Genomic DNA, 70139 nt, shown 5'->3' with positions numbered 1-70139 from the left:
ATATAAAAGAAAAGGGAACGGGCCTGCAGCAAACAGTTGGACCCCCTGCATATTTGGTACCCAGTCGCACCCCTCTGGCCAGCACCACAGCTTGTAAACACAGTTTTCAGCAGCCTTCCACTCTTGTTTTCAGGTATTCTCAATGCTAAAAGTCTTTGACCTTGTCAGATATATGTGCTCCACCTGCTCCTCTGTCTCCTCTGTCTGTCTGTCTGTCCATACTTTTCCAATGATGCTGTGGCCAGGAGACTGAGAGGGTCATGGCAAAACCTTCGGCGTGCACCTGTCTAAGTGTTGCATCATGGATTTGGAGGAGTGTTCAGGATCATTATCCAGAAGCCGTCCTCGTTTTCACTTCAGCTTTTTTTTTTTTACAGATTGGTTTGTTTGCTTCCAGAATTTTTTGGAATTCCTTAGCGTGATGGATCCAACTACGTGGTCCATCTTTCCCATTTGCCCCACTTACAATCAAAAACAAATTGGCCATGGCTCTTGAAACAAGTGTGTTTCACTTTGTGCCTTTTGGAGACCATCTCATCTTCAACTTGCTTAATGCTTCACATCAAGAGTCATTTTGACTAGGGATGTCCAGACTGCCTGAAAAGCTCTGAGAACTCATAAAAAGTTCACAGTGAAAATATTCCTTTAATGCTTCAACTATCAGACTACCGTTCATCTACAGTACATCTCTATAATATGCTAAATTTTACCACCAAATGTGAGATTTCCTTCATGCTGAACATTCGTTCCCACTTAGGTGTAGCTAACAGCTTACCTGTCTTTGAGTGTTTGGGACCTTGGGCCAATGTCTGCTTTTTAGGGCTCTGTTGTAGCTCTGATTCCAGATTTATTTTGCTGGTCTTTGCTGGTCTCTTTGTCTCATTTATAGTTGTGATATCACAGTTTTTTCCAGTCAGACATGGAATGTTGGCACTCTTTAATGCCAAGGAGGCCCTCACATCCTCACGGTCGCATGCATTGTTTACAGGATATTTGCTTTGCTTCTCCACCGACTGTGCTGTTTTAATGCTATCCCCTTGTTTTCCTACACCACCAATGTCACTTAAGTCCTCTTTTTTTCCTGTCATGTGCTTTTTGTCCACTTTATTTTCTGTTTTTGAAGATTCTTTGGTGCAAGTTTGTTTCTGGGCTTTGATTGCAACTCTTCCAGAGGCATCTGTCAGTGAGGTGTCGCACACTGTCACTGCTACGTCGTCACCTGGGATCAACCTTTTGGGGATTTTTGACTTTGATACTGTTTGAAGACAAGGATCGCACTTGCCTTGGTCTTTAAATGCATCATCATTGCTGTGTTTACTTTGCGAGACATCATTACCAATTCCAATTTTGTTCATCTTGAAGACTTGGCTAGAATTTGCTTCATTCTTGGCATCATTTGCAATTTTTATCAGTGCACACTTTGCTTCACCCTCCACGACGGGGCTCCTTTCCACTGCAGAGGTACTTATTTGGTTAGAGAGTGTGACTTTGCTAAGCTGGCCTTTCACCCTGGAGTCACCGCCAACCACTATTTTGTGTCCGTGCGACGCTGCGATCTCAGTTTGTTCTTGACTCGAGGGTCCCGGAGGGTTTCTGTCACACTCTACTGGCTTTTTTGTTGGCTCACAGCTGATTTGGGTGAGCTTCTCTTTGGTTTCGACGCTAGTCCGTGAAAATAGAGAGGGGACAGAGAAGCAATTATAAAACATTATCAGTGTTATAAAGTTTATACACACACTCACAGTCTCTCTCTCACACACACACACACACACACACCACACACACACACACACACACACACACACACACACACACACACACAACAAAGGGTCACTCTCAACAGGACAAGACAAAGGAGCAGTTTTTAAAAAAACTTTAGATGGCTTAATGTCATGAAGCTCATGACACCACACCCAATAAGACAGAAAGCTAGAATTACATCCGAAGGTTCAAGCATGAATACTGCATTCAGCTCTGTGAGACTGTATAGATGAGTTTGTTACTTTGTCATGCCGGGGTCCTGAATGTAGGCTGACAGGTGTGATAACTTGACTGTGTCTATAGTATTAACATGTGTATCAACCGTGAATACTCACCACTGTAGCATCTGAGATCTCACCACATCAGCATCTGAGATCTTCTGAGAAGGTGATTGTCTCTTTTCCTCTATAGGTGCTTTCTCCTGAGCCAATTTCTGTACTTTGGGTCCACACACTCTCTGAGGCATTACTTTGTGTTTTGAAGGCAAATTAACAGTTTTGCGAGTAACACAAACTTCTCCTGCTGCGTGTCTCTCCTGAGGTGTGCTTGGCTTTGATTCCTTACTGCTGCTTGGCCCAGTTGTCTTTAGCAAGCCTGTCTGGGAGTCCTGTGAGGTGCCTGGTTGTTGCAAATACCCGATGGAAGACAAAGTGTTGGACGGGTTGTCCGTAGTATCTCGAGTGTCAGAATCCTCCGGAATGACGGCTGCAGGTACAGCCAGGACGAGGGGCATGTCCGCTTGGAAGTCATCCTGCCAGTCATTTGTTAGACCTTTTGCATTGTCTGCTTTCTCTGTTTCTTTCTCCTCTTCTCTCAGGTAACCCTCCACCTTTATGGCTTTGTGGAGCTGAAGGGGACAGAATGGATGGGTAGTTCCTGGTGGGTGTTCCCGTTCACACGGATGGCTGACTTGCATCTCATTGGCTCCTGCATCCTCCCTTGGTGTGTCTGGACCCTCTTCAATGACCCGTGGAGTCAAATCCAAGGCAGATGATGGAAAGACTGTTTGACTTGACCTTTGCTGGTTTTCTACAGTGTTCCTGGAGTTATTAGATATGGAAGCATCTGAGCTGGGTGATGTTGGGACACTTGGAGTGGCAGTGACCTCAGAAAGTGGGATTTTGGATTCTAACAGTGTCGTGTGATTGACAGGCTCATCCTCTTTGGAACATTCTGTGGAACTTTGGACTATGCTGCTGCTCTGTAGATGCTTGTTCTGCACTCGTGATTCCGAGCCTCGCTCTGAATTTGGATTCGGACGAGGTGTGACAGCAAGGCCCAAAGTTTTGGGTGTAATGCTCCGAGAATCCTCTTCATTACATCTTACTAGAGACACAATGCTGGATGTGCTTTGGCCAGAGCTTTGGCTAAGGGTCTCAAAAAGCTCTGGTTCTCTTGTGGCATTTGCCAAACCAGGCAACGATATGTCACAATCTTTACGAGATGGCGTTGGAGTCTTCAGTCCATCTTCCTCTTCAGACTGGACTGAACATGGAGAAAGAGGTGGTGATACGACACTGTCGCTGTCTGAATGCCGCTTACTGCTGCTCCTCTTCCTCCTGGTGCTGAAGAAATGGCTAATGCGATTGAGCATGCCCCTTCTCTCTTCTGAATTCTGAAAGAGAGCAGAAAAAAAGATGACGGGAAGATCAACACGAAGTTGGAGACAACACATGTCACACCCTTTTCTCTCTGGCTGCAAACGTAAAGAGATTTTAGTGCTGTATGGCACTGGTTAGCAAGGATCCCATCACTTCCTGAAAGGAAAACCCCCAGAAACACACAAACCAGGTCATACTGGTGTGTTCACCCTTCGACACACAACAAAGTCGAAGTACAGTTGGAAAAGGGGTTTGGTGTCTGGCGATCTCAGCTACGGATGACCATTCAGGCTTGTTGCCAGTTAATTATCAGTAACAGAAATAGTTCCTTGCTGGCTGAAAAGAGTGGAAGCATTTCTCTTTAAACAGAGAAAGCAGGCCAGCCTGAGTGTGCCCCAACTGGAAGTGTGGTTACACCCACAAACAAGGTCACTCAAAACATTTAAAGACAAATGGGCAAATTCAAAAAAGTGTTGCAGAGCCGATACCAGTGAGATGTGCACAAAAAGCCAACTTTCCTGACACATTCTGCAGCGTCAAACATGACACGGTTGGACTGAACAAACACAGTTCTGGGTTTTCCTGTTCATGTCTAAACAGTTGAAGAGAAGCCCCAAAGCAGCCCTGCTGGGGCTCAGAGGGTTTGGTTAAAATCCATCATCAGATCGTTTAAAGGAGCACAAGTGTGAGTTCAGGTAGTGTGAGCAAATGTAAAGATGTGGCTCCCTACACCTACGTCCATGTGCTCAGGAGGATTTTCCTCACTGGCACAAAGGTCACTGAGCCCAAGCTCATGAACACAAGTGAACACAAGATTATGCTGTTTGTAGCGTTTGGAGTCAGAGCTACAGAAAACATTGTACACTCGGTGATTAGAGGGCTCTATGCATCGTGATCCATAGATGTGATTCACTGCACAGGTTAACAATTAAAAAAGATCAGTGTTGTTCCGGTAAATTGAATTTTCTGCACCTACTCAGTATTAAATGCCTTTAAAATGGTTTGTTTTCAATTAAAATGTTCCACACCTTAGTTTTTTTCTCCTCTAGCGGCTCAGTTCAAAGTGAAATGCAAACGTTGCAACAAAGATTATTCTAATGACCATAACAACTATCTCAATACTTCATGAAGTCCTCAGTGGGACTAAAGCTATTATGTGTGACTGTAAAAGAGAAAACATGCTTTCTAATAGAATACCTCTGATAAATGCTGACAGAACCAACCTTGAAGTGTTTGGAGGCCGATGTTGAGCTGTACGGCTGACTCATGTCAAAGCTGATCATGGAGGTGGACTCGGACTGAGGGTCCAGCTGTGACTCCGTCTGGATGCTGTACTCTGTGGAAACACTCATCTGGTCGTAGCTCCTGTAGGCAGATGCAGGAAATGGGGGAGGAGACAGAGAGGATGTTTTGTTATTGGCCTTTTGTTTCTTCTTACAATACCCGCGTGCGTGTGTGTGCACATGGGTGTGTGTTTTAAGTGTACTATCTTGGACATGTCACACTCAGACTGTGTTTGTCTCTTTTTCCATAAAAGAGACACAACACAACTATAGTGTGAGCAGAGAGCATGGACACAAAGAAACACACTATTTGGGGCATTTTGGGACCTTAATTTTTCATTTGGTTTCATGTAGAATCCTTCAGTTCCAGGAGACATTTTTAAAAAAGCAGGCAGCATTCTCCCGCAACAAGAAGGCAGAGCAATTAGAGCCCTGTAGACGATTCTCGAACACCAGTGAGGCATGTCAGAGCAACAGGAGCGGCTCTTCTACAGACGTTCCACCCAAACCCAACCTACACAACCCTTCAGACAGAGCACGACAACACTGCATTTCCTCTGAAAAAGAGCAACAAACATCCCATTTAAACGGACTGAGCAGACAGGAATTGTCTGTTGCATCCATGTGGGTCATCATGATGTCACACGTGTTTAACAAATCATGTGTGACAGAAAACATCAGTCAGGCAGTCAGCGTGCCAAACGTCTCCAGCTTATGCTTGATAAAACAGGCTGACACACCTTCTCATAATGAGAGTATAATGAGGATCCGCAGGGTGTCTGTCAGAGGGCTGCTCAAAGACAGGAAAAACAGGGTCACATGGTAACCAGAGGGATGGAGAGCCACCATTTTAACAACTGTAACCAGTTTCAGAAATGACAGAAAGGATAACATGTGTGAGGGAAACACACAAAAGAAGGAGTCTCCGTGAAGCCTGTGGCCTCATTTCTTCCTCCGTTTCCTGCTACTCAGCAATTTTTACATGTTCCTGCCAGCTTATTTTAACCTTTTAACCTCTGGCCCTGGCACTGTAAAGGCCTAAAGGTATCACTTCAGAAGGCCTCTTTAAAACACTGAAGGGCTCACGGAGAGAGAGTCGCTGGTACTCCGAAACAAACGGGACGTCAAATCGAAGGGGGAAATCACTTCGCTGATGCGGAGCCCAAACCAGCTCTGACTTGTTTTTGGTTCAACAAAAACAAAGGCCTTGTTGTTAGCCGAGTCACAACTGCCACCAATCAATCATATAGGCTTTTAAAGAAATGGCTCTTGAGCCCCTGAGGTCAACTTGTGCATTCTGTAACGAGTTCTCATAGTGGGCCTATTCAACAGAACATGCACCCAGGACCGATTCAGACAGTTTGGAACCATCTGGTAATGGTTTCAAAGGTAAATGGGGAGTCCAGCGACTTCAAGACAATGATTAACAGGCACCAGGACAGTGTCGGCATTAAACGCTTGCAACTCAAACGAGGTGTAATACTTGGACCTACTTATAGGGGGCAGTCATGTGCCAAAACGAGAAAGAAGTGTGGTTTTGGAAAAAAATGAGTCTGTGACAAGTACAGGACTTCCACTGATCATCAGGAAAGCAGTTCTTTTGATTTTCCAAGATAAGCAGCTTTTTAATTGCCGCTCTTGTGGATTCACAGCTCAGCCAGTGGTATCAAACCAGTGTAAAAGGTTAAATGTAGAACACTGGCAGTAAGAACATGTTCACATCAGCTTCTCTGCTCACAGGAGGATGCCTGTTGCGACTTGCTCCATGAAGGACTGAGAGTTTTCTCTTCCTGAGGAATTTGAAGCGGGAAAACTGCTACATCAGCAGATAGATGTGGCAGCAGCCATATGATGGAGGGGTGATATATGAATACTCATGTATTATTTTGTTTGCTTGTGTTAAACCTGCTAATATTGCTCAACTCTTGGAATTTAACAACTTCATTGGTATTTTATGAACTCCTTTGGCTTAAAATTTGGTCCCTGGAAACACTTTTGCTTAAAAAAAAGAAGAAACAATGAGCAAAACCAAAATCCCCGACTAGATAAAGCAATAAAATAAAGCACTTGTTGTCAGTCCATAATAAATCTGCATGTTTGTCTCTGGCTTCCTTGTGTTTGCGGGCATTCCAAGGACTTTAGACCGCCTCCAGGTTCAAAGGTGCACCGTGGGCTGACAGAAGACTGGAGGTGTTAGCGTGTCCAGGTGACGGATGGGGTGATTCCTAGAGACTCTGGCCTGGGCCACACCGTTGCCATGTAGGGCTAATTGTAAGGTTTCTTCAGCAGCGAGTGTGTCAGCAGCAGCTAAAACCCAGAGAATTGCTACTGGATATGAGACTGGCTAAAGTCGCTCTGTGGTTTGAAACCAGTCTCTGAATCAGCATGAAATCAGGGAGTGGCTGCTGGAGATGGTGCAGGGCTTTGTTTGCCAGATGCTGGGTGGGTCTGCAGCAACCAGGAGGCTTCCAGCAGTATAAGTGACCGGAGCAGAGCAGGGCTCTCTCTCCGCAGCTACCACTCACCTCATGGGTGCCCACTCACCCCCTCAGGTTCCAACCCACAGATTCAGAACAGCACCCCATAAACAGCACACGTGACTGGACTATCTGTTCTTCTCTTTCTGTCCTTCCTTATGCCACATTTGTCCTTGTCCTGTTTCAGCCACTGGTAGGAGGAGCCTGGTCCTGCTCAAGGTTTCTAACTGTTAAGAGTTTTTCCTGCCTGGGTTTCTCACTCAGCAGTCACCCTCTGGGTTCTGCAGAGCATCTTTAACACACACCACGCAGACAAAGCTGAACTGACCTCTTACATTCAGAAGTCCTTCAAAATAAATGAAAAATCAGGGTTCATAAAGTCATGAAGCAGCTCTGGAGACGCAAAGGTTTGGATGCTCTGGACTGCTCGTACCAGACGACATTGTTACCAGAGCCAACATGGTTCCACAGGAGTCCCAGGAGGCAGACCTTTCACCCACACACCCCCAACTGAACCCCAGTGCAACAAGAGAGGCCACCGTTGTCAAGGAGACTCAATTTAGAAATCTGCCCAATGACGTGAGCTCAACTTTATCGAGTGAGCATCTCTCCACCTGACCAACATTCTCAGCCAGCTTTACTTTGTACTCTGGCGGTAGAAGATACAAGAACCAAGTACCAGGACACCTACTTGATACTGGTAGCGGATTCAATGTGGCTGGGAGAAAGTACAAGAACCCATCGAGAGATCTTGATAAATATAGACTAATACTGAATAATGAATGAAAGGGTAATTAAATACCACTGAGCTTGGTGTTTACTGTGTGTGTGTGTGTGTGTGTGTGGGGGGGGGGGGGCTGATTGTGCTTGTGTGCTCAGAACCTTTGACATCAAGCCTTCCTTTGATTCTTCCTTTCCTTGTGTAAAACCACAGACAGACCTTTTCCTCACAGCAGAAGGGACCATAAATGCTGTGCTTTCCACCTTTGGCCCGATAAATACATTAACCTAAATATATACCGATGCAATGCTGAGATTATACTGAATGTGATCAGAAATCTGCTTTCTGTCTTGCAACATCGGTTTCGGGGAAATCACAAAGCAAGCGTTCTCGTAGCAATGAGTAGGACAGAAAGGTCAGGAAACTGCGTCCATCTTGGACTGGGTTTTGACACTCCTCGTCTAGAGTCTGTATCCAAACTGTCCCTGGAATATCTGTAATGGTTTCTGTTGGATTCCAGCAGGGAATTTCCCTCCATTTAGTGATTTTCTGTTGGTGTGTTCACGGTCATCTGATCAACTGCTGCCAGAGGTGCACCCATCAAACCCCAAACACACACACTTTCTGTGGGATCACCTAGTTGCACAGCTCCGCACAGCCTCAGGTTTAATTCCTCAGTATTTCTACACAAGTACACCACGTCGTGTAAAGTGACACGATTCCAGGTCTCCTCTTTCCAACAGGTCCATCAGATCCACACGCACAACAATACAGCAACACTAGCCAGAAAATGTTCTTCAAAATGGGTGGAATCGTAACAGCTGTGCAACTGAAAGAACTGTTTCAATTAAGAAGCAGCATTTTGTCAGAGTAGATTACCCAGCTAACATGTGATGGTGTGTGTGTGTGTGTGTGTGTGTGAGGCATGTACTCTTTTAGGGTTTTGCATTGCTGAGCATTTTCTGAAGCCGTTGGAGTCATTGTGAAACAACTTGCCAGAGGGCAGTTCGGTGAACCAGGCTGAGCCTGTCTCACTGCCAAGGGGGGAGACTTGATAATGACATGTTTCATAATGAGGAGCTGAACCGACAAGAGCGGCTCCGGTGTTTGCGTTTTGGTTGCCACACGTTCTCCTGTCTTCACTACGGGACCAACAAAAGCTGACCAGCTGGACCTCAGTTCCTGACTGCAGGCGGGGGTTCCCGAGCCCTGGGAATCTGCTTCTCAGTCTGAGTCAGCAGCACCAGTTTCCACAAAAAGCAACATTTGTTTCACAACTTCCCAATGTGTTGATTTGGTTTTTACTCTGTAAAAAATTTGGCGGTTCCATGCCATCTTTTAGGGTTAGAAGTAAATGTATGTTTTAAGTGGTCTGGCAGAGGCAATTGTAAAAGTCTCGATGTGCCCCCAACCCACCACCACCGCAGCTCCTGCTCCTACTAATAATGATAGTAATAAAATAATAGTGATACTGCTCTCACCAGTGCCTGCTGAATGTGCCCATGTCATCGTGGTCAGGGAAAAACACGTCCACTTCTCCCTCCGCGTCCCTGCTTCTGGATTTCTTGGCTGAGATTTTGAACAGCTGCCTCAGTCCTTTCTTGGATCTCGGGGACACTGGTACTGAATCAGCGGCCAGCCCGACACTGCCTCCAGGGCTGACAGGACCGGGATTTTGCGGAGAGTTGTGGGTCGCCCCTTTGAAAGTAACCCCTCCTGCATCTTTGATATAGTCTGAGAGTTTGTGTTCTTTGCTGTCTTTGTCAGATGGCTTTAGTTTCAGAAAGTTTTTCACTTTCAGCGTGCCGCCTTTGCTCATGATGAACACGAGCTCCAGTCGTCCTTCTGAGTGCTGCAGCAGGAGTGAATGATTCACTAGACAAACCTGCAGAGCAGGTTACCCAGCAGCCTTCACTCCTCCCCTCAACAGCCCAGCGCACTTCCAGCTCCAAACACCTGGAGAAAGCTGCAACATTGTACCCATCATGTCTGTCTTCCTTCAACCCACCTCCTGTTTGTATGGAACTCCTACTCAGTTTTAAAAAAGAGGGCAAAACAAAAACCCCAACTCGTTACTTCTAATACCACAGTGTTTCATTTTACTATTTCATTCATCTTCATAGAAAGTAATAGCAGCAGCAGAGGAGGTCATGCACAGGTCACCACACCACCGCTGGACCACTTACATCATCAGAGATCTAGCAGATCCGGGCCCATCCAAGAACCCTTTTGATCTAAACGACACCTCAGAACTGAATCCCCCCCCCAAGCAGAAGGAGCAATAACCCACCTCCGAAGCCATGAAAGCACAGCACAGGAAGTGTGGGTGTGCAGTGTTTTCAGCTTTGAGTCTCCTTTTTTGTTTTGCTTTTAAAATTGTCACATTGATTTAGTCCAAACTTTATTTCAGCATGTTTTACGTGATCCAATAACGTAGAAAACCACATCATCACCATTGACCAAAACACATAAATGAAGAATGATTTTGTTTAGAGGAGAACGTTTTTTGAAGGAGTCAGTGGAGACCAGAGAATGTGTCCCATCATTCTGGGCCGAAGGTTCAAAGGTTGGTCCCACCTCCTGCCTGTGTTTACGATCTGTGGGACCAACCTTTGTCTCCTGCCTGTGTTTACGATCACGTTGAGGTCATCCTAGGCCTTTCCACGTGGAGCTCGGTCACTTGACCGACTCACCTGTTGCCGAGGAACCGAACAAACAGCTGTTTTCCTCAAAATGGCTCCTCCTTCTTCTCCCACAGGTCACAGGTGTTGAGGGAGCGGTTCATTTGCTCAGCGATATTTACTGAGCGAGCAAGCTGCTGGATGTTTGCAGAAGCAGCTGTGTTACTTTGTCTCTGACCTTCAGAGCAACACTGTGCCTGGTAATGTTCCAGACACAGAGAAAAGCCCCGTTGGGGCAGCTGCTGACGGGGCTGACTGGCCCTATGAATCAGCTGGAGATCAAACTGGAAAGATCTGGTAGTTGGTCTGCCGTCTGTCTTTATAGCGGTCTTTTTAGGACTATCTGAATATTTCCGGTCCTCTCCCTCACCCACATGTGTCTCCTGTGTCCTCTCCTGAATATTGCTTGAATGATTGACCTGAACGGTCTCTAAAATAAGCACTGAAATGAAGGAAAATTGTGCAACAGAAACAAAAATCAAGTCAGTTCATCAGGAAAAAATAACAGTTTGTTTAAAAAAAAAAAATCATGTAGGAAGCGTTTCTGGGCCTTTCGGTGTGCTCAAGACTTCCAGTAAGGTTGACCTTCATAACTTACTGGTCTTCATATCACATTTATGAACAGTCCATGTTTCCACAGATTACAGCAGCACATTTCTAATAATCATTTTGATTTATTTTTACACCAACCTGCCACAAGTGTCAGTTTTTTTAATTCAAAACAGACATTTAAAGACTCTGTCCTGGATTGTCTTGGTTTGTCCTGGTCTGGGACTGTCCTGGGTTGTCCCTTAGCGCGAGCGCCGATCCTCGGGTCTGTTGGTGTTCCTGAGCTTGGTAAAGAGCAGCCCGCCTTCTTATACCAGATGTGATGGTGGTGGCTTTGCTCAGTGGCTAATTAATACTAATTTAATTCTGCAAAAAGGTTCGTAAGACAAAACACGAGGAACATCAGATAAGAGTACTGAAGTAAATGGGAGAGCTTGGTCTGTGACGAGGACAGCAGACGTACTTTCCTGTGGAACAAACTTGCTAAGGCGACTCTTTACTCGGACTGGACGAGGCTCATAGTGGCACCGTCCGGGTGGAGCGCGTCTGAGAACAGAACCAATCAAATAAGATCTGAGAACACAGTCGTGTAATAAGTGAACGTAAATAACCGTCTGTCAGGCCTCAGCAAATATCGGATTCAACAGGTATCTTCCCACGTGCGCCAAGGCAGGTCAGCGCCATCTAATGCCTCCTGCATCAGAGGCAAGTCTAGTGGATATGGGATGGAAGCCAAAGACTCTCAAGATCAGAGACTCTCAAGTTTTTCTTTCTTCTTTTCTTTAAAGTCTCCAAAAATCAGAGCAGGAGAGCAACTGTCAACATCAAATGCCGAGAGCTGTCCAGGATGAGATCAGATCAGTTCCTGGCAGCACCTTCAGGGCCTCCAGTGCGATCTGCAGCCCTTCTGCCGCTGGACCCTCTTCCTGGAGTGAGCTGGGCTAGCATCAGTCTCTTCTCTGTTGGCATCTTTTCCATCCCAATTGTTGTCACCACTTGTTTCTCAGCTGGGCACCATTGGCTCAACATAGCAGGTTTAAATGTTTGATGCTGGTTTTCTTATTTACCTCGAGGGATCCACCACTTTATAAAGAGTTCCTGAGGGCGACGTAGCGCTGGGAAAGCCGGTGGACATGAAATACAGTTCACCTGGTATTAGCAGAGAGTAAAGTCATTGTAAAAAAGACTTTTAATTTTGACTGTTTGCGGTCATTCTGATGTTTTACCAGCCTCATCTTCTCCAAAGGAAATGATGTACTGGTGATAGTTGTTGATGAGTCCAGGAAAGATGCAGGTCCGGCCCATCCCCATGCACACCTCATTGTACTTCCATTGTCCCGTGTTCGTGTCCTCTTGCAGACTCATCAAACGCCTTGTTGAAAGAAACAAACAGACAGACAGACCGACTAGTATTCATTTCCTAGTGATTCCAAAGTTTATATTTCAAATTTTACTGTCAGTCCAGCTGGAGCCTCACACATTAGATATTTTAATAAACGTTCCTGACCAGGGAACCTATTTATATTCAATTTATTCAAAACATGGATGTGGTGAACATAATGCAGCAGGAGCTGATGGACCCTCACACTAAAGTCCTGAGAGCATTTGACAGAGGTGCCAGTATGTTCCCCCCACCTCTGAGGCAAGGCCAAGACCACAGATTTCCCAAATATATCTTCTAAGGATACGTTTTAGAACTGAGTAAGAGCCGACTCTGACAAAGAGGTCAGGGTTTGGGACTTGGAGACAGACAGACAGACAGACAGACAGACAGACAGACAGACAGACAGACAGACAGACAGACGACAGACAGACAGACAGACAGACAGACAGACACACAGACACACACACACACACATTTGCTTTTTTTCAGACCAAAGTCCATATTAAGCACACGACTTTATCTCTTTTTCCTAATGAAGTCATTTCAAGTCGGGTCACTATTTCAAGCTCCTATTTGAGGAACAGTACTCCTCGCAGCAGAGCAGTCCTTCTCCCAGCAAATCCAATTGTAAATATATCTCAGGTGCTTTTAAAACTAAATCACTCCCTCGTTTATATTCCTATAAATCACTGTGGTCATTTAAAAATGACCACAATTCCAGGACTTCATTTTAGTTGCTGTTTAACTTGCATTGTATATTGGTATCTCTCATCAACCAATCCATCAACCAATCACCCAACCAACTTACCCACTCATGAAATCTCCAAATATATACAGCCCATTCAGGTTGGGGTATTCACAGCCTCGGTACACATAACCGCCAGTAACTGATTTTCCCACCTTGTGAGGGTAGGCGTATATCGGCAGGGTGTCGCCTGTAGGGCAGGAAGAAAGAACAGTAAGCCAAAAGCAGCCGCGTGTCTGGTTGTTCCCTCTAGGTCGTCGGGAGGATGCATTCGTACCCAGTGAGCTGTTGGCACACAGCGTCTTATCATAGCACGAGAACCCTTCTTTGGCTCTCCAGCCGTAGTTGTTGCCTTTCTCGATAATATCGATCTCTTCAAACTTATTCTGACCCACGTCGCCGCAGAAGATGCGTCCTTTCCCCTCTTTGGTGTGTGGGTCACCTCGGTCGATGGAACACCTCCACATGTTGCGAACCCCATAAGCGTAAACCTCCGGCCGAGCACAAGCCTCGTTTCTGAAGGGATTATCAGGAGGAATTCTGTATAGTGGACCTCTGTCGTTGTTATTCACATCAATTCGGAGAACTTTTCCCAGGAGAGTTGACCTGCAACAGCAGACAGGAAGAGATGGATTCGGGCAGGTGAGTTTCAGATTTAGACTCCAATATTAAACCCCAAAATAACATTTTGGGGAAACTGGTTCATTCTTCCTGCGATGAGCACCCAAGTGATGAGTATTCCGGACAACTCGCTGTGACCCTCTACTCACCACGGCTGGAGCTACAGTGGTGACCTTACCTGAAGCGTCTCATCACACTTTTATGGCAAATATAAAAAGGCATTTTGACACGACTACTATCTGTCGATTGGGAATTCTTACTTATTCTGAGCATTCCCATATTGCCCAAATGGATCTCCGGACATTCCACCATCTCCAGTAAAAATGTACAAGTATCCATCATCTGCGAAAAGGAGCTGGCCTCCATTATGGTTTGATGCTGGTTCATCAATCTCCAGGATCACCCTTGAAGGAAGGTGGACATGGCAAAACAGAAGAGAAAGATTTCAAAGCATTAAAGCAGGCAAATGTGTTGACTTGCAAATCATTTAAGTAGGAGCACATTCATTTCCGGGTTTTACTTCCTTTTGAACATTCTGCATCAACTGGCTGTGTTGATTCGGAGTTGCTCCTTTCCCACACCTACCTCTCAGAAGTGTGATCCACCATATTCATGTCTCTGGCCGACACATGGAATTCACTGATCCTGATCCGCTCATCAAAGCCCACCTCCACTGTGTAATATACGTACAGCTTCCTGTTGTATTTATACTTTGGGTGAAAGGTAAGTCCGAGGAAACCCCTCTCGTCACCTTCCCAGGATGAAGTCAAGACCGCTTTAGTAATATTTAAAAATGGTTTCTCCAGTCTGGACCGGTCTGGAAGGTACACCCACACTAAGCCCACCTGTTCTGCAACAAAGAATCGATGGGTGCCATCATTGGCGTGCACCATGGCCAAAGGGTTCCTCAAACCGTTGGCTACCTCCTCCAGGCACAACTGCAGGCAGCCGTCCCCGTCCGCTTGGACCCTGCCCAGGTTTTTGTTCAGCTTCTGGTTGCTAAGGAGGCGAGGGTAACAGTAGTCCATGTCATCCAGGACCAGGTCCTGGCAGTGTTTGGCTGGCTGTTGTTTCCCCATGTGTGGTTTCCCCGAAAGCAAGGGGACAGTGGAGTTACACTTCTTCCAAAACTCTTCACAGTAGTCTGGACAGAGGCCAGGGATGGTCCTGACGGGAGTTTGTGTGTCCTCCGTGTCAAAGAGGTGAGCTGCATAGGGAGAGCACTCCTGAAAACAGGAAGAAAGAGGCGGGCGGGGAGCATTATTGCACACCTGCGGACCTTTACTGATGAATCGTGCAGTAAACAGCTCTTTCCTTGGAGGCACCTTCAACACAAAGCAACATTTTACGGTTGTGTATCCCTTTACTGCCTGCCGGTAAATGTTCAAATCTCTTGGTTTGGATGCTCTTCAAAGTGAAAAGACCGGCAGAGCTGAGGGCGCCAGCGTGGCCTGGTCTGCTTCAAGGCTTCTTCCATCCTGAACGCTGTGGCGTCACGAGACAGGAGTTGATGCAGGAGCAACACCAGGACCTTAGTGTTTCTATGGCAACTGAAAACTACTGTGTTGAAGGAAGCTAGTCGCATCTTTTTGACAGTCTTTTTTTTATTCTAAATGATTCCTTTTTTGCTGTGAACAAACTTTAACTTGATCTCTCTAGATTAGAAGAAGCGGGAAGTCACGTCTACCAGTACTGACGCTAAGGCTAAAACTTGCACATTGTCCACGTGTTTACACACAGGTGTTTTTTCAGTACCTGAACAGACAATTCTTTTATTTTATTTATCCACAGGCACAGGTGCTGCGGAATAAGTCTACTTTATAGTGAATCCCGCTCATGTTGACATTGACCATCTCTTAAATGTTGCTTCTAAACAGAACATCAGGAATCCATCAAGTTAAACAGGGCACAGGTCACATTCTCCTCCATTTGGAAACGTCAGCGATCACTTTTAGACCTTTGACCACATATTTACCTGACAAAGCAGCTCCAGGACGTATCCAGCACAGTTTGAGTAGGCGTTATAATCAAAGTGCTCCATAACGTGGTAGAACTTTAACAGCAGCTCCTGGTCCTTCTGGTAATCACAGCAGCCGAAGTCCTTGTACATGACGCACAGCTCCAGCTCCTTCATCGGCCGAAAGGGCGGTTTAAAATCCAAACATTGCGGGTGAAACATCCCGGCCGGAAGATGCAAAGACAGAAGATAGAAGATACATGCCCGGGAGAGGCAGCAGGACTGGCGGTGGGGACGCGGCATTTTGGCGTCCTTTCTAGTCGCGCAGCACAAAGTTGCGCAGATGCGGCTTCCGGTGCACTTTGGTCCCAGCCCAGAGCTGCGGCTCATAAACATATCCACGTTTTATTCACGCTGATCAGTGGACCACAGCGTCCAGTTCCCGACCATCACATAGATCAGCTGACTGTATGGTAGACTGAAGCGCTCTCTTACAGACAGGAGGCATTCTCTCACCAATTAGCTTTGAATTAGAGCTTCAGGGGCGTGCGTGAGAGCATTTCACGTGTCCCTGACGGGCCCTCACGCTCCGTCTTCAGGTTAACTTATGAAGGGACCAACATTTTTAGAGCAGAGGCAACACCACAGACCCGCCAGTCTTCTTCAGTCACTTTGACCTATAGGTAAACACCAGGGGTTGCTAGACGTCTTGACTTTGTGGCCATTTTAAGAATCCTCCACATCAATAGATGGTATATATTAATAATAATAATGACCATAATGTCTAACCTCCATAATATAGATAGGCAGGCACATACTTCAATAAGATCAGATTTAAGATCCGATCTTTGTGGTAAACTGTTAGGTTCAAACTGTTATACTGTATAACAATGCTGTAACTACTTATTATCACTTCTGACCAGAACCCTGACCTACTTTAGCTGATGTTCTATCACCTCGAGATAGCAGGGGACAACCTGAACATCCTGTGACACTCCATCCCCCATTTTCTTATATGTTCCTTTTGTATATATCATGCTTTGTTTTATCATGTGACGCTTATGCTTTATCGTATGACACTAACACTTACGCTTATTGTAATCTTACATGTTCCTGTGCTAGTATAAGAATAAACCTCACCAGGGCCCACACTTGTAGCCCACACTGCAGACGTGTGGTTGCCCTTGCAGCAAGTAAACTGAAGCTTCCGTCTCATTCCTCTGATGGCAACAGCACGGGAAGAAAACTGATCACTTTCTCCCCAACATAAACTGTGGTGCATAGATCTCCAGAGGGTGATTTTGTTACCGGTAGTTTAAGATTCAAACGCTGTTAATGAGCCAGTAGTAGGACCTTAGCACATGGGCTGAACAAAGAAGGCCTACAAAGGGAGCAAAAGCCAACCTCCAAGAGCAAGGTCATCTCTGTCAGGTCAGGAATGTGGCCTTCTTGCTCCTGTAGGAAAAAGGGTCATTATCTCTCAAACACTTTCTTGCTCAGCGTGCTCAACATTTTGGAAATTTCCTTTTCTTTATTCACATTCTTATATCTCAGCTCATATTCAAAATGGCGATGGGGGTGTTGGATTTGAGGTGATGAACGAAGCCTGATGTGGTAAAACTCTTTGCAGATGCACCCTTTCAACCTGGAAAATTACACATATCTTTCAGATCTATTGAAATAGGTCCACGCTGCAGACATGTTGGCCCCAATCCAGACAAGCACGGGCTGACAGCAGCTATTGCTTCACGTCAACACAACATCTGGTTCCAGCTGTGTCCCTACCAATGCTCTACGAGCTACATCGGACTCTCATGCTAACCGACTGGTCGATCTGGAGAACACTGCTGTCTTCTGCCTCAGTTGTGTCCATTTATAGTCAATATGTGCCAGACACAGAGTGATTCAATGTGAACTCCTGCACTGTTTGGTGTCCTCTGGTGTCCTAACTGACACCATTAAACTGTGATGCTCTGTCAGCCTATGCAGCCGATCCTGCATTTCTCCTTCTCATCGCTCATCCTAATTATGTATAAGATCTGAGAGAACCCCACCGTTTTTATCTGTTTTAGGTTAGTTTAGTTGATTTCTTTAGAATTATTATGTACTGTATTTATTTGTTTATGTGCACATGCAACTTGGGATGGAATGTAACCAATTTCTTTCCTGAAACACTTTATTTGACTGCTCCGTAAATGCGGAAGTGACTTCAGTCTTCTGTTTACTTTGTGCTTCTCAAAAATCTTAATAAACTTTGGTGGAAAACTAAATGAATAAATGAGGTGGGTGTAATAATGGCTGACATTTTCCAGTGAATTGCAAAACCAGCCAAGTTGGAAAAAGGGATTCAAAAAGCAACAGCCTTTATTATGAATACCTTGTCGCCAAATTGTTACTTCACAATATTTGTAGAGTAGAACTGTAGATCTAAGTCTAATTTTACAAAAGAAATCTTTCATCCACCAGCGTTTTGTTGATAAGGTTCTTCTTTCCTAAGGAGCTTCGCATGAGTGAAAATACCTGTAATGGATGAGAAAGGCTTTACCACATGTCTGTAAGAAGTAAAGGTCAAATATGGTGGAGGTAACTTTTACTGACCATTTGCTCTACGTATTTGAGCATAGCTGCTAACACGAAACTCTGAGCCCCAAGATCAACGACGCAAAAAAACAAAGTGTCAAAGCTCAGCAGTGTGGCCTCTATTCCATAAAACAGAACCTCTTTGAAGGAGCAATCCTCGTCTGTAAGGGGAAATCCACAGACTGATGCACAGACTTGATACAATAGACGTGACCCCACACAACTCTTTTGGGTTATTACCATTGTGAAAGATGCTTATGTCACCAGCTTCCACTCCAATATGGGTCTCAAACCACTGCTTGTCTTTGACTATATATTCCATCTCACTGTAGGCCTTTGGAGAACATCAGGTATCAGGTATGAACACAAGCATTATCATACACATTATTGTGCTGTGAGAAGTTTCGGTTCCCTGTGAGGTTCCGTGGTCTAGGAAGGATCTCAGGAAGTGGTTCATGGTGTTGTAAACATTGCCGTTCTGTTCAAACTGGTTAGCTGAGCTCAGATCCCTTAACCACATCAGCCCAGTTCTCTGGAGATAACATCTAAAGAAGTGACACTCAACACAATTCAATCAATCAATCAATCAATCTTTATTTATATAGCACCTTATACAATCAAAATTGTTTCAAGGCGCTTTCCAGAATCCCAGGGCCTAACCCCAGACAAGCAAGAGTGGCAAGGAAAAACTCCCCTTTAACAGGAAGAAACCTTGAGCAGGACCAGGCCAGACCAGGTAGGGGGACCCTCCTGCTGATGGCCGGCTAGGTAAAGAGAGAGGAGAGGAGAGGAGAGGAGAGGAGAGGAGAGGAGAGGAGAGGAGAGGAGAGGAGAGGAGAGGAGAGGAGAGGAGAGGAGAGGGAGAAGGAAGAGGAAGAGGGAGAGGAGAGGGGAATGAGAAGGAGAAGGAGAAGGAGAAGGAGAAGGAGAAGGAGAAGGAGGGGGAGAGGAGAGGAGAGGAGAGGAGAGGAGAGGAGAGGAGAGGAGAGGAAAGGAGGAGAGGCACTAACATTGGGCCAGATTCACGAAGCGTTCTTACAAACAAATTTGTTCTTAAGTCCCATTTACGAACAGTTTACGAAGATTGGGCCCGATTCACCAATATGTTCTTACGAATCTTCTTAGATTCTTTCTTAAGTTGTCCTTAAGAAGTTTTTTAAGAAAACCCTACGTCGGATTCAACAACGCGTTCGTAAGCCCCAGAATTGTTCGCAGCTGTGTTCTTAGATTGATGAATGCCATCTGTTCGTAAATTGAAAGCGCGTGCCAGGTGAGTCTAATTAACATATGATTAGCATAAATCACCGCCCACCAATGCCCATAAAAGGAACTGCAGCAGGCCCCTGTAGACAGAGCCAAAAGCAGCAAAATGCCGAAAGCGAAAAAGAAGTCGGATGGAGTGCAGCAGGTGAGGAGAAAAAAAAACTTTAGTAGTACAGAGGTGGAGGTACTGCTGCAGGAGATCACCCGGAGAAAATCGCTTCTATTCAGTAGTGTTAGTGCTGGTTATACCGGCACTAATAAAAAGGAAATATGGGCGGCAATCACAAGTGCAGTGGACGCAGTGTCGGGAGAAGGACGCTCAATAGCGGAGGTGAAAAAAAAATGGTTTGACCTTAAATGTGAAACCAAAAAAAACATAGCTAAATTCCGACGGGAGACGCAACAGACTGGAGGAGGAACATCACACATCAAAAGCCTGTCCGAGTTTGACCAGCGCCTCAGTGCCATCATCGGAGAGACGGCACTCTCAGGTAGGCTATATGGGGCAAATCTTATACTGTAATTGTAATGTTATTTTAATTGGTTGTTTAATTTCCCCACCTGTTTAGGTGTACCATCGGCTGAGTGTTTGGATACAGACCTGGGCCCCAAGGCAACACTGTCACCCCCTCCCTGTGCATCATCTGCACCAGAGGAATCGGAAGGTTATTTATTTTCTGGAATAATAGCTTTATTTAAAAGTTGTAGTACCGGAGGAATTTACCATTGTGTGTGTGGTATCGGAATACGTATTGGACTGAGGGTCGCAGCCATGGCTTGACTTATTTGCCTATTTATTCAAGTCCCACAGAGCCAACCTGTGGAAGGACAGACGGACCCCTCCTGCAGCAACACGCGTCCTCGGTCCCTTGCCTCTCCACGCTTGATTTCTGACGCCGTGTTGAACAATCAACAAAGGATGGCTAACACGCTTGATAAAATAGCCTCAACCCTGATGACTATAGCCAACACGCTTAAAGAAATAAACGCAAAAGCTGTGCTCTGAAACCGGTCTTTTTTTTTTTTTTTTTCAAGTGAATCAAGACTGTTAGACTGAATTTGTGACAATGATGCATTTTATTCACAAACGGGCAATTAATTGCGCTCGAACGTGAACCGCGTGCCCGCAGTCTGGCCCCATCATTGGGTCAGGACGCACATCCTCACGGGGTTGTGGCTGAGGGGGAAGAGGGACACCACGCTTCATAGCGATGTTTTGTGCAGGACACAGCAGGCCATGAGTATCCTACAGACCTGTAATGGTGAGGGAGAGTAATAAATTAGATGAATAAACGTAATATAAGATTTTATAACAATAATTACCCTCTCCGGTTTGTACAGCAATTTGCCACCTGCTGTGTCCAAACACATCCAGCGCCCCTTTAAAATGCCAATGGTGCGTTCAATTGTGCAGCGACTGCGCGCATGCATCTGATTGTATAACATTTCCTGTGGCGTCTGAGGGTTGGTCAGTGGTGTCAACAACCAGGGAGCCAGGGCATAACCTCGATCCCCTGATAAAATCAAATAAAGACAGTTGAGAGAAATTATCATAAAAGATACTTACCAATGAGCCATGCGTCACCAGCTGCTCCTTGTTCCAGGTGTGTTCCCACGGAGCTGTTTTGAAAAATAAAGGAGTCGTGTGCTCCTCCTGGGAACCTGGAGACTACGTTTAGTAGGTGGTTGTTGGCGTCGCAGATGAGTTGGACGTTTATGGAATGGTACTGCTTGCGGTTGAGGTATGGGAAGGGGTCTGGAGAGGGTGCCTTGATGCTTACATGGGTGCAGTCTATTGCACCAATGGTGTTCGGAAGCCCAGCGATGTTATGGAATCCTCTTTTGACTGTGACCTGATATTCTGGTGTATACGGAAACTTAATATATTGTGTGGCCAGTTGATTTATTCCATCCAAAACACGAGGGAGAGCGCGGCTAATTGATGGCTGTGATATGCCCACCCTGTCTCCCAGCACTCGTTGAAATGTCCCTGTAGCCAAAAAGCCGAGGACCGACAGTACCTGCACATGCGGGGGCACAGGGTTGGACCGAAGTGTGTGGCTCCGAAGTGCTGGCTCCAACTGGTTGCAGAGATCAATCAGGACCGGTCGTGGGAGCCTGAAGCGTCTTAAGAGGAATTCATCACTCTCTGCAAAAAGATCTATATGATCGCGAAACATCCGTTCTCTCCTTAGGGCCCGATCAGCAATATCTTGCAGCAGCAATACATATGCCATTGTTTTGCGGGCCTTGGATGGAGAAGTGCCACATATAAATAGGGTGGGGGGGTTACTTGATGGCATGGTTTCCAATTTGGTTGATTAATGTTAAGTCATTGGCACATTTACGTAATTTTAAAATACTCCGTAAATCACCAAAAATAGGAAATAAACAAATAAATAAATAAATATGACAGAATTATCATTGTAATATTGAATTTTATTGAACTGCACAAGAGAAGAAAACCCAACCATACCAACATGTCGGCACTGAAATGTGCGTAAGAGTACTCCTGAGTGTTCGTAGGATTTGTTCTTACCTACACATAAATCCAGGATAAGAAGAAATTGGTGAATGCCACAATCTTCGTAAAATGTTTGTAAGTGGGACTTAAGAACAAATTTGTTCGTAAGAACGTTTCGTGAATGAGGCCCACTGTCCCTAACTCCAGTCAGGGTCCAGACTCTGAGAGACGGCACCCTTTGTGGCCGATTAGTAAAACTTTAGCTCTGATTCTGTTTGAGGTCACTGGTGATTGATGAATATTGTTGGCTGTTCACTTTAATTCTATGTGATTTATTATAATAAAACCTTGTAAGTCCAGGAAACAGATCTTCCTTCCTAAATCCAGGATAAGAAGAAATTGGCATTCACCAATTTCTTCTTATCCTGGATTTATGCGTAGGTAAGAACAAATCCTACGAACACTCAGGAGTACTCTTGCGCACATTTCAGTGCCGACATGTTGGCATGGTTGTGTTTTCTTCTCTTGTGCAGTTCAATAAAATTCAATATTACAATGATAATTCTGTCATATTTATTTATTTATTTGTTTATTTCCTATTTTTGGTGATTTACGGAGAATTTTAAAATTACGTAAATGTGCCAATGACTTAACATTAATCAACCAAATTGGAAACCATGCCAAAACTGTCTTTTTATTTGATTTTATCTTGATTTATTTTATTAGGGGATCGAGGATATGCCCTGGCTCCCTGGTTGTTGACACCACTGACCAACCCTCAGACTCCACAGGAAATTTTATTCAATCAGATGCATGCGCGCAGTCGCTCCACCATTGAACGCACCATCGGCATGTTAAAGGGGCGCTGGATGTGTTTGGACACAGAGCCACAACCCCGTGAGGATGTGCGTCCTGACGCAATGATGGGGCCAGACTGCAGGCACGCGGTTCACGTTCGAGCGCGATTAATTGCCCGTTTGTGAATAAAATGCATTATTGTCACAATCCGAGCACAGCTTTTACACGTTTATTTTTTTTACATTCTTATTTTTTTTACATTCTCGTTGATTTCTTTAAGCGTGTTGGCTATAGTCATCAGGGTTGAGGCAATTTTATCAAGCGTGTTAGCCATCCTTTCTTGATTGTGCAACACGGCGTCAGAAATCAGGCGTGGAGAGGCAAGCTTTGGGCATTTGGCTGCTTTTTGCTCTGTCTACAGGGTCCTGCTGCAGTTCCTTTTATGGGCATTAGTGGGCTGTGACTTATGCTAATCGTATGTTAATTAGACTCACCTGGCACGCGCTTTCAACTTACGAACAGATGGCATTCATCAATCTAAGAACACAGCTGCGAACAATTCTGGGGCTTACGAACGCGTTGATGAATCCGACGTAGGGTTTTCTTAAAAAACTTCTTAATAACAACTTAAGAAAGAATCTAAGAACATTCTTAACAACATATTGGTGAATCTGGCCCATTGTGCTCTGCACCAGACTTTTCTAAAAAAAAAAAAAATCATGCATGTCAAATTTGGAATTTGGGAGGGGAGGGGAGAGGAGAGCAGATGAGAGCAGAGGTAGAGGAGAGAATAGGCACACATAGTCCACAGAGTACATACAGAAATAACAGACGCTTTTGTCTAAAGTGATTTACAGTGAGAGACACAGTCAGTCAATCATTATTTATTTATAGCATCTGTTACAATCAAAATTGTTCAACTTGTGGCTGTGGCTGACCTTACCTCAGTGACTGCAGCGGTAAGACTCACCACCTGGGCCCCATTGAGGGCACCCAGACTAGTACGTATGTAGAGAAGGCCACGTGTCCCTGCTCTGACCACAAGAACATAGACTGGGCCGCGGAGGGCCTGACAAGACAAAGGGAAGGCAAGTGAGCCTGCTGTCAAGCCTGATGGTGGGTGCTTAAAATATTTATTCTGACCAGAGAACTATTTGGGACAAACTCTATGACACCAGCAAATACTGCACAAAAGAGATAATATTCTTCCCCAAGCTTCCAGAAACAGAGGATGACATCTCACAATGCTACAACTAAAAAACACTTTACCACAACATGCCAAATCTAGCTCGAGGTAACCTATAGACATGATTACTAACCAAGGAACCGCTCAGTGTGGCAGCCAAGGACAATCATGGAGGCGATTAGGGCCCCAAAGTGTAAATGGTCCAAAAGACGCTCTCCGATAGACAACATGGATCCAGTGTCCACCAAGCATGGGAACATGACGCTGCCCATGCGGATATCAATGTGAGGACAAGATGACATTGATTTACCTGTGATCTCTTCTCCTGAGCCCATCAACTGCCCATCTGAGTTGTGGCTCAACATCTCAGAACCAGAACCAAATAGCATGAGCACAAGGTGGATCCAGCTCTTCAACATATTCCCTTGCAAAGTGACCTGGTTGTTGGCACCTTTGACAGATGACAGGACAATTGTGAATGGAGCAAGGGGTCATGGGCAGATGCAGGACCCAGATGTGGCACACAAACTACAGAGAAGAACTCTGCCAGTGATTGAATTTTATTAAAACAGTCTCTGTTCCAAGAACACAATGGGCCCGATTCACCAATATGTTCTTACGAATCTTCTTAGATTCTTTCTTAAGTTGTCCTTAAGAAGTTTTTTAAGAAAACCCTACGTCGGATTCATCAACGCGTTCGTAAGCCCCAGAATTGTTCGCAGCTGTGTTCTTAGATTGATGAATGCCATCTGTTCGTAAATTGAAAGCGCGTGCCAGGTGAGTCTAATTAACATACGATTAGCATAAGTCACCGCCCACTAATGCCCATAAAAGGAACTGCAGCAGGACCCTGTAGACGGAGCAAAAAGCAGCCAAATGCCCAAAGCGAAATGCCCAAAGCTTGCCTCTCCACGCCTGATTTCTGACGCCGTGTTGAACAATCAAGAAAGGATGGCTAACACGCTTGATAAAATTGCCTCAACCCTGATGACTATAGCCAACACGCTTAAAGAAATCAACGAGAATGTAAAAAAAGAAGAATGTAAAAAAAAAATAAACGTGTAAAAGCTGTGCTCGGATTGTGACAATAATGCATTTTATTCACAAACGGGCAATTAATCGCGCTCGAACGTGAACCGCGTGCCTGCAGTCTGGCCCCATCATTGCGTCAGGACGCACATCCTCACGGGGTTGTGGCTCTGAGTCCAAACACATCCAGCGCCCCTTTAACATGCCGATGGTGCGTTCAATGGTGGAGCGACTGCGCGCATGCATCTGATTGAATAAAACTCCTGTGGAGTCTGAGGGTTGGTCAGTGGTGTCAACAACCAGGGCATATCCTCGATCCCCTAATAAAATAAATCAAGATAAAATCAAATAAAAAGACAGTTTTGGCATGGTTTCCAATTTGGTTGATTAATGTTAAGTCATTGGCACATTTACGTCATTTTAAAATTCTCCGTAAATCACCCAAAATAGGAAATAAACAAATAAATAAATAAATATGACAGAATTATCATTGTAATATTGAATTTTATTGAACTGCACAAGAGAAGAAAACACAACCATGCCAACATGTCGGCACTGAAATGTGCGCAAGAGTACTCCTGAGTGTTCGTAGGATTTGTTCTTACCTACGCATAAATCCAGGATAAGAAGAAATTGGTGAATGCCACAATCTTCGTCAACTGTTCGTAAGTGGGACTTAAGAACAAATTTGTTCGTAAGAACGCTTCGTGAATCTGGCCCAGTGTCCAGAAAATCCAGGAAATAATCCCACATGTCGATAATCCCCATGAAAGAACCTGTTTCAGGACAAGAAGAACTCAGGCAAGCAGGAACGGGCAGGGAGCAGACAAAGACTACTGTAGGTCAGGCAGAAGAATAAGCAATTTACCCGGGCAGGGGCAGGACAAGAACAGGCAGGGACCAAACCAGAAAAAACATCCCAAAGATCAACACTGGAGAGTTGGACATGAGCACACAAACAACCTGGCAAAGAGTGAGTACCAGGTAGAGGGTTTAAATTGCCCAGATCCAAACAGGTGTGCCAGACTGGGCTGATTAGAAAGGAGCGGACTGTGACTCAAGGATATAAGTATGTGGTCTGCAAAAAGGCCACCATCTGAATCAGCTGGTTAAAATCCTTTCCATAAGTTCACCCAGTTCTGAGTCCAGGAGGAGGGTGGATGTGGACTGCTCTGTACCCCATACTATGGGAGGGCCAGTAGAGCCAAGGAAAACTCCTGCAACATTTCTCACTCCTGCTGCTTCGTAGAGAAGAAGGTGTAGAGGCAAAAGCCTGTATGGTGAGGAAGGAAGATCTGTTTCCTGGACTTACAAGGTTTTATTATAATAAATCACATAGAATTAAAGTGAACAGCCAACAATATTCATCAATCACCAGTGACCTCAAACAGAATCAGAGCTCAAGTTTTACTAATCGGCCACAAAGGGTGCCGTCTCTCAGAGTCTGGACCCTGACTGGAGTTAGGGACAGTGGGCCTCATTCACGAAACGTTCTTACGAACAAATTTGTTCTTAAGTCCCACTTACAAACATTTTACGAAGATTGTGGCATTCACCAATTTCTTCTTATCCTGGATTTATGCGTAGGTAAGAACAAATCCTACGAACACTCAGGAGTACTCTTACGCACATTTCAGTGCCGACATGTTGGCATGGTTGGGTTTTCTTCTCTTGTGCAGTTCAATAAAATTCAATATTACAATGATAATTCTGTCATATTTATTTATTTATTTATTTCCTATTTTTGGTGATTTACAGAGAATTTTAAAATTACGTAAATGTGCCAATGACTTAACATTAATCAACCAAATTGGAAACCATGCCAAAACTGTCTTTTTATTTGATTTTATCTTGATTTATTTTATTAGGGGATCGAGGATATGCCCTGGCTCTCTGGTTGTTGACACCACTGACCAACCCTCAGACTCCACAGGAAATTTTATTCAATCAGATGCATGCGCGCAGTCGCTCCACCATTGAACGCACCATCGGCATTTTAAAGGGGCGCTGGATGTGCTTGGACACAGAGCCACAACCCCGTGAGGATGTGCGTCCTGACGCAATGATGGGGCCAGACTGCAGGCACGCGGTTCACGTTCGAGCGCGATTAATTGCCCGTTTGTGAATAAAATGCATTATTGTCACAATTTCAGTCTAACAGTTATGATTCACTTCAAAAAGAAAAAATAAGAGAGACCGGTTTCAGAGCACAGCTTTTACACGTTTATGTTTTTACGGATGTGGCAGGGCGTGGCCTGCCCTCCGCATAGGTGCCATATGGAGGTAATGCCTTAATTGGTGGGCGGGGAGAAAAGGTTTAAATAAGGCACTGCCTCCAGCTGGCTTTAGTTGAGTTCCCCCTTCGACGAAGGTGTGGTGTGGTTGCAGCTTATCTGGGCTGTTCGACCAACTGAACCTGTCCCAGAATGAGCGTGCTGTCTGGCAGCGCCAAGGTAAAAGCACGGCATGCTAACGCATATTTCCTCTGGTCACGACGTAAAGTGCAACAGTGCTTGAACGTGTGCTTGCTACTTGTTGCAGAAGGTTGGTGCTTCCTCCCGCCATCCTTCCGTCTAGAGCGCTTTGCCGTAAGGGCGCGCGCGCTAGTTTGCACTGGGCAGGTAAGGCGCAGCAATGCGCGTCACTGACTCCCCCACTCACTCAGTTGATAAATGGTAATGGGGCTGTTCTCGCTGCTGCCGGCTGGTGTCAGTGGGTCGCGATGCCCCAGCGGGAACCCCTCATGGAGTGGTGGCGCCACCAACTATAGTCGGCACAGATTACCTCGCATACTGGACCCACTGCTGCTTTGGCTCGGTCCTTTGGTTCGGGATTCTCTCTCGCTCTCTCGCTCTCTCTCCCCTCGCTCCCCCTTGCTCGGAGAAACGGCGCTGAGACGTGGTGGTGCCGCCGAGGCGACCACGGAGCTTTTGCCTAAATTTTAGACTCTTAACAGTGTGTAAATTGTATCAATTTATATTTACTTTTTTAGGTTTGTTTTTCGTTTCTTGGTTGACGTTGTGTTCTTTTAGACGACCTGGTCACCATTTATTTGCCTGTCTGTGTGAGGTGTGGGTGTGCGCGCGTGTGTGTGCTCGTCGCGTCTGATTGTTTATCATTGTAAATTTAATTGTTCCTTTTCTTTGTGGACAGGTGCTGCGGGCCACGGCGGGGACCCAACCCCTGGTGGAGGGCGTTTTCATCACCCCCCTCGTGTGTGGTTTTGCTTGCAGTAGCACGGGTGTTTTTAGTTTATCTCCCCTAATTGAGTTTTACCTGCCGGTGGGGCCCCAGCCCTGTCCACCCCTTTTGTTAATTTAACTTTTGTACAGCCGAGTTATATTTGAGTATTGGATTTAATAAAATTGTAGTGCATAACCCTCAATCCTGTCTCTGCCTCTGGAATAGAACCTTATCTCCGTGTGCCTGTTCTCCGGTTAATTCCTGGGGTGAAATTCCCCAGGTGGCGTTGTCGTCAACCGATACACCTCCCACCCCGCCACACGTTCTTATTTTTATTTTTTTTACATTCTCGTTGATTTCTTTAAGCGTGTTGGCTATAGTCATCAGGGTTGAGGCAATTTTATCAAGCGTGTTAGCCATCCTTTCTTGATCAACACGGCGTCAGAAATCAGGCGTGGAGAGGCAAGCTTTGGGCATTTCGCTTTGGGCATTTTGCTGCTTTTTGCTCTGTCGACATGGTCCTGCTGCAGTTCCTTTTATGGGCATTAGTGGGCTGTGACTTATGCTAATCGTATGTTAATTAGACTCACCTGGCACGCGCTCTAATTTACGAACAGATGGCATTCATCAATCTAAGAACACAGATGCGAACAATTCTGAGGCTTACGAACGCGTTGATGAATCCGACCATCGGATTCCGACGTAGGGTTTTCTTAAGAAACCTCTTAAGAACAACTTAAAGAATCTAAGATTCTTAAGAACATATTGGTGAATGCGGCCCAGTGTTTTACACTGTTCCTGGGGAGAGCATCCTCACATATTTTTCGTTTCCCAACTAGAAAATGATCCATCATAAGTATAGTCTGTTCCCAGTGCTAATCTTCAAAGTCAAAAATCCCAGCTGTTATCACTCCTGGATTCAAAGCTGGACATCTGAAGAAACAGAGGAAAACATAAAAACAAGGACCCAATGGTCACTTTGGGGGACCTGCTCTGAGATGTTGCTGGGCGGGCGGCACCAATGCCGACGAGATTCGTGAAAGGTTCAAAATCCCATCTGTTCCTAAAATGCCTCTAAGAGTAATTAAGATGTTCCACAAGTCATTTGAGATAATCCAACAGCCATCTTTTGTAGCAGGCCTTTCCCTTTAAAACGGCGGCTTCCTCTGTCACGTGAAAGGCCACCGCACAGTCACGTGACTTCCAGCGGCGCCTGATCAACAGAATTGGTTTTACACTTTGGTTACATGTAAACGCGGAGAAGGGAAGGATCTGTAACATCAGAATGGGCAGCAGATTACTCCCTGGACTTCTTGTCGTCATCTCTCTGCCGTTATGCTTCTGCCAGGCGTATTACTTGAGCGACAAAGCGGGGCTGGGGAGAGTCTTTGACGGGATTGGAGGTTTAAGCGGCGGAGGGGTGAGTTCGGGCAAAACTTCCGGGTTCACAAACGCCAAAAAAGATGACGAGCTGCGCGCTCAATGGCGAATCTGCTGGTTCTTTCAGGCAACCTCTCGATTACTGGTCAATTATGCCGAGCCATACCGGAGCCAGATATTAGACTACCTGTTTAAGGTATATCAACGCCATTCGGCTCTCCAGTTTTCTTCATCTTTTCAGGTTTATTTTCTGTCTGCAGCCAAACTTCGGAGCTTCTTTGCACATTTTGAAAGTGGAGATTGGAGGAGATGCTCAGAGTACGGGTGAGTCTCCCTGCGGGTTGTAAAGTTCACTTTTTAATATATCAACATGTGCAGCGAGTGACGTTTTCGAATGACGTCATGGTTAACCCCAAGAACTGAGGTCAAGGGGTTGGGGATCTAGCACTGTGACATCATCATGGTTTCTGAGTTTAATGCCACGTTCCCGGGCTCTCTGTAAAGTTGTCATGCTCCTGATGCCCCTGCGTGTGAGGGTACACAGGTTCCCTCGCAGATTACCTCTCTCCATCTGAGAGTCCGAGCAAGCAGATATTCTGCAGATATTTACGTCATGGCGCTGCTCTCTCTGGTAATCTTTCAGGTTACTGAGCGGTGGAGATACTGTTGGAGTGTGCAGAATTTGGCATTGCTTTGAAGAATTTATTGTTTAGGCTGACATTGCTGACAGATTTTGGACATTGTTGTGTGTGTGTTTTTTCATCACTTGAAGATGGAACAGAACCCTCACACATGCATTATGAAGCCGACGAGAACTATTTTCGAGGATATGAGTGGTGGCTGATGAAAGAGGCCAAGAAGAGGAACCCAAATATCACATTGATAGGTTAGGTTTCAATCAATAATAATGAACATTTTACATACTTTATAATAAGAATTGTGTATATTTAAAAGCCAACTATTTGTGATATAATGTTAATATTGAATGTGCAGAACTGCATGAAAAAGGAGGGATGATGGAAAGTTCACTCCAGACATTTAAGTGCGGCTCTGTACATCATTTTACTGGTCCACATGCGTTTGTGTAGGTTTACCCTGGGCGTTTCCTGGCTGGGTGGGCCATGGTAACGACTGGCCCTACGATTTCCCAGACATCACTGCAGCATATGTGGTGAACTGGATCATTGGGGCCAAACAGTACCATGACCTGGACATCCAATATATTGGGGTGTGTAGACACAGTCTGAAACTCTTATCTTTAAGAAGCAGATTTCATACATGTCATATAATACATTTCATATAATACACTCAGCAAAGCTACACATGTTTGTCATACATAGTGTTTTTCTGTATTTGACCTCTGTCTCAGTCAGTGTTGGTGAGCCTAAACACTGGTAAAGTAAATGATCTTGGCTGCGTCACCTCGATCCGACAGGGACTGAACCCGGCTCAGGAGTTGATTTTGCGCCCAAGTTAATATCGCCCATCTTGCGCGCAAAGAAGCCGGGATTTGCAGAAAAGAACATACAACAAAACCTGCAAAAACATGGGGGTGGGCCCCACTGCTCTGCACCTGCTCCGTCCCCTGTCCCGCCCCTGCTCTGTACATGCGCCTCCCTCTGTCCTGCCCCTGATCTGCCCACTTGCTCCACCCCCTGTCCCGCCCCTGCGCAACACCTGCCCACACCTGCTGCCCACTTGCACCACCCCTGTTCTGCCCCTTCTCTGCACCTCTCCTTTCCCTGCTCTGCACCTGCCCCACCCCTGTTCCCCCCTGCTCTACACCTCTCCCTCCCCTCCCTTGCTCTTCCCCCCTGTCCCACCCCTGCTCTACACCTGCTCTGCCCCGTTCCCCCCCTGCTCTGCACCTGCTCCACCCCTATTCTGCCCCTGCTCTGCACCTGCTCTGCACCAGCTCCACCCCCTTTCCCCCCTGCTCTGCACCTCTCCCTTCCCTGCTCCGCCCCCTGTCCTGCCCCTGTTCTGCATCTGATCTGCCCCGCCCCTTCTCTGCACCTCTCCTTGCCCTTCTTTGCACATGCCCGCCCCCTTTTCACCCCTGTCCCGCCCCTGCTCTACACTTGGCCCACCCCTGCCCCACCTCTGCTGCCCACTTGACCCCCCCCCCCTCCAGAGCTGTGCAGTTTGCTTCTGTCTTTGTGTTGTAATTTGCCTGTTGGCTCAAAAAGTTCAATTGTCTGAATACATTTGTCTCTAAATGATGGTGTGTAACTACGTTCCCCTTCTGTTTGATAGATATGGAATGAGCGAAGCTTTGACATCAAATACATTAAGGTAACATCTCACCATTGTTTACCTGGTCTGAGTGGATGCAAATGTGACAGCATAGATGATGTTGAATCAAATTTCCTCATAAACACACATGCATTTTAATGCTCTTAGACATGTGACAAGCAACACACTACACACCTGCGTATTGGCAAAATAGAATATCATCAAAAAGGTTGTTTAATTCAGTTGAACTTAAAATAAAACCCAACACTCAGTGTCTGGCATTATGAGGATATTGTTTTTGAGCAAAAATGGTTGCTGGTTCCTTCTGCCGCAGCCACTGCAGCAATGCAGAGCAGCATGGAGGCCATCAGTCTGTGGGTGGAGGTCTTGGAAGCCCAGGTTACTCTGGTGTCCCTCGTCTTTCCTTTCAACACTCCGATTCTCTGCTTTGAGTTAATCGGCTAATTCAAATGTGACACCGTGAATGATTGTGAGAAACTGAAGTTTGATGAGCCAGTTATTAATTATCCAAATTCTAAGAAGTAAATAGTTGACATATATCAGTCTGTGTAATTCATCTATATGTTGTCTATGGTTCACCTTTACAAGGACGAAAATCAATAATTTTTTTGGTACCTTAACTCATGGAGATGCACCTGTACAGCAGAGCTCAGGTGTATGTTGTGTTCCTCTGAATGTATTGATTACTTTTAACCGCTGATATTAAATGTGACTGAATTCTAAAGTAGTAAATCCAGTAAAAAGTCATCAAACTCTCTTGTTCACTGCTCAGCATCACTTCAGGTTTGAGTTACAAGACCAATATTATTATTGTAGCCTGAAAATGGAAAACACTCTCATCTCTCTCCCCCCTCCCTTCCTCCCTCCATCTCTCTCCTCCTATGGACTCGTGGCTGTCCACCAGCTGCTGCGATACACTCTGGATAAAAGTGGATTGGAGGAGGTGAAAATCATTGCCAGTGACAGCCTGTGGCAGCCGATCACGCGGTCTCTCCTGCTGGACGCTGAGCTCCACAGGGCTGTAGATATCATAGGGTAGGACCCTCTTTTCTGTGTAAGCCACAGCCAACCTTTCTTGACTGCAGCTGCAGTTTGGATCTCATCGTGAGGTCAAAGTTGAAGTCTGGGGCTGGGGGCAACACGTGGTCTACAACACGGAAATGAGCCCATAAATTTGGCAGAAGAACCTTGATTGTGTGTCTGGTTTCCTTTCTAGTGCCCACTACCCAGGTACCAACACAGTGATGGAGGCACTGGAGACACGGAAGACACTGTGGTCCACCGAAGATTACAGCACTTTCAACGATGATGTGGGGGGAGGCTGCTGGGCTCGCATTCTAAACCAGAACTATGTCAATGGCTTCATGACTGCGTAAGAACATGTGAATTTACTTCATCCGTTTATAGTCAACCACTTTTCTGAAGCTCTAGAAAAGCACTCTTCCTGTCCTCCTCCACTGAGTGAGTGGTGGGTGTTCCCCAGCCACTGTGGAGCTCTACTCTCTCCACTGGGTCCTTCCCCTGTGGCCTCTCCTGGCCTCTGGAAGTGTCAGATGAACCTCCCTATGGATGCACTCTGTAGACATACTCCCCTCATGTCCTGGTCAACTCGCCCCTTTCCACAAAAAGGAGCATCGGCTTTGGTGGCTGGTTGAGCTTCTCACCTTACCTTTAAGGGTGACATCAGCCAATCTGCTTCAACCTCTTGTACCTACGTTCTTGTGCTTTGAGTCGTGACTCATCACTCATGCCCATGTGAGATTAGGCCGACTGGTTTTTGCCACAGCTTCCATCTAATGTCCCAAAAAGGCTGCTAGATTCTTCAACTCTTTCACTTAGACTAAGGGCTCTTCCTCTACCTGGAGTAGTCCATCTTTGGACCATTTGAGGGTTGCACCCACCAGAAAAGAGTCCGACCCACGGCCGGGTATGCAGACGCAGCTCTGGCTTTGGGAAGAAAGCCCAGACTGATCATGGAACCCTTTCTTCAGCAACTCGGACTAATATTCAGCAGGGAGTCTGAGTCTTGTGACAGCTCTGTTGTTGGAACAACCCTCTGGCTCCTCTCATTTAAAAGCGGAACCACACCTCTCGAGCTGCCGTGGAACCCAACTGGCCACCAACTCGTCGAACATGCACGGCTGAAGGTCACCCTTCAGTGACCCGTGGTCTAGCCTTCATTCCTCCATAACCGCCATCATTCTTTATTAAACTTAGTTAACATTTTTGATCTGCAGCTTGAATCCATTTTCCCTGCTGCCTGTTGGTGACTGCTCCTTGTTTTAAAGCACCATCTCCTGGAACCTGGTGGCCAGCTACTACGACAACCTGCCATTCAGCAGAGATGGGCTGATGACGGCGGAAGAGCCCTGGAGCGGCAACTATGTCGTGGAGTCTCCCATCTGGATCACGGGTCAGTGCAGCTGCATTGATTTTATTCTTTCTTTATTATCATCTCTCCTCTTAGATTTTTAATCATACCCCTCAACTAATTATATGTGCTAATTATTCCATGAAACCTTCCTTTAGTGTAGTTTTATAATGTGATTCCTGCGCTGTTGCTTACCTGGTTGAGATCATTTCCTTCATGTGCCCGTTGTTGAACAACTTGAGAAAATGGAGGCTTAAATCCCTTCCTATTTGCTACGTTCTTGTCCCTGTAGCCCATCACACACAGTTCACCCAGCCGGGATGGACCTACTTACAGACTGTTGGACATCTGGCACAAGGTGGGAGCTATGTAGCCTTGACTGACGGCAAAGGAAACCTCACTATTGTCATTGAAACTATGGTAAATGTCATTTTTTCTTTTTATTTTTGCCATCTGAAACACAAGTTTATATAATGTTCAGTGTATTTGTCTCGGAGATAAGTTCTGAACTGATGACACAAACCCAGCCGAGGGGAATGAGCAACTTGTGGCTCTTCATGGTGGACTTTCTTTAGCTTCGTTTCCCACATTTCCCCATCAGACTCATGACCATTCGGTCTGCATCAGACCACCACTGCCTGCCTTCAACGTGACATCTCAGACCGCGATGTTCCAGCTGGAGGGATCCTTTGTAAGTTCCTCTGTGCTCTTGTGCATCTAATTAGAGACTATAGTGACGGAATGCCTCTAGCTGAGTGGTTAACATTCTTTTACCAAGGCCTCCATAAGTGAAGTCCAGGTATGGCGCTCGCACTTTGGTTTTAAAAGCAAAAAGCCGTCCTTCTTTGAGAGGCTGACTCCTCTGAAGGTATGAAGATGAGAGTAGTTCAAGATTCACCACCTCTTGGTGTACCACACGTCAGACACTGTGACTCTTTCAGCTGGTGGATGGGTTCTTCAGCTTGCATTTAATGGAAGATGAAGTTTACACGCTAACCACACTGAAAGTGGGACAGAAGGGCAGCTACCCAAGCCCACCTGCCTCCTCTCCCTTCCCCAAAGTCTACAAGGACGACTTTAACGTCCGTAAGTACCGCAGGCACGCAGACTCCAGGCTCATGCTCAAATAAAGGGGATGTTGAACGTCTGTGTAGGACACCCCTCCTTCTCTGAGGCTCCATACTTTGCGGACCAGACTGGAGTGTTTGAATACTTCATGAACCTGAGTGACCCTGGACCTCACCTCTACACCCTGAGACAGGTCATAACTGAGAGACCGGTCACGTGGGTCGCTGATGCGGACCAGACCATCAGCGTCATAGGAGACTACCAGTGGTGAGCTGATGGTAGCCGACCTGCGAGATGTGCCTTCAATGTTCCTATGGTAACAGCAGACTGTTGTTTTCCAGGCAGAACCTCACGGTCACCTGTGATGTCTTCATGGAGACGGCCACGACCGGCGGCGTATTCCTCGCTGCTAGAGTGGACAGAGGCGGCCTGGCTGTCCGCTCCACTAGAGGAGTCTTTTTCTGGCTGTTTGCTGATGGCACGTACAGAGTGACGAATGATTTAGGTCAGCATTTTCGCCAGGCATCGTTGTTGAGTTTATTATTCTCATTCCATAAACACAGTCATGCCTTCAGCCCCAGATTCGAGCGGCAAGTGTATGCAGACGCATCTTCTTCCTTAACTTGCTGCGTTTTACGGCGCAGTCATGTGTAGAACATCAGGTTATTCACAGTCCCATGCTTCTTCACCTGAACTCAACCATTAGTTGGATCGGTGCCTTCTTGACACGTGTTTGTCATTCCTTCAGCTTCTTATGACCTCCAAATGACATTGTCTGTGGTTGTGTTTGTTCTGTGTCAGCTGGACAGACTGTACTTGCAGAAGGAGAGTCTGGCACCCGAGCCTACAGGTGGTACACCCTCACGCTCACTGTCCAAGTAAGTGCACTCCTCCTGTCTCAGTCCAGGTTTGTTCTGCAAAAATATGCGTTACACGTATGATGTGAATGAGATAGTTGAAAGTTGTGGCTTCACAAGGACCGTTCTCCATGAAATAAAGAGCTTTAATGAGCTTCAACCATCCTGACATGTGCTCCTTTCCCTCTTCACTAATTTGGTGGACTTACTTTATACTTACTTTTACTTTATACTTTTATCTGGAACTATGGTGATGAAAAATGCTGGAAATATCTGCACTTCCTCCTGAAACTGGAAAAGGACACCGAGTTGCTCATTTTATTTTTGTATTTTACACTCATCCATCCATCCATCCATCCATACGCCCACCTAACATTGAACTCTATCTCTCTTCTCCCCCCACGAAGGGCCAGTATGCATCGGGTCAGTTGAACGGATACCAGCTGTGGAGCAATGCTGTGGTACTGACACCCAAAAATGGCTGGGTTGCCATAGGAACACGGTCATTTGAATCAAATCAGTTTGATAATATTGCAATTGTGGCCAAAGGATAAGTGACCTTTGAAATGTCCTGAGTAATTTAACTGATTTTTTTTAAATTTCCTGATCAACCACTACATATTTCTGAAGTTAATGTTGGACCAAGTCAAAATGAAGAGAGTTGAGCAGCTGCCTTTAACTCAGTGTTGGAGCACACTGAACCACCCAACGGTCGCTCTCCTCCGTTGTTCATTGGGAGGTCTGAAAGTAAGGATCAGCGTTGTCTAATTATTACGTTAATATCTGAGTTCTGCTGCTAGAGGCCAAGGCTGCCGGGGTCCAGAAACATTATCACCTGATCACCAGGCTGCTGGAACCCTGCTGGGTCATGGCTGCCTCTCCTCTCCTACCCTACCCCCTACCCTACACGAGCCTGGTCCTGTTCAAGGTTTCTTCATGTTCAAGGAGAGTTTTACCTGCCACTGTTGCTGGTTGGGGGTCCTGCCCTGGAATTCTATGAAGCACCTGGAGAGACGGGGCCAACAGATGCTATAGAAATAAAGGGGAATTGATTTGACTGATTTAAATGTTCCAGCTGCAGGTTGGGATGGCGTGAATAGTGAAGGCAGGCTCGTTGGGGTTATGACACAACTGCATTTTGCTGCCTGAAGCTTTGGGAGGCCTCCCAGATTGTCTTCAAAGTGAAATAAGGGAAACATGTCTGACTGTAACTGAATGAGTTTCTTTTTTCAAAGTTACAGCTTCAGGTTTTAACAAATAAATAAGTGATGTTCAACATCGTCATGCATGACAGTTTAATCCAATTATCTTCTCTTCAAGTCTCAACGTACACATGAAGGTTCTTACATGCATGGATCTGTATAGAGGTGTTAGGTAACAGCTGGGCATCCATGACAGGATATGGTATTAATCTAACTGCTTTCATCTTCCTATGACTATGAGGACAATGGAGCTCCATCTGAAAAACACAGGAATGCGGCGATAATGGCCCAACCACGCCCCCTAGATGACTTATTTATTTTGACTTCCATCCATCCATTCTCTACCGCTTATCCGGGGTCGGGTCGCGGGGGCAGCAGCCTAAGGAGAGAAGCCCAGACTTCCCTCTCCCCAGCTACCTCCTCCAGCTCATCCGGAGGGATCCCCAGGCGTTCCCAGGCCAGTCGAGAGACATAGTCTCTCCAACGTGTCCTGGGTCTCCCCGGGGGTCCCCTACCGGAGGGACATGCCCTGAACACCTCACCAGGGGAAGCTCATTTCAGCCGCTTGTACCCGTGATCTTGTTCTTTCGGTCATTACCCAAAGCTCATGACCATAGGTGAGGGTAGGAACGAAGATCGACCGGTAAATCGAGAGCTTCGCCTTTCGGCTCAGCTCTCTCTTCACCACAACGGACCGGTGCAGAGCCCGCATTACGCCGCGTATTTTGACTTCCATATTCCAAAAAAACACTTGAGTCATTGAACAAAGGATAGCATGTAGAGAGGTAGAAGCCATTATTTTTTTTATTAACAAAAAGCTCCAGTGGAACAGCTGGTTCACAATGAAATATTGTAATTTCATTGTTTTGATTTCTGTCTCTGCTTGTTACAGTTTTGCATTTAGAATTGTGATAATTATGGTTTGTTAAAGAGTTGGTTTGTCCTGAGAGGCATCGAAGGTGGAAGACCAGCCTGTCTGTCTCTTGCTGTCCCAAACACGGGACACTAACCTTGGACACAACAGCAGCAGCTAGCATGGTTCTCCTTTCAGCACTGCCTTGTCTCCATGAAGGACTTGGAAACAAGATCAGGTCACAGCGCTCTGAAGCTCCTTCAGGACGACCTGGACCCTTCTAGAGGACGGTTGAGGATGACCTCCCTCCCCAGCTGAGAGGAACTACTGCTTACTGGATACTTGTTAGCAGAAGCCAAGCCAGGGAGGTGCAATAATACGGGTGGACATCCAATAATGCTTCCACACTACTGAGGGGAAAATACTCCTTCATAAATATGATGGTGGTAAATATCTACGGGGAGATATTGGAGGTTTTTCTTGATGTCTGTGGGACGTTTGAAAATGCAAAACCCCTCATTTACCCGTCAATTCTCTCCACAAATCCAGGATTCAAAGTTAGAAGGGTTGACGATTGATCTTTCAATGATCAAATGTCAAACGAGCTTTGATTCAAAACAACATATTACAACTGTACTGTGTTATAATAACACTGACTTCTACATCACTCGCGTCGATGAGCCAGTCAGCAACTGGAGAAAGGTAAGTTAGTGCAAAGGAAACACCGGAGTCGCTGCACCTCTGGCAGAGAAGAAAGAATAGGATTTAGGATTTTGCTATTCATAGGTAGCCAAAATATTTATCCATGGGTACAATCAATATTCATGTTTTAATCTATTAAACCAAAGTGGAAATAATAAAATAAAATATGCCAAAGACCAGAGTTCAGCGCTTTGCACCTCAGATAATGATCGAGCTTTGATACAATAACCTTGATCGTGGTTCACGTGCCAGAGACCAAATGCGCAAAAAGCGCAATTTAAAAACTGTACGCATGGCGATGATGTCATCCAGTGAGGTTCTGGCAGCCAATAGCAACTTTCCTTATTGAAGGTAACCACAGCAACAACTGAACAACAAACATGGCGGAGGACACGGCAGGATCCATACCCAAACGAGTTTTTATCAACAGCGTCGACTCTTACGCTTCAAGAAATATCGCCAAGGTAAGCTTGATTACAAAGATGAAGGATAGAAAAATTAAAATATGGACAAGACGGGATGACGGGGCCGCTTTAATCCTAATAAAAACTTCCGCACACGTTACGTCACGTCACGTCAATCAATCAATCAAGTTTTATTTATATAGCGTCTTTTACAATCAAAATTGTTTCTAGGCGCTTTACAGAATCCCAGGGCCTAACCCCAAACAAACAACAGTGGCAAGGAAAAACTCCCCTTTAACAGGAATTAACTTTGAGCAGGACCAGGCTCATGTAGGGGGACCCTCCTGCTGATGGCCGGCTGGGTAGAGAGAGAGGAGAAGGGGGAGGAGAGGAGAGGAGAGGAGAGAATAGACGTAGATCATAGAGAATACATATAGAAATACATTATATTAAGTAAATTGTGCTGCCGGTGGAGTCAAGTTGAGTAGGTCAGCGGGGTCGGAGGTCAGTATGCAGCTCTGAAGGCGGCGATACCTGTAGATGAATACAGAAGGGGGGGAGCAGAAAAACTACACAAGAAATAGCATCACTAGTCTACTTGATGAGAAGAGGAGAGGAGAGGAGAGGAGAGGAGAGGACGTGTAACTGGGACTACAGAATTAATGACAATAAGCTTTTTCAAAGAGGTAGGTTTTAAGCCTAATTTTAAAAGTAGAGATTGAGTCGGCCTCCCGTACCTGGACAGGGAGCTGGTTCCATAGCAGGGGGGCCTGGTAGCTAAATGCTCGGCCGCCTATTCTACCTCTAAAGACTCTGAGGACCAAAACGGACCAATTACAAGCTTTTAAAGACTGACATTTCTATAAATACACCCAACAAATTGTAAAAAATGAATGACTTAATTAATTTTCTGTAACATGAAGTTAGTGCTAAATATGAGTTCCTGCACCACACTGGTGAACCGGACCAAATTATGGGATGCTGACACAAATGTGTGTCTTTGTGTAGTTTCTGTCTGAACGTCGGCTGGTATCCACCTATGAGGAGGATGAGACTGAGGAGCAGGAGCGAGCTTTTCAGCTCGTTGGAAGTGCTGACAGACGGGACGGAGGCAGCCCACATGTGCTGGAGGTGTATTCGGTTAGTTCCAAACACTCGCAGACTACTGGGGCCCTCGGACTGCTGTATTTCCTGTTTGCGTTCCACGTGAAGAATATGTGTATTGGGAGTATCTTCTTCTTTTTCTTCTTGTTTGTCAGAAAGCAAACAGAGATGAGCTGCTTTTGAAACTGATGCAGTGTGACGTTATTATTTACAACATTAGTGAGCATGCGGATCAAGTGGAGGAGGCCTTGTGGGCTGTGTCAGGTAAGGGCTGATCTGATCTCTGAGTCTGGCTTTCATCTTTCAGCTCTTTCATCTTAGTTTTTAAATAAGAACCTCCTCATCTTTAAGTCTTTCTTTGAACCAAATAAAAGTTTTCGGTAAAAACCCCTCAGAGAAGGGCAAAGCCTGCAGCCAGCCAGAGGCGACGTTTTCTAACGAGGACACAGACAGTGATGTTGTATTTCCAGCCCTCCACGGCCAGATGGAGCAGTTTGCTGCATCGAAGATGTTCATCCTCATCTCCACGGTGATGACCTGGGCACTCACAGAACCACTGGATCCTGTAAGTGGACCCATGAGGGTCAATTAAAAATACCCGTGTAGCACAGGAGAATCACGTTTAAATTCGCAGACAGTTAGACACAGGTGAGACACATGAAGGTGATCAGGGTTCAACCAGACACCTGAAGAGCAATAACCTAACAACAACAACGTTCAAATCTTGTCGGTTCAGACCCTGGGGATGTTTTCGACCAGAAGATTTCTGGACGTGAGTTTTTTTTAGAGGCAGAGATGAACTGTGGAGAAGTTCTCCAGCTATGATGAGCTCCCCGTGACTGATTCTTTTCTGCCACAGTTTCACAGAATGTCCCTTTTTCCTGCAGAAAGATCTCAACCGTGGAAACAGGAGAGTTGTGTTAAAAGAAGACTCTTGTTGTGTGTTGATGCGTAACAGGAGGATCCCACTCTTCCTCTGACTGACGAGCTCTTCTGGAGAAGAAGACCTCATCCCAACTTCAAATCCCACTGTGAGCTGGAGAAGAGGGTGGTCAAACTGGGCAAAATTGTTAGTTCCAAATCCAGGCTTCATCCAACACACACACACACACACACACACACACACACACACACACACACACACACACACACATACACATATGCGCGTCACAAACAAAGACAGGTGATGAAGGAACTTGATGTTTTCTCTCTTTCAGAATAAGAGGGTTTTCTCCACATATGTGGTTGCTTCAGGATGCCTGTATGGGAAAGGGGAGCAGTTCCTGCACTACTTTTTCAAGGTTTGATTTCAAATCTGGCCTTTCATTTTTTTTCTCTTCTGCTGATGGAGCTGTGTGGAAAAGGTGGTTGGGATGAAACACATCACATGTTTGGATGACCTCTTGAAGAGAGTGTTAGCAGACTTTGGGTGCAGCTTGTTTACATCAAACATGACAAAAGATAGGAAAATTCTCATTTTGATCACTTAACATCATAAAGCTGGCTTCTGGACTCAGCTCAGTCAAGTGGTGGCTTTGTCCTTTCATATACAAATGTTGTTTTGTAAAGATTTTAACACTTAACTTAAATAATTTCTGTCAATATTCATTCAAACTCTGGTTTCCACCAGCTCCATCCGCAGGAACTATGACTTCTGTCACTTAGAACTGTACTAATGTGTGTGTTCAGACAGCCTGGCTGGGAGGACAACATGAAATTCTGCTTTTTGGAGATGGCAACAACGTTATTCCCATGATTCATGTCATTGACCTGGCAAGGTTGTAAACACCATCTCCCAAACCGGGAGAGGAATTCTTGGAAAAAGGCTTTTATAAAGATTACGCATAAAAAAGAAATAACTAAAATAGCAAAAAGAAATACTAATGTATGTTAACTGCTGTTGGTGTTCCAGTGTGATTCAAAATGTGATCGAACAGCCACCTTTGCCAGGTTACCTGTTAGCTGTGGACAACTCCGACAACACCCTGGAAGAAATTGTAAAGGTGTGTTTGGCCGTTGATTTGATGCCACCAAGCAACTAGCTTGTCATGTCAATTATGTTTGGGACATCATGCAGTACACCTGTGTGCGTTTCCGGTAAATCCTCTGGAACCTTGATCTCTTTGATGATGATGATGATGATGATGATGATGATGATGATGATGATGATGATGTGGTCTTGTGTCTTTAGATGGTTGCCTCTGTGCTTGGATCGGGGACGATCCAGAAGAAGCCATTTGAGGAGGCCTTCCTCATCCCAGACTTCAGTGTATGTTGCACCTTTTGCAATAATAGATTTAGCATTTGATTTCTCATAGCTAACTCATAACAACAACATAGCTAGCACACTATTATTCACTTCATTGTTCACGAACAATTGTAAAAGTGAAAGGCAATATTCTAATATCTCTAATGTTGGCCCCTGTCCACCATTTATTCTCTGTGTGTTAACAATAACAACGGCGTGTTTGACCCACGTACAAACGAGCGCATGACATCACACCACAGATGATGTCACACCACAGATGACGTCACCTCACCGATGACGGCACATCACAGCTGACGTCACACCAGTGGTGATGCATCACACCACAGATGATGTTACATCATCTGATAATGTCACCTCACTGATGACAGCACATGACAGATGATGTCACACCACTGGTGATGTCACACCACAGATGATGTCACATCAAAGATAACGTCACACTACTGGTGACGTCACATCACAGATGACATCACACCACTGGTGATGCATCACCTCACAGATGATATCACATCACTGATGACGTCGCACAACTGATGATGTCTCCCCACTGATGATGTCACATCACTGATGTGACATCATTATGATGTCACAGCGTTATGATGTCACACCATGACAATGACACATCACAGATGATGTCACACCATTATGATGTCACACCACTGATGATAACGCATCGCTGATGGTGTCACACCACTGACAATGATGATGTCACACCACTAATTATGACATCACCGATGATGACCAATTACTGATGATGTAATACTATGATGATGTCACACCACTGATCTTTATACTGTATATAGAGGACATCTCCTGGGCACAGGCCTCTCCAGCTCACCCACATGTTCCTGGCTCAGGTTATGGGCTCAGGCTGGGCCAGTCCAACACTTGCAGCAGCTTCTGCTGAATCAAGCTCTTGTTGGTTTGGCCTCCTGCTGAAAGGTTGAGGTGCTCTCCTGCTTCAAGTTTCACCCAGAAGCCTGAAGGTTTGGGGCCAGGACTGACTGGTTTTTGAGACCGGTTCTAATTCCATCCAGGGCTGAGCTCCTTGTTCCTGCTGAAGAGCTTCCTCCCCGAAGCGTGATGCTGCCTCCATCATGCTCCACTGTGGGTGGTGCAGTTTGGTTTTTGTTCCAAACCTGGACTTATGGGGAAAATCTCAATGGTGGTTCCATCAGGACCATAACACACTTCCCCCAACACCCTTGGGCTACTTCATCTCTGCATTTGCAAAAGCAGAGATAAATGTGATTGTTAGTTTTGAAGGCAGCCTCACAGGTAGACCGTTCTACCATGTTCATCTTCATAACAAACTACTGGTGTTTTCACATTAAAATTGCTTTTTAAGAGCTTAATTTCTCTGTCAGGTGATGGAAATTGATGCCCTGCAGCTGAACCTGTATATGGACAGTGTCTACGTCAAAGAACTGTTGTCTGTCAAGTGGATGTGTGAGTCTGGGCTTGTGGAGAACATCGAGCTTGTGGTGGAGGAGTATCGACAGAGCAGACAACTCCTGGTACGCAAGAAAAGACAAATGCAGGAAATGGCATCAGAAAGGAGTGTGTTGCTACATAAAAGACAAATCTAGCAAGTGTTCCTCATCTCTTCAGCCCATTCGTGTGTGTGTTCTGGGTCCTCCTGCAGTGGGAAAAAGCACAGTGTCCAAACACATCTGTCAACAGTACAAACTCCATTACATCTCTCTGGAAGAGTCCATCTCACAACTGGTGAGCTTCCCACAACACATTTCAGACATTTGGCATTTGTGCTTCACAGAGATGATTTATCTTTTCTAGGATGCTGCAATGGACAATCCTGATGAGGATGAAGAGGATGACGACTCTCTAGAGGAGACCAGGATGCTGCTCAGTAGGTTCAGAGAGAGTAGAGACACAGGTAAATGCAACAGACTACTAAGGATTCAGCTTCCCTGAAGGTTCCCGGAATGGCCTCCGTCTGATCCTTCTCAGCACTTTTAGGAAAAAGCCCTTTATAAGAGATATGAAGGTTCTTAGAATCCAACGGTCACTCTAGCTGAGCTGCCGGGACCATGTGTACAGGTGGGACATAGAAGATCAGTGTCACTGCAGCCCTCTATCAATCTGAGGCTTATGGCAGTGGACCCTGGGTCAGGGACCCTGGTCAGGGAGACTGGTCAGGTGTACTGGTTAGGGACCCTGGTCAGAATAACTGGTTAGGGACCCTGGTCAGAATAACTGGTTAGGGACCCAGGTCAGGGACCCTGGTCAGGGAGACTGGTCAAGGAGACTGGTCAGACATACTAGTTAGGGACCCTGATCAGGGAGACTGGTCAGGCATACTGGTTAGGGACCCTGGTCAGTATAACTGGTTAGGGACCCTGGCCATGGACCCTGGTCAGAATAACTGGTTAGGGACCCAGGTCAGGGACCCTGGTCAGGGAGACTGGTCAAGGAGACTGGTCAGTGAGACTGTCAGGGAGACTGGTCAAGGATACTGGTTGAATCAAATCAAATCAATTCTTATTTATATAGCGTCTTTTAAAATCAAAATTGTTTCAAGGCGCTTTCCAGAATCCCAGGGCCTAACCCCAGACAAGCACCAGTGGCAAGGAAAAACTCCCCTTTAACAGGAAGAAACCTTGAGCAGGACCAGGCTCGTGTAGGGGGACCCTCCTGCTGATGGCCGGCTGGGTAGAGAGAGAGGAGAGGAGAGGAGGAGGAGAGGAGAGGAGAGGAGGAGGAGAGGAGAGGAGAGGAGAGGAGAGGAGAGGAGAGGAGAGGAGAGGCACAGAGCACAGAAACACATACAAAAATACACTATTTATGCAAGCCGCTGGCCGAGTGGGTCAGCGGGGCCGGAGGTCATCACGCAGCTCTGAAGGCGGCGATACCTGTAAATGAATACAGAATTGGGAGGGGGCAGAAAAACTACACAAGAATCAGCATAACTAGTCTACTTGATGAGGAGAGGAGAGGAGAGGAGAGAGAGGAGAGGAGAGGAGAGGAGAGGAGAGGAGAGGAGAGGAGAGGAGAGGAGAGGAGAGGAGACCTTAGTTGGGGATACTGGTCAGGGAAACTGGTCTGGGAAACTGGTCTGGGAAACTGATGAGGGCTGACGCAAAACATAATAGCGCAAATAGTTAATGTAAACCAGAGCCCTCAGGATAACAGGCTGGGCTTCAGGTTCACTCTCCAACAAGACTCTAAAAGCAGCTGTGACAACTCTGTCATGGTTGAGTGACCCAGAGTCCTGGAAAGAAGGACTGGCCCAAAGTGCAGGAATGCAAAGCTTGTGCTATCACAAGCATGAAGGCTGGAGGCTGTAACTGCTGCCAGAGGTGCTGAGTCATCAGGCTGACCACTAATATCAGTGCATCTCTTTAGTTGGCCCCCAAAAATGTCTTGCTTCTGTTTTCACTTTGCATTTCTGGGTTATTGAGTCTAAAAACCATTTTAAGTGTAATGTCCATCTTTGTGTCCACCAGATACTTTGGATGAGCAGTTCAAAGTGAAGGTGGTAAGGGACAGGCTGCTGTCCAAGCCCTGCAGAAACCAGGGCTTTGTGTTGGACAACTTTCCAGTGACACGAGACCAAGCTCGAGAGCTCTTCTCTGGTGAGGCTCTGCACCGACGACATACTCATGTCCATCCACTGAGAGCATCCACTGGCTCTGGACTATCCTCTTTATGATCCAGATCCTGGTTGGGACCATATTTTGAATGTGGTGTTTACATTCCACTGATCTTTTGGGATCATTTTGAGGCATGCATTCACATGCATTCACTGTGAAAAAAACATCCCTGCTTGGAAAATTCAGCTTCCTGTTGGGCTTCAGTAGTCCACCAGTGATGCTGGTATCACTGGTATCACAGCTGCCTCAAGAAGAGGATTCTCAGACCCACGTAGATGAGTCAGTACCGCAGCAACCGTGCACGTGAAACATCTGTTACATTTGTCTTTTCTAGCTGATGGAGACAACTCAGAAGAGCCAGAAGAGGCCCCGATTTCATCATGCAGCAGAAGGATCACTCCAGGTGTCCCGAGTGGTTTTCTCTCTCTCTTAAACAGATGTCATTTAGTCCACCAAAATTAGTCCACAAAGATCTCAGGAGCCACAGTGTTCGGATGATGTGAGCAGAGATTTTGGAGACTGTTGTGATGTTCTCATTTGTGTGTGTGTGTGTGTGTGTGTGTGTGTGTGTGCACCTCAGAGTTTGTGTTTTACCTGGATGCTTCAGAGGAGTTCCTGAAGGCCCGTGTGAAGAACCTTCCTGAGAGCTTGATACAGGAGCAGGACTATCAGCAGGAGGCCTTCCTCCAGAGACTGGCCACATTCAGGATGAGCAGGTTGAAAAATGAGACAGCTCTGGAATACTTTGAAGAAATAGATGTCGCCCCTGTGCTCCTGGGTAACTCTACTCCTGCTGAAAACTTTTTCCACAAGGTTTTCATAATTTCATGCTTAAGTTCAGAAGAAACGTGATTATGCTGGTCCATAAATTCCTTTCTTTCGTCTTTATCACACGTCTGTCCTCAGAGGTCACCAGTAACGAAAAATTGGACACCACACTCCTGATGCACAAGGTCTTTGAAACTATAGGTCAACCCAGGAACTACCAACTTAGTCCTGAGGTTGGACAGGACAAAGAGGAGGAGAAAAGGGTGGGGAAAACAGGCCACGAGGACGCTTTGCCATCTCTGTGGGAAAAGGGATGTGGAGAGGAGGATAAGCAAAAGGCTGAAGGTGCTGGGAAGTGGGTAGGTTCCAGGGGTCACACCCTCTCCACAGGTTCCAGAAATGCATCACAGAACAAGGGATCCAGATGCAGGAGTTAGAGCAGGGGTGGGCAAACATTTTGATTCGTGGGCCACAATGGGTTCTAACATTTGACAAAGGGGCCGGACCAGGAGCAGATGGATGGATGGAGTGCTTTGGTAACCTCACCTCATTGGAGAAAAAATACACATCTTGGGATATGGAGAAAACATGTGCTTTAATTTCAAATGAAAATGAAGAGAAGCATTACAACAAAATATCTGACTTTGGAATGAGTCTTAAAACATTTAAAATCAAATGAATAAAATGTGCCTTTTTAAAAAAAATTAATAACCATTTCTATTTTAAAGCACTGAAAGTTCTGTTATCCTTCAGGATATCACCATCACTCTCCTCCTGACTGTCTTTTTTCTAGTGGGAAAACACCAGAATTGCAGTGAAAATTTAACATTAACAAGGTTTATTCATTTAATTTTTCAAGTTTGGCGGGCCGGATTAAAATGTTTAACGGGCCGCGTGTGGCCCCCGGGCCTTAGTTTGCCCATGCCTGAGTTAGAGGTTCAGATCTTATAGAAACATTATAGAAAGCATTTCTAATCAGACCTCCTCATCGTTAAATGATTATTATTATTAGCATCACCATCATCATCGTCCACATCGTTGTTAGAGCCAGGCGCTACCCTCTGTGACCAGAGCACGGCTGAGACAGGCCCATCCCTTGAACCTGCTCCACTCGGCTCCTGCCCCTCCATTTTTATTTTCCTTTTTCTCTTGACCACTTCATCCCTGCTGGGGGCCCTGGATGAGACTTGGCAGGTCGGTGCCTTGATCAAGGATAATTAGCTGACATCCCCCCCCTCATACTAGAACACCTGCTACCTCCCGTCTCAGCCCCGTCCCCGACCGACCCGGGGGCTGAAAATGATCCTGTACCTCTAGCTTCTTGCTCCTGACTCAAAGGTCATGCCATCAAACCCAGCCTGTGGAAATGGTCGCATCGGCATCTCCATTTGGGTCAAAGTAGCTTCTTTTATGTCTGGGCTGGATTGTTTTCCTCCAACAGCTTTTCTTTTGTCAATGTCCTCAACAGATAACAAGGCTGGAGAAGGTCAAACTGTATGAAGATAAGCAGTTGGAGGCCCAGTCCGTCCCAGTCAGGAACTACCTAATGGAACATGTCATGCCCACTCTAACCCAGGGCCTGATCCAATGCTGCAGGAGCCAGCCGCAGGACCCTGTGGACTTCCTGGTACTTGTCTCACATCTGCTCGAGTCCTCCACTAATGCAGTAACACCTGTCACACCATTTGATTGGTGAAACTTTCTTTCACTCCCCTCATTCTAGGCGGAGTACCTCTTAAGGAACAACCCCTTCAATTCCTGAAATGTGTGTCGCAGACATGTATCCACACCTCTTGGGTGACACCTGCTAGACCTCTACTGGACCTTCTTTACACTGTAAAACAGCACAACACTGAACAACAGAAGCACTGATGATGTCTCTTCTAGCGTTCAGACTGTTCCGACATTAACGGGCACACATGGAGCCTCCCTCCCTTCTCATCTCCACTATTTATGTCCCTGGGACAAAGACCAGACCATCCTCCCTACAGTGGATCTATGGATGTTTTAGGAGAAGTTTGATCCTTTAATCCTTGACCACCTGTACCGCCTCAAATTACGAGTTGTGGTGAAGTGACATCTCTGCCGTGGAACCACACTGCCGCCTATTGGACATGGATGGTGGAGCTTCTTTTGCCAAACTTTTCAAGGGTTTGAATAAAAATTGGTTAAAATGCATAAAATAGCAATTGTAAGAGTCTTTGGTTTGACACTCACACAAGGAAGAGTAGGTGTAATTTGTGCGTTATCTGAATATCTGTTGAATAGTGTTGTTATGGGAACCATTTCTGATTAAACCGGCCTGTTTCTCAGACCCATCGAGGTGGATCCTGATCCAGCAGAGGCACGGACCCTTCTGCTGATGGCCGGCTGGGTAGAGAGAGAGGAGAAGGGGGAGGACAGGTAGAGGATAGAATGGGTAGGAGAGGAGAGGAGAGGAGAGGGGTAGAGGAGAGGTAGAGGGAAGGGGGGGGAGGTAGAGGAGAGGAGAGGCATAGAACATAGAAATACATTCAAAAATACATTATTTTGAATTAAATTGAATTGAATAAGCTGCTGGTTGAGTGGGTCAGCGGGGTCGGAGGTCAGTATACAGCTCTGAAGGCGGCGATACCTGTAAATGGATACAGAAGGGGGGGGGCAGCAGAAAAACTACACAGGAAATAGCATCACTAGTCTACTTGATGAGGAGGAGGAAAGGAGAGGGGAGGAAACCATGACCCAGTGGGGTGACAGAGGCCTGTCAGGTGATCATGACCCCCTAAGTATGATAATTTGTCTGTCTATGATAATAACTGGAACTACAGAATTAGTAACAATAAGCTTTTTCAAAGAGGTAGGTTTTAAGGCTAATCTTAAAAGTAGCGATGGACTCAGCCTCCCGTACCTGGACAGGGAGCTGGTTCCATAGCAGGGGGGCCTGGTAGCTAAATGATCGGCCCCCCATTCTACTCCTAGAAACTCTGGGAACCACAAGTAGACCAGCATTCTGAGAGCGGAGCGGTCTATTGGGCTGGTAAGGTATCACTAGCTCCTCCAGGTAGGATGGAGCTAGGCCTCTGAGGACCTTGTAGGTCAAAAGAAGGGTTTTAAAAATGATTCTAAATTTAATGGGAAGCCAATGAAGAGACGCCATTACAGGAGTTATGTGATCTCTTTTGTCAAAACCTGTCACAACTCTGGCTGCAGCATTTTGGATCAACTGGAGGCCTCTTAAAGAGTTGTTTGAACACCCTGATAATAAAGAATTACAATAGTCCAGCCTGGAAGTAACAAATGCATGGACTAACTTTTCAGCAACAGGGATGAAAACAGATGTTCATGATGTCTGTGGGCTTAGACCAGATGATTCAGATCTGCTGTCATTTGAATTGGACTTGTCATTTTAATCCTTTAAAATGAAATTAGTTTTGAATACACGGCTAGAATTACATTTTTAAATGAGAGTCTATCAAACATCAGTGTAACTGTCTTGCATAAAATAGAATTTGAAACTTTTGTGTTCGTGATTTGAGCTGAAACAGCAAATTTCCTAGCTGATCTGCCCACTTCTAGTACCCGTATTCCACCACTGGGTGGCAGTCTTATGTCATCCATGGAAAATCTCGGGACGGTTCTGATTTCTTAACGCTGCTCGTTACCGAAGTAAACATCTAAATATGAATAACTTTAAACTCCTGCCAGAACACAGACTGTTGGAAAAACTTGAAACCCTTTTTAAGGAAAGAGAAGAAACCTGAAGGAGAGCCACGGATGAGGGATCTTTCTCCCCCTGGGATGGACAAATGTGCAGTAGATGCCACATGTACAGAAACATGGATGTACAATATAAGAAAAGAAGACCCTGGTTCCAGGGTAATTTTCAGGTGTCCTCATGCAGAGAGCTGGTCCACTCCACCTACAAGTCCTGAAGGACCCTGTCCAGGATCAGCAAGTCTAGAGAAAAACAAGACAGGCCCCAATTGAAATATGTATCTTAACGTGAGATGAATATATATTTGGGCAGGGTAGGGTGGGAGGGGGTGGGCCTATAGCAGCAGTGTGAGCCAGATCCAGACTGAGAGCTGGTCCCAGAGAACTGGGACCTGATAGCTGGAGGCTCTGGCCCTCTTCTACTTGTGGAAACCCTGGCAGGGCTACCTGGTCCTGAACGGGCTCCTATGAGGAGGCTGTTGAGGAGGAGAAAGATTTTAAAATCTACTCTGAGTTTAACAGGGAGCCAACGTAGAGACCTTGTGTATAAAGACATATCCTGACAGAAGAAGACACCCAGGTTCTTACAATGGTACTGAGGGCAGCATGATGCCACTCAGCAAGGGTCCATCACTAGACTGTAGGAGATATCTGGTCATCCAGGTCCTGATGTCTTTGAGGCAGCCTGGAGGTCCAGGAGCTGATTGGTTTGGTCTGGCTCTACTGATAGCTATAATTAGATGTCATCAGCACAGCAATGGAAGACTGGACCAAGTCCTGAACCTTGTGGAACTCCCTGGTAGACTTTAGTGGGGGCAGAGGATCCATTGTTAACATGGACAAAGAATCAGAATCAGAATCAGAAGAGGGTTTATTGCCATTGTACATGTAATACACAGTATTACACAAACTAGGAATTTGTCGTGGGGCCGCTGCGACATTCAACATAACATTAGACATCAACACCACACTAGAATAAGATAAATAAAATAAAATAAAATAAGACTTATATACAGTATTTACATAAATAGTGAGTGTGAGAAATAGTGCAGGTCCATGAGGAGTAGTGTATGTTCGTGAGTCCGGCTGGCTGCTGTACATGGTGCTTAAGTGATAAGTCACTTGGTGTTCAGCAGCCTGATGGCAGAGGGGAAGAAGCTGTTAGTGTAGCGGGAGGTTCTGGTCCGAATGGACCGTAGTCTCCTGCCTGAGGGGAGGGGGGGGAAAACAGTCCGTGACCAGGGTGGGAAGGGTCGGCCGTGATCCGACCTGCACACCTCGGGTCCTGGAGATATACAGGTCCTGGATGGATGGGAGCCTGCAGCCGATCACCTTCTCGGCAGCGCGCACGACGCGCTGCAGCCTCAGTCTGTCCTGACGGTGGCACCAGCATACCACACGGTGATGGAGGAGGTGAGGATGGACTCGATGATGGCCGTATAAAACTGCGCCAACATCCTGGGAGGCAGATTGAGCTTCCTCAGCTTCCGTAGGAAGAACATCCTTTGCTGGGCCTTCTTGATGAGGGGAGCTGATGGTTGGCTCCCACTTAAGGTCCGGGTGATGGTGGTGCCCAGAAGCGGGAGGAGTCCGTGATGGTGACGGGGGAGTCCATAAGGGCAAGGGGGGGCAAAGGGGCTGTAACTTCCTGAAGTCCACAGGACAAGAGACTGGTCTGGTAGCCAAGATCTAAACCAGTTTGCGGTGGAGCCTTTCACACCACAAATGTTTTCTGTTCTATCTGAGAGAAAGTGATGGCAACGTGTGTCAGGAGCAGCACTGAGCTCCAGCAGGACAAGAACAGACATTAGAGCTTTATCTGATGCTGTAAGGTCATGAGGGACTTTGACATCAGGTGCTAGTTGCACCTCACACACTCTCTCTCTCTGTCACACACACAGACACACACACACGTACATATATACACACACACACGTACACATATACACACGCACGTACACACACACACACACACACACACACACACACACACACACACACACACACACACCCCTTTCCTGACAAATCACTAGCTTTATTTTAAGCACTCAGCCATGAAAGATGTTTTTTGTTGCTTAGGAACAGTTTGTCTTGCATCTCAGCAGGGGGCTTCCTTTTGAACATCATTATGTCCCCCCTCACATGGGAATGACAACGTGTTTTGCTTTTTTTCCCTGCTAATATTTATCTGGGATCCATTCTCCATCATCTGGAGGCCTCCATGGAGGTTTTTTAATCAGCAGAAAAATGCTGCAGCGATGGGTCAGTGACCAGGGGGCAGGGGCTAGTGGCCAGGAGCCAGTGGCCAAGGGGGCTGGGACCAGGGACCAGGGACCAGTGGCCATGAGCCACGAGCCAGTGCCTACGAGCCAGGGGCCAGCGGCCAGGGACCAGGGACTAGAAGCCATGAGCCAGTGGCCAGGAGCCATGGGCCACGGGCCATGAATGCATGAATCACTTCCTCTTCGCTAGAAACTCTGGATGTTGTTGTAACTCAGACAAATGTGCTGGACTCATTTCTCTCCTAACTGGTTATCAATCAACAGTACTGGTTGTTGCCCTGAGCGTCCATGTGTCCGTGGGTCATGTTTTTGATGATGTTTCACATCCCAGCTGTCCTATGAGCAGCTACTGGGAGAAAGGGTGTGATGAAGAAACACTGGTCATGCTGGTTGCAGTAGTGTTGCTCCAGTGGTGGTCCAGGTGCTGCAGACTGCAGTTCCTATTTGTGACGGTAGGGGTTCTTTATCAGCTGACAGGGACGAAGCCCCGCCTATGAGATACATGTTTATAGTTTAACTAAATTAACCTGGAAAAAAGCTGAAACAAAAGCAATGGTATAATACTGCGACCACTGACCACTACTACTATTATTATTGGCACTTATACTGCTAATTACGATAATACTACTACTGCTACTACTACTAGACTCTTGAACCCCATGAACAGCAAAGAAAGGAAGGTGGGGTATAAATTGGACAGGATGCAAACAGTAGTTGTATCAGAATTGTCAAACTGACTTACGAACTTAATTTTGATAACTTTTCATACATTCCCGCTTGGCGTACTCAGCTGTCAGGGTCCCCCTTGGTCCCCTCGAGGGACTGGCACTTGGTGGGGTTGCAGGCTATATCAGAGTCTCCTTTTGAGTCTTTGTCTGGTTTGTGGCTAGAGCTTCTGTCTCTCAAGAATGTCTTCCTGCCATGTCTTCAGCAAAGGGGATCTCTGAGCTGCAGACCTGTCCTCTGGTTGGCCTTACTCCGGCCAGTTCTGTCCCTGAGGGCATACTTTGCCTCAACTGCCTCAGTTAGGGTTATGAAGCAGCTCTTTATCTGCTTTTGCTGTGCATGGGTGGGGCCATGCTCTTTTGAAGCAACTTTTGGCATACTTCCAGACCACAGAGCTGGCCGATGATGCTGCTGGAGCCACCCCTTTTTGGGGTGGGGGTGGAGAGGGGTGGCTGTCTCTGGAGCGCTTTTCAAGAGGGCTCCCCTGGAGGACATTTGTATGGCAGCCGGTTGGGCCTCTTTAGGGGGCTCTACAGGTTGAATATTGGCTCCTCGATATCCCATGCAAAATACAACGGATGTTACAGGGTAACGTATTGCGTCACTTCCTGTCTTCTCAATCGTTCGTTGGTTGCATTGTGCATGGGGTGTTGTATTCACTTAATATTGAACACTTGGTGTGTTGTATTCACTTTACTTAATATTGAACACTTGGTGTGTTGCATTCACTTTACTTAAAATTTGAACACTTGGGACATTCTAGTCACCTGATAACAACAGTGAGAAACAACCCATATTAAACAAATACAGGGCTTCGCCGATTATTAGCATGGCCTAGCATGGCCTCACCGTCTGTTTCACCCAGTGTCTTTGTCTGTTCAGTGTGTGAAATGTTTAGTTACTCCTCTGCCTCCCTTAGTGAAGGGAATAGGTGCAGAAAGTGTAGTTTATTTACGGCTATGGAGGTGAGACTTAGCAAGCTTGAGACGCGGTTCCGCAGCTTGGAGTTAGCTGGAGTTGCGTCAGGTAGCCAGGAGAAGCTAGCTGCTGCGGAGCCACCTAGCGTAGCTTCAGCTAGCGGTCCCCCGGCAGCAGCCGAGCAGCCGGCTAGCCAGGGCGGCTGGGTGACGGTTCGTCGCTGGCTGTCACGGTGGTGCCCCGAAAACCAGGTGGCCTTTATAGACAATTGGAGCACTTTTTGGGGAAAACCTGGTCTGATTAGGAGAGACGGTGTCCATCCCACACGGGATGGTGCCTCTCTCATTTCTAGTAATTTGGCTAATTTTATTAGACCCAAAGTGACCTGACAATCCAGGGTCCAGACCAGGATGCAGAGTTGTAGTCTTACACACCTCTCTGCTGCTTCCATAGAACCCTCATCCACCAACAATAACATATTTAACACTATAGAGGTGGTCTCTGTTCCACGGTTAAAAGTTCACCAAGCACAGAGCAGGGAAACGGTCAATCACCATAATTTTATTAAAATTAATACTAAAGCACAAGTTGGAGAAATTAATATCACAATTAAGTGTGGACTGTTAAATATTAGATCTCTTTTGTGTAAATCCCTGTTAGTGCACGACCTGATAGCGGATCATCACATTGATTTATTTTGTCTAACTGAGACCTGGCTTCAGGAGGAGGAGTATGTTAGCTTAAATGAATCTACTACTCCTACCGATCTTAATTATCATATCCCTCGTGTTACTGGTCGAGGAGGGGGAGTGGCAGCAATCTATCACTCCAAGTTGTTAATTAATCCTAGACCAAAATATGGCTCCAGTTCATTTGAAAGCCTGACTCTTGGCATCACCCATCTGAACTGGAATGCAGAAAAAACACTTTTGTTTGTAGTTGTATATCAGCCCCCTGCTGGGCCACATTCAGAGTTCTTGTCTGAGTTCTCTGATTTCTTATCTGACATTATCATTGGAGACTTTAATATCCATGTAGACATTCTAAATGACAGCTTTAGAAATGGCTTCATTTCATTACTTGAGTCAGTTGGTTTCCTCCAGCAGATAAACCAACCAACTCATAACTTCAACCACACCCTTGATCTACAGTAGTTCTGACTTATGGTGTTGAGGTAGAACATGTGTCAGTGTTCCCTCAGAACCCACTCCTGTCAGACCATTCTTTGATCACTTTTACATTTATGATTAAGGATTCTTCTATGCTCAGAGCACAGTCTTACTATAGCTGATGTCTTTCAGATAATGCTGTAGCTAAGTTTAAGGAAGTGATCCCTGTGCTAATCTAAGGACCACTGTGTGTTTTCCCAGGGATCAGTCATTATAATCTTAGCCCTGCTGAGGTTGACTCTATTGCTGAAGGTGCAGCAACCTCACTGAGAATCACCCTTGATTCTGTTGAAAAAGAAAATAGTAAATCAGAGGAGGTGTGCCCCCTGGTATAATTCACATATCAGGACCCTCAAGCAGAAAGTGCGAAAACTGGAAAGGAAGTGGCATTCTTGTAAAATAGACAGCTATCATGTAGCTATCCTTGAAAGACTGTCTATTAGTTTACAAAAAGGCCCTTCACAAGGCTAGAACAGCTTATTTTTCTTCTTTAATTGAGGAAAATAAGAGCAACCCCAGGTTTCTTTTCAGCACTGTGGCCAAATTAACCAAGAGTCACAGCGTTTTAGATCCACATATCCCTTCTTCCCTTAGTGGTGAAGACTTCATGAGCTTCTTCACTGATAAAGTTTTAGCTATCAGAGAGAAAGCTCACCAGGCCATCCCAGCAACTGGACCATCACCAGATGTGCTGACTGTGGGAACATACAGGTTCTCCAACGAGCCCTTAAAGTCCTTCAGCCCTATATATTTTTCTGAGGCGTCATCGCTAATTCAGAAATCCAAGTCCACCATGTGTCTTTTAGATCCCATCCCAACACACCTGTTGAAGGATGTTTTACCATTGATAGGCAGTTCTATTCTGGACCAGATCAATGGTTCTTTAGTGACAGGTTATGTACCCCGGTCCTACAAGGTGGCAGTGATTAAGCCATTGCTTAAAACACCATCACTGGATCCTGACGTATTAGCAAATTATAGGCCAATATCCAACCTTCCTTTTATCTCTAAAGTTCTTGAGAAGGTGGTGGTGACTCAGTTACTGGAGCACCTGCAGAGGAACAGCCTGTTTGAGATGTTTCAGTCTGGCTTTAGAGCTCATCACAGCACAGAAACAGCACTTATTAAAGTTACTAATGATCTTCTCATAGCTTCAGATCATGGACTGGTTTCTATGCTGGTTCTGCTGGACCTCAGTGCTGCTTTTGATACAGTTGATCACAGCATCCTGTTACATAGACTGGAACATGTGATTGGGATTAAAGGGACAGCACTAGACTGGTTTAGATCATATTTATCTGATAGTTACCAGTTTGCTCATGTCCATGGTGTTCCCTCCTCATACAGTAGGGTTAGCCATGGAGCTCCTCAAGGTTTTGTACTTGGACCAATCCTCTTCACATTGTACATGCTTCCCTTAGGGAACATTATTCGGCAGCATGCGATAAATTTTCATTGTTATGCTGATGACATTCAGCTTTATTTATCCATGAAACCAGAGGAGACAGAGAAGTTAGTGAAGCTCCAGACGTGTCTTAAAGACATAAAGTCCTGGATGTCTTCAAATTACTCCTCCTTAACCCAGGAAAAACTGAAGTCATGGTGTTTGGTCTTGAACCTCTCAGGGATAGATTAGATCATATGATCACTCTAGATGGGATCTTATTAATATCTAGTCTCTCTGTGAGGAATCTAGGAGTAACTTTTGATCAAAATCTCTCCTTTAACTCACACATTAAATTAGTCTCTAGAAGTGCCTTTTTTCACCTGAGGAACATCACAAAGATTAGGAAGCTACTGACGCTGAAAAGTTAGTCCATGCATTTGTTACTTCCAGGCTGGACTATTGTAATTCTTTATTATCAGGGTGTTCAAACAACTCTTTAAGAGGCCTCCAGTTGATCCAAAATGCTGCAGCCAGAGTTCTGACAGGTATTGACAAAAGAGATCACATAACTCCTGTAATGGTGTCTCTTCATTGGCTGCCCGTTAAATTTAGAATCATTTTTAAAACCCTTCTTTTGACCTACAAGGTCCTCAGAGGCTCCATCCTACCTGGAGGAGCTAGTGACACCTTACCAGCCCAATAGACCGCTCCGCTCTCAGAATGCTGGTCTACTTGTGGTCCCCAGATTTTCTAGGGGTAGAATGGGGGGCCGAGCATTTAGCTACCAGGCCCCCCTGCTATGGAACCAGCTCCCTGTCCAGGTACGGGAGGCTGAGTCCATCGCTACTTTTAAGATTAGACTAAACCTACCTCTTTGAAAAAGCTTATTGTTACTAATTCTGTAGTTCCAGTTACTATCATAGATAGACAAATTATCATACTTAGGGGGTCGTCTAATCGTTAGGTCACATCTTAGCTGTGCTGTTATAGGCCAAGGCTGCCGGGGTCCAGAAACATGATCACCTGACAGGCCTCTGTCACCCCACTGGGTCATGGTTTCCTCTCCTCTCCTCTCCTCTCCTCTCCTCTCCTCTCCTCTCCTCTCCTCTCCTCTCCTCTCCTCCTCTCCTCTCCTTCCGTCTCCTTTCCTCCTCCTCATCAAGCAGACTAGTTATGCTGATTCCTGTGTCGTTTTTCTGCTCAGGTATCGCCGCGTTCGGAGCTGCATGATGACCTCCGGCCCCGCTGACCCGCTCTATAGTGTATTTTTGTGTGTGTTTCTGTGCTCTGTGCCTCTCCTCTCCTCTCCTCTCCTCTCCTCTCCTCTCCTCCTCTCCTCTCTCCTCTCCTCTCCTCTCCTCTCCTCTCCTCTCCTCTCCTCTCCTCTCTTCAGGAGGAGCAGGAGGGTCCCCCTACATGAGCCTGGTCCTGCTCAAGGTTTCTTCCTGTTAAAGGGAAGTTTTTCCTTGCCACTGTTGCTTGTCTGGGGTTAGGCCCTGGGATTCTGGAAAGTGCCTTGAAACAATTTTGATTGTATAAGACTCTATATAAATAAAGATTGATTTGATTTGATTTGACAGAGGGAACATAAGTGTGCTTCCCTAACTGGAGGTCCGTGGGTTGGGTCCGCCTCAGTCAAAGAGGATATACTGGATACCGTAATAATGCAGCGTGATGAGGAGGCTCTGAGAGGTGCTTATTTGTCTCCTGAAACAGCACACAGAGAGACCCGTGTGTGTTGCTCTTCATTCAGAGAACCATGGTTACCTTATGTAACCATCCGTTTATGTAAGTCCTACTTGTATCAAACACCATCCATCAATGTATGCTAATGCTATTTCCTGTTACTCAAGAACGTACAGTTTGTTCCAGTCGAAGTGGATCCTGGACCCCCCCCCCCCATACACACACAGGGTCAAATTTGAGTCTGCAGTTAGTCTTTGAACATATAGAAGGGCAATTTTTAGGCAGCTTCCAGACAGGTCCGATCAGAAGGAGACCCTGTGGTAGACCCAGGACACACTGGAGTTACTATGTTGCCTGCGTGGACTGGGAGTACCTTGGTTTCCTCCTCAGAGAGCTGGAGGAAGTGTTCCTGCTCAGACTGCTGCCCCCGTGGCCTGGTACCAGACGTATAGATCGATGGATGGATCATGGGAGTGTCATGATGTCATCTGTACTACATTATTTTATTTTACATTATTTTATAACTTTATCAGTGATACTTGAATCCTTTGAAAAACTAGAGGAATCTGCCCAACTGAGAGTCATATCGTAACCAAAATTCTCCTGTTTTTCTGTCCTTCCTGTCGGTTCCCCTTTATCTGTTCTTCATCTCCCCTCATCCCACCAGTGAAGCCAGTCGGAAGCAGAGCAGTTAATAAAGAGATTGATTATGGGCCTGTCATGAAGTGACAGGTGGACAGTAGTGCTCTGCATGAATGACAGAGGGCAGGCTCTCTGCACAGCATCCGGAAGTGCACACACACACACACACACACACACACACTTTTGCCAACACCAGGGGTGAGCTGGAGGGGAAGGAGTACGTGTAGGGGCTGGATGGTGTGAGGGAGGCATATGGAGAACAGAAATGCAACCTTCTGCTGGTGAATGATGTTAGAGTGTATACACTAAAGCCAACACAGACACACACAGCAGAGGTGTGTTTCTGAGCATGTTGGCTGGCAGAGACACAACAGGAAAGATGACAGACTGCTACAATATTTAGAAAGTTAGGATGCTGACATATTGCATGTGGTGTGTGTGTGTGTGGGTGGGTGTGGGTGTGGGTGGGTGTGATGGTGATAAAAGGCTACTTTAGAAATTTGGTGATAATAGGGATTATTTTTAACCCATAACAATCTTCTCTAGCTTTACATGCTAATGTGCTAACATGTGGATATGGGACGCGGCGGCTGCCATGCCGAGTGTTGTGGGAGCAGCGTGTTTGTGTCCTACTAGTGAGATGAAGACAATGCCAGAGTTTGAGATGTTAGTTGCTCTCTTTATTTCAAACAGCTTTCCTCACTTCTAATACATCAACGTCAAGATGATTTACACCACTTGAGATTAAAAATAACTAATAAAAAAGTCCCCATAAAATAATCAAATACAGAGTGACTTTCAGATTTGGTACCCCCCCTCCAATGAAACCCATAAACACATTAAAAAAAACTTTTATTCAAATCAGTGCTTTCTTTTAAATGTCACAATGAAGACAAACCACAGATTTCAGAGCATAAAAAGTGCTATAACATTTAGGATAAAATGTCATGATTTTAGCAGCAGATGACAGGAGGCAGCTTTCCAACCCATTAGCTTCCATCAGTGACTGATTCCATTGATTAAATGGACAGCTTTCTACATGCCATTCAACAAATAATGTTATGTTTGTAATATATATGTTTGTAACATATGTAATATATATGTTACTGGATAAATCATTCCAAACATGTGTGTAATACAAAACATAGAGAGGGAGATTAAAGGTCATGGCATTATGGCAGCATAATCTGTGTTTTGGATCAAACCTTGGTGTGTTGTGTGATGAACATTCAGTGTATGTATGAGTTTGTGTGTGTGTGTGTGTGTGTGGTGTGTGTGTGTGTGGGTGGGTGTGGGTGTGGGTGGGTGTGATGGGTGTGATAAAAGGCTACTTTAGAAATTTGGTGATAATAGGGATTATTTTTAACCCATAACAATCTTCTCTAGCTTTACATGCTAATGTGCTAACATGTGGATATGGGACGCGGCGGCTGCCATGCCGAGTGTTGTGGGAGCAGCGTGTTTGTGTCCTACTAGTGAGATGAAGACAATGCCAGAGTTTGAGATGTTAGTTGCTCTCTTTATTTCAAACAGCTTTCCTCACTTCTAATACATCAACGTCAAGATGATTTACACCACTTGAGATTAAAAATAACTAATAAAAAAGTCCCCATAAAATAATCAAATACAGAGTGACTTTCAGATTTGGTACCCCCCCTCCAATGAAACCCATAAACACATTAAAAAAAACTGTTTTATTCAAATCAGTGCTTTCTTTTAAATGTCACAATGAAGACAAACCACAGATTTCAGAGCATAAAAAGTGCTATAACATTTAGGATAAAATGTCATGATTTTAGCAGCAGATGACAGGAGGCAGCTTTCCAACCCATTAGCTTCCATCAGTGACTGATTCCATTGATTAAATGGACAGCTTTCTACATGCCATTCAACAAATAATGTTATGTTTGTAATATATATGTTTGTAACATATGTAATATATATGTTACTGGATAAATCATTCCAAACATGTGTGTAATACAAAACATAGAGAGGGAGATTAAAGGTCATGGCATTATGGCAGCATAATCTGTGTTTTGGATCAAACCTTGGTGTGTTGTGTGATGAACATCCAGTGTATGTATGAGTTTGTGTGTGTGTGTGGTGTGTGTGTGTGTGTTGGGGGGGGGGGGGGGGGGGGGGGGGGGTGTCCTCCTGAGCTCAGGTCCAGTAGTTCAACAACTCGGTGTTTATGACTTGAGCCGACTGAGCTGAAGATGCCCTTCCTACTCCTCCTCTTCCTCCTCCTCTCCCTGCCTCATCCTGGGAGAAGATCCTGCTGGGATCCAACTGACACACAGCAGATCTGACAAACTGTACATAACTGCAGCCTGACGGAGCTCCTCTGTCATCTCTGACACCTGCAGATGTTCCGCCGCAGCCTTCCGCCCCTTGGCCGGCAGGTGACGCTGTTGCTCGCTGAATGTGCGCCGAGGCCACGCTTCGGTTGAGTTGGGGTTTGATAGTGACGGCAGAAGAAGGAACCACAGGATACAAACAGCAGGTCAGGGAGCTGCAGACACACGCACGCACGCACGCACGCACACACACACACACACACACACACACACACACACAAATGCGGCTCCATTCCAGGGTGTTTGGCTTACGGTTGAGTTTCGGGGTCACTTGGTGGTTCAGGCAAGGAGCCGGGAACTTGGATCATGTCTATGAAAGCCCTCCCAAAGACAGAAGTACCAGCACATGGACGATAACGGAAGACATGCGCTCCACCTGAGCGCTGCGCTCCAGACCGATGGTTGTGCCTGAGCTTGAGGGCTTCCTAACACCAACTAATACAAACAAATAAAAGGCAACAGGGCAACAAGGCTACATGTCTGTTTGTAATAATACTTCTTATTCTTCTTCTTATTGTTATTATCACTGTTGTGGTTGTTGTTATTGCTGTCATTATGATCACTATATTAAAACTACTACTATTGTTATTATTACTATTATTGTTGTTATTATGGTTACCAGGACTATTATTATTATTATTATATTATTATTATTATTATTATTATTATCATTATTATTATTATTATTATTATTATTATTATCATTATTATTATTATTATTATTATTATTATTATTATTATTATTATTATTATCATTATTGCTGTTGTTGTTGTTATAATTATTACTGCTATTGTTATTATGGTTTCCAGGATTATTATGATTATGATTATGATTATGATTATGATTATGATTATGATTATGATTATGATTATGATTATGATTAGATTATTATTATTATTTTGCTTGAGTTCATGTGGTTCAAGTAATTTTCACCAGATATATAAACTTACTATTGTTATTGGTCTAATTATTATTATCTTCAATATTATGTTGCTCTAATTAACAATTATTATAACATTATTAACAATGTTTAATTATCATGAATGACCTCATCAGAATTATTATATTAGAATTTGTTACTTATATATTCACCTTTTCTCACCCTTTCTCACCCCTTTCTCACCTTTTTTCACCTTTCCTCACCCCTTCTGACCTTTCCTCTCCCTTTCTCACCCTTTCTCACCTTTCTTCCCCACCTTTCTTTACCCCTTTCTTACCCCTTTATAAACCTTTCTCACCTCTTCTCACTTTTCCTCACCCCTTTCCCACCTTTTCTCATCCCTTTCTCACCTCTTCTCACCCTTTCTCACCTCTTCTCCCAGTCAGCTCCTGGCTCAGAGCTGGTGGTCACGCTGGCTGTCGAGGTGGGGGTGTTGCTGGTTGAAGGCTGGGCCTCAGCCATTCCTAGTGGACCTCTGCCAGCGCGTGGGCTCGGTGGGACACGTGTGCTGTAGCTCTGAAGCCGACAGGAGCATTGAGTTAAACTGCTGCTTCCTGGGCAAAAGAAGTCGGACAGGTTCAGTTTTACAGCCGCGTCATGCTTTGGTGGTGTTGCATAGCAAACACAGGTGTAGCCCATGGCGGACAGACGTCGGCCCACTATGCTCCCGTCTCTGATAGCCCCCGACCCTCCTTCATGACCGTAATGACGAGGTCACGCAGGTTCTGTGGGAATATTAATCCCAGTAAGACTGAACAACAACCCAGAGTGGAAGCCGGGGGCCGCACTGGTGGGGCCACAGACCCTGACTGCAGCGTCACTTTAGCGCTTTAATAAGATGCCATTACATCTGTCATTACAGAGGCTACAAGGACACTGGCGTTTAATTCCAGCTCTGCCTGCAACCACAGAAAGTGTTTATCTGACCTCTGCGAATCCAGCAAATGTGGGGCTGGCATCTGCTTTAATAAAGCAGCCCAGCCTTCATCCATCTTGGGCACCCCCACCCCCCCAGGCTGCGAGTGAGCAGTGGCAGTCAGGGAGAGGTGGCAGAGGTAACAGCTGGCTGTGGCCATGGCGGCGTGGCAGTGGCAGGACCACAGCTTTATTAGTGGCATCCAGGACGCCAGCTGATCCTCTCCCAGGGTTGCTGTCAAAGTGATGTCTTCATCACTAAGCTGAGCAGACAGGCCAAGCTTGCCAGTCAGTGGAGGGGGCAGCAAATCCAATTACTGCTGCCCCCCCCCCACACACACACACACATGTCTTGACTGGGCTGTGTTTGTGTGAGAGCTGAATTAAAGTTTTTCTCTTCTGCTGCGCTGAAGTGCGGCATCTGATATCGGAAGTGAAGGACGCAGCGACTCCTCGCAATAGTTGGTCCTGTCAGAAAGTTATCCTCACAAATCATGCTTATTCCTTGATTGTTAACACAGTAACCCCCCATTGGCCTGCGTGGGATCCTGGTGTAGGTCCAACAGCGGGAACAATCACACACGAGGAGCTTCAGGCAGCTCATCCTCATACTGGGCCTCACTTAGCACCAGGTTACTTTCTGACTATTCACTGTAACTGAGGATTTTTGTGGCCAACCAGGGGCAATCACTCTCTTCCGCTATGGGATGTGACCATTAAATGTGCACAGAAACAGGACTGGGGGCGTGGAAGCCAAGTTGGAGGAACTTACTTTGAAATGGTTGAAGCCCTGCCAAAATATTTGATATTCCTACTTGAATATTCCGCATGGATGCATGGCAGACAGGCAATTTCTGTCGTCAGGCCACCATTCAGAAGTGAAGGGATGTGGTCTGTGGCTGAAGGAAGGAGCCAGATAGACGTGCACGGTGCTTCATGGTAGTCAGATGAGAGTGTTTGAGAGGCGTGCTTGAAAGGCGATGCGATCCAATGCCTTTGCGGGGGTCGTCGCCCCCCCCCCCCCCCCCCCCCCCTTTTTTTTGTGGGGCCAAGTTCTGAATTCTGGAGCTCCTGCGCTCATTAATACCACCAAAGTTTCTGGGTATCCGCAGCGATTCTCTGGATCAGAACTTGTCAATGTTGTTGAATTCAGGCTTATTTTTCCATTTAACCAAAGAAACACCTGAATGTAGAATCGGAATTTAGTACTGGTTAGGTGATTTCAGTCTCTCCACATCTGTCTTTCCCCAGTGTGGCCAAAGAAGCCCCCAACGTGAACTGTAGCTAACATTGGTCACGTCCGTTGCCGTAGCTTCTAACTGCTGATCCAGGCAGTGTCTAATGGAGCTGGGCAGACACTGACTCTGACCAGTGGGGGGCCAAATGTAGGAGGTGTCTCCCTGGGTCACAGCTGACTGTTAGATAAGACAACATATACTGGGAGACACTTACCAACTGGGGGACACGTTGACACGTTAGACAATAAAGGGGTTTCCAGTTGTGTTCGGCAGGGTTGTTTCAGTTTTGGTTGCTTGGGTATTGTTCTGACCATGACTTTTTGGTGTTTATGGAGACATTTGGACAACTCTGTCCTGATGTTTTGCCCTCCGCCCTCCGAGTCCTGACAGATTCCTCCTGTTCTCAACTCTTCCAGAGTGACTCTGGTCTGTGTTGACAGTCCTGCTGGTGATCCAGCCCCTCTGCTAGGAGGGTCAACCACAACCTTCCACTGTGTGGAAGCAGAAGAAGGGACGCGTCCAGGCTTCAGCTCAACGATGCTAGGTCGTTTCGGCCCATCTGGACGCAGCCGTCCCACCATGGGAAAAGAGAACAAATTTTCCCCCCCAGCTCTGAAGCACAACATTTTTCATCAGCCACTTTCCCCTGACTGCATGTCGAACTGATTACACACACACACACACACACACACACACACACACACACACACACACACACACACACACACTCACTCAGAGGGGCTAATTAGGGCTTTTATATGCAAATGAGTGTCACAGTAAATTACACAGCTGGCAAATTCGAATGTTTTTGCCTGAAAATATATCAAGAGTGCAACAGGAATGTATTAGTGCCATTGTGGGGACAGGAGATGCTGCCTTGCCCAATAACCATCATCACCCCCACCAAAGCCACTTCTCTTCCACAATGATTCATCAAACTTGGTCCCCTCCGCAGAAATGGTTGAGTGTGTGTAACAGTTGCTCGTCTTTGGGCTAAGTCGTGATTTTTCAATGTCTCTCTCTCTCTCTCTCTCTCTCTCTCTCTCTCTCTCTCTCACACACACACACACACACACACACACACACGCACACACACACAGTTGACAGATTTAATATTGAAGAGTTGGGATTGATGATGTCAACAGCTCAGCTGTCTCAGGAATCTTCTAGTCTAGTTTTCCATACAGGTGACTTTTCAGAAACCTATTGAATAGATTTTTACCTGAAATGTAAAGATTCAGATCATGGGTCGATCAATAACGAGCCAGATTAAAAATGTGTCCCTCTAGGGAAGCTTCTGTTCTGGTCCTCAGTGACCGTCGTCAGGACGATGCTGGCATGTTTGTCCTCTCCGCCCCTGTGGTGCAGGTTCTGCTGGCCGTCTGACGGGCCTTCTGGGAACGCGACTGGAGCTGTTCCATGCTGTCCTCTGAGGCGTTTCCGCCAGCTTTGTCCTGCCTGGTTGTGTTGCCTTGTGGGGCGTGGTGTCCCCTAGAGCATTGATGTCACCATGGTGCAAGTAAAACCTGACTACATGCATGGTCACCTGGCAACCCTCCAGGGACCCTCCCTGACAGCTAAATGTGGATGACAGCATATTGAGGGGTTTCAGAAACAAGAATCCATGCTTCAACCCCCCCCCATTAAGCAAAGAGAAGTTGTTCCACTTGAAGGTCTTAGTTGACCTGTTGAGCTGCTTGTTGTGCTGCCACACTGTGTGTTTGGTTCCATTTCTGCTGAGTAATGATTTTTTGGGGGGTGAAATTTGTCAGTAGCAATGTTCAAGCTGAGCTTCTTGTATGAGAGTGTTGTCCAGTTGTGAGTAGCACAGCTGCATTTAGCATCTTCACTGCAGGTGCGGAAGAATGGCTGTGGGAAGAGCGCTAGAGCAGGCTAGCTAGCTAGCTCAGTGAAGCCCAACAATGCCACCATCTTGAATGTATCCAGAACACGTTACTATCGTTGAAGCGGGTCAGAGACAACAGCAGCACCTTATCAAGACTTGCATTGGAGGACAGTGCAGCAGCCTTGGCTAACTGGAAAACAGCTCCAGACCAGTGCTCCATGCAGTAGGGCCTTGGTGAGTGGACAGACAGTGCTCATTAAAGCATTTTCATCAAATCTTTTCCCTCAAAAGTGTCGTTTTATGTGAGTGCAAATCAAATAAACCCAGCAGGAATGACTCCATATCAGAATTCAGCTTATTGTCACCCTTGACAACGTTGATCCGGTTCATTAAGAAACTCTTTCTATTGTCCTCTGGTTCTCACACTCATTCATACCTCTATCTTTGTGAGGACTTTCACTAATATTATCAGTGTATCCCCCAGCCTGGTGCTCTGATCCCAACCATCCCAACACAAAGTTAACCGTGAACCTCTGCCTGGTGGCGTGTTCAGGTTCAGTTATTATTATCCTATAATCCTTATAATTATTACTATTATTTTTATTCAGACATCTTTAATACTATTATTAATACATTAATATTGTTATTATTATTATTATTATTATTGTTGTTATTCCTATTATTATAATTATTACTCTTACTGCTATTGTTATTATGGTTTCACACACACACGCACACAGTCTCACACACACACAGAGACACAGACTCACACACACACACACACACACACAGTCTCTCTCTCTCTCTCTCACACACAAACACGGTCTCACACACACAGACACACACAAACACACACAGTCTCTCTCTCGCTCTCTCACACACACACACAGACACACACACAGACTCACACACACACACATACAGACACAGACTCACACACACACAGTCTCTCTCTCTCACACACACATCTCACACACACACACACCACACACACACACCACAACACACACACACACACACACACACACACCACACACACACACAGACTAGAGTCAGACAGTAGCCTGGACCAGCGGTGGAGCCAGCCCAGCCTGGTCTCGTGTGTGTGAGGAGCTGGGCTGACAGACACTCTGCTGAGGATGTGTAAACAAGTTCACGCAGCAAAAGCTACAGAGAGAAGTTCCTCTGTGGAAAAGCTGCTTTCTAGAAGGGGCAGTGAGCATGAATATTTCAGATGTGTAAATAATTAATAATTAACAGGAAACAGGCCAATGATCAAATGGAGCAACATGGCAACAGACACAGAACCCAGATTTCCAAGCCTCCTGCCACCTTCAAGCTTTTAAATGTGCACTTTTAACACACACACACCCACACCCACACCCACCCACACACACACACCCACACCCACACACACACACACACACACACACACACACACACACACACACACACACACACGTAAGAACTCAATCAGTACTGGTGTCTAACCCACCCAAAAGGGCTGCTCTGCATATACTTTCTCTCCCTCAGAAGAAGGAAACGTTCACGTTCCTGAGCCACCCAGGAAACGGGGGGTGGGGGGGCACCAGCGAGAACCAGTGAGGACACTTGATCTCGCTTCCTGCTGCTTTCTGATGGAAAGATTTGCTTTTTAATACAATCGGCACTCCTCCCACCTGGATACAAATCCCAGCTGTGTGACTCCAAAACCTGACAGATCTTAAAAATTCCCTTATTACCATCATTCCCTTAAAATACCCAGTCACACTAACCCCCACCGGTGGTGGAAATGCTAATCACGTCTCTCAGCGGCTTAGAGGAGCGTGAAAACAGAGCCTCCAATATGGAGGCTTTAGTCTATATGGGGAAGAGTGAGGGAGAAATCCCAGCTATAATGAGACACATTCAGAGGAGCATCTTTTTAAAGCTGCATCTTGGAGAATCTGGCACATCTTGGCAGAGAAGACATTTCATAAAAATCAGATTTAATCGTGTAAACAACACGCAGACAAATGGGAAACCACTGCAAACAAAAACAACTTTAGAAGTTGAGCACAGATCGCCTTCGGAGTTCATTTTAAAGGAAGCCTTCCGATCCTCCGAGATTGTAATTAATGCTTTAATATGCAAACAAGTTAGCGCAGATAAAATCATGACAAACAGATGGCAAGCATGGGTAATTATTCTGCGAATTCAGGAGGGGCGTAAATTAAAGTTATGGCACCATTTTCCTCAGGCCTCTGCCACCACGGCTAGAAGAATGCCTGGTGTCCTGAGACACAGATGTCCTCTTTCCTCCTGGTGACACAGCTGCAACCATGCTGCTGAAAACGCAAAACGAGATCCAAGCCCCAAATCGCAAATCCCACTGTTGTAAATGAAAAGCAGCAGCCAGATTCTTTCAAGGAAACTGTCAAGGAAATGCTCAGATGGCGCTGATCTTTGTTGATGAGTCTCTCCCGCAGGGCTCCTGTTCCAGGATGTTTGATCTCAGCTTTTCCCAGAATGTGCACTCATCAGGCTGGCTGCCTCCGAGAGCCGCAGCGGGGCAGGAGGGAGCAGAGCGCACTAAACAAAGCAGCCAGAGCTTCCAGGTTGGGCTGGAAGATGAAGAAAATCAAGTGCCTCAAGCAGTGGAGGAAGGGAGACGCAGTCATTTCAGACTTTCAAAAATTGGAGGAAGAAATACTGGAAGAAAAAAAGTGCGGGAAAAAAGGCTACGCAGCTTTTCATAGGACCACTGATATTGCTTTTGAAACAAATAACATTATAGAATATTAATAATAATTATGACCATGTAATGACAATAAAAGTTTCATATTTATTAGTCACAAACTATTTGTTATTGTTCTAAGATTCTGCTACAATAAGTAATATTCTATGACTTACTTCTGATTTTTTGAATCTGCAAATAGCAATTTTGATTGTAATTTTTCCATAATTTGCCAGAAATTAACCTATGCTGGGAAAAGACATAATTAGCTTTAGCGCCATCATCTATAAGCATCATCCTGTGATTATTAATAGTTTTCCTTTTTGTTTCCACTCAAGCTAAATGCTCAGAACGTGTCTCCAGAGCCTTGCTAGCGTGGAAGGTTCATGAGATGATAGAAGAACCTCTACAGAGCCCAAAGAGGAATGAGCCACCCACATCCTGGATTCCCCTGCTCACGGTTGTAAGGGAAGGTGGGGGTGGAAGGAAGGT

The 70139-nt window shown here is 45.7% G+C and overlaps 4 protein-coding genes and 3 long non-coding RNA genes across 10 annotated transcripts in view; 4 read left to right on the top strand and 3 right to left on the bottom strand.

Moving 5' to 3' along the window:
- The window catches only part of crybg1a (crystallin beta-gamma domain containing 1a), an 18180-nt gene extending 8460 nt beyond the window's left edge, over window positions 1-9720 (bottom strand). For all 3 annotated transcript variants that reach the window (XM_057058831.1, XM_057058832.1, XM_057058833.1), the window contains exons 1-4: window positions 9325-9720; window positions 4586-4727; window positions 2097-3376; window positions 776-1662 (exon numbers count right to left, since the gene is read on the bottom strand). In XM_057058831.1, the coding sequence (XP_056914811.1) occupies window positions 776-1662; window positions 2097-3376; window positions 4586-4727; window positions 9325-9662 (2647 nt within the window). In that variant the 5' untranslated portion in view covers window positions 9663-9720. The remainder of the gene's footprint in view (window positions 1-775; window positions 1663-2096; window positions 3377-4585; window positions 4728-9324) is intronic.
- A 1458-nt stretch (window positions 9721-11178) lies between these two features.
- hhipl1 (HHIP-like 1) lies at window positions 11179-16208 on the bottom strand. The gene is made up of 9 exons (XM_057058850.1): window positions 15799-16208; window positions 14409-15049; window positions 14084-14227; window positions 13480-13808; window positions 13266-13392; window positions 12300-12445; window positions 12141-12222; window positions 11537-11619; window positions 11179-11439 (listed from the first exon to the last, which is right to left on the bottom strand). The coding sequence occupies exons 1-9, from the start codon at window positions 16174-16176 to the stop codon at window positions 11429-11431; spliced, it is 1941 nt and encodes a 646-aa protein (XP_056914830.1). The 5' UTR covers window positions 16177-16208; the 3' UTR covers window positions 11179-11428.
- Window positions 16209-19504: 3296 nt separating this feature from the next.
- On the top strand, window positions 19505-20625 carry LOC130540025 (uncharacterized). The gene is made up of 3 exons (XR_008954283.1): window positions 19505-20114; window positions 20193-20288; window positions 20427-20625. It is a non-coding gene; the product is annotated as an uncharacterized LOC130540025 (long non-coding RNA).
- Window positions 20626-27459: 6834 nt separating this feature from the next.
- Window positions 27460-28485, top strand: LOC130540026 (uncharacterized). Its single transcript, XR_008954284.1, has 3 exons — window positions 27460-27553; window positions 27642-27721; window positions 28254-28485. It is a non-coding gene; the product is annotated as an uncharacterized LOC130540026 (long non-coding RNA).
- Window positions 28486-29481: 996 nt separating this feature from the next.
- galcb (galactosylceramidase b) lies at window positions 29482-37503 on the top strand. Its single transcript, XM_057058848.1, has 17 exons — window positions 29482-29703; window positions 29791-29859; window positions 29924-29987; window positions 30436-30549; window positions 30752-30891; window positions 31920-31958; window positions 32824-32954; window positions 33136-33291; window positions 34208-34332; window positions 34583-34710; window positions 34892-34981; window positions 35069-35158; window positions 35232-35376; window positions 35445-35625; window positions 35700-35863; window positions 36160-36236; window positions 36623-37503. The coding sequence occupies exons 1-17, from the start codon at window positions 29569-29571 to the stop codon at window positions 36767-36769; spliced, it is 1995 nt and encodes a 664-aa protein (XP_056914828.1). The 5' UTR covers window positions 29482-29568; the 3' UTR covers window positions 36770-37503.
- On the bottom strand, window positions 37497-38266 carry LOC130540027 (uncharacterized). Its single transcript, XR_008954285.1, has 2 exons — window positions 38133-38266; window positions 37497-37726 (listed from the first exon to the last, which is right to left on the bottom strand). It is a non-coding gene; the product is annotated as an uncharacterized LOC130540027 (long non-coding RNA).
- A 932-nt stretch (window positions 38267-39198) lies between these two features.
- On the top strand, window positions 39199-49314 carry ak7b (adenylate kinase 7b). Of its 2 annotated transcripts, XM_057058846.1 has the most exons (18): window positions 39199-39436; window positions 40385-40516; window positions 40636-40744; window positions 40951-41045; window positions 41439-41549; window positions 41698-41781; window positions 42170-42258; window positions 42393-42483; window positions 42672-42749; window positions 44117-44266; window positions 44361-44477; window positions 44547-44646; window positions 46217-46345; window positions 46698-46766; window positions 46944-47141; window positions 47270-47490; window positions 48600-48758; window positions 48855-49314. In XM_057058846.1, the coding sequence occupies exons 1-18, from the start codon at window positions 39353-39355 to the stop codon at window positions 48891-48893; spliced, it is 2055 nt and encodes a 684-aa protein (XP_056914826.1). In that variant the 5' UTR covers window positions 39199-39352; the 3' UTR covers window positions 48894-49314. The 2 variants fall into 2 exon arrangements, with proteins under 2 accessions (XP_056914826.1, XP_056914827.1); XM_057058847.1 differs by lacking the exons at window positions 48600-48758; window positions 48855-49314 and having other exon boundaries at window positions 46944-47176; window positions 47270-47436.
- The last annotated feature ends 20825 nt before the right edge of the window (window positions 49315-70139 follow it).

The sequence above is a fragment of the Takifugu flavidus genome, chromosome 16 (genome assembly GCF_003711565.1).
Source record: "Takifugu flavidus isolate HTHZ2018 chromosome 16, ASM371156v2, whole genome shotgun sequence".
Classification (NCBI taxonomy): Eukaryota; Metazoa; Chordata; class Actinopteri; order Tetraodontiformes; family Tetraodontidae; genus Takifugu; species Takifugu flavidus.
Note: the sequence above shows the minus strand (reverse complement) of the source record. Positions and strands in the feature narration are given on the sequence as shown.

What these genes read in the sequence shown, in the direction of transcription:
- ak7b (XM_057058846.1), top strand. Translation starts at nt 39,353, where the DNA reads ATGGCGGAGGACACGGCAGGATCCATACCCAAACGAGTTTTTATCAAC. An exon ending in TGGTCAAACTGGGCAAAATT is followed by an intron (nt 41,550 to 41,697) that starts GTTAGTTCCAAA and finishes TCTCTCTTTCAG; the next exon opens with AATAAGAGGGTTTTCTCCAC. An exon ending in AGCTCGAGAGCTCTTCTCTG is followed by an intron (nt 46,346 to 46,697) that starts GTGAGGCTCTGC and finishes TGTCTTTTCTAG; the next exon opens with CTGATGGAGACAACTCAGAA.
- galcb (XM_057058848.1), top strand. Translation starts at nt 29,569, where the DNA reads ATGGGCAGCAGATTACTCCCTGGACTTCTTGTCGTCATCTCTCTGCCG. An exon ending in AGGGCTGTAGATATCATAGG is followed by an intron (nt 32,955 to 33,135) that starts GTAGGACCCTCT and finishes TTTCCTTTCTAG; the next exon opens with TGCCCACTACCCAGGTACCA. An exon ending in CCCTCACGCTCACTGTCCAA is followed by an intron (nt 36,237 to 36,622) that starts GTAAGTGCACTC and finishes CCCCCCACGAAG; the next exon opens with GGCCAGTATGCATCGGGTCA.
- hhipl1 (XM_057058850.1), bottom strand. Translation starts at nt 16,176, where the DNA reads ATGTTTATGAGCCGCAGCTCTGGGCTGGGACCAAAGTGCACCGGAAGC. An exon ending in TTTGGAGATTTCATGAGTGG is followed by an intron (nt 12,446 to 13,265) that starts GTAAGTTGGTTG and finishes TCTTTCAACAAG; the next exon opens with GCGTTTGATGAGTCTGCAAG. An exon ending in AAAGTGGTGGATCCCTCGAG is followed by an intron (nt 11,620 to 12,140) that starts GTAAATAAGAAA and finishes TTCTGTTCTCAG; the next exon opens with ACGCGCTCCACCCGGACGGT.